Here is a 57,128-nt window from a genome sequence, read left to right as displayed (position 1 = left end):
CAATTAAATGCCAAGGATTAGAATTAGTTTTTAATCTTAGATAAGGTTTTATTCAAAAAGTAATCTTAGACAAGAATTAGAATAGAATTTTCTTCGGGGTTTAGGGATCAGTAGAAATGTTTAGTTTCTATAGTTGGGTAATGCACATAGAGATTTGGCAGCCAAACAAAGCCTAAAAAAGTGGGTGTTTTGCACTCACAGCTTGGCGTAGAGGGTGGCTGATGTCTTGGCCATGCGCCACCATGGCGTCAAACGAAAGGCGGTGTAGGGTTGCCAGCAAGGTCTCAACGAGTCCCTGCCCTTTCTTGTTGGTATTCACCTTCCTGTTAACACAAGCCACATGTAACTATGCCTCGTCCAAAATGCCTAAAACTCTTCCACAACGACGGAAAATACAAGGGTCATCCTTCCATGTAAGTAATCATTCCTTCTTCTCAACAAATAACAATTTAATATGCAAAATAGCTTAGGGATAGATATTCAGTACCCAAAATAGTCAAGATACCCAATTGCTATTTATCTCTAAAGAAGATATCAAATTTTAAACCTAAAATTTAAATTTGAAGGCTTACGTGGCACTTTAACATTTTTTAAAGTTTTGCTCTCCAACAATTATATGCCAAATTTTAAACATAAAATAAAAATTCATATGTATTTTCTTTGCATTGGGAATGAAAGAAACAAAAGGATAATGCTTTAAACTAATAAAAAGTATTTAATAATTAATTAAAAAAATCTGAAGGTGTTGTCAAATTTGGTAGCAAGGGAGAGAGATGTCATTCCATGTCATGCCACATCAGATTTGGCTTCTCGGTTAAAAAAAATTAATGTTGTACGTCTTTTGTTACCGTTATTGTTGATTTGGACATTTTGACATCTTCTTTGGAAATGCTCTAATAGGCATCAGTAGCTTCCATCATGTAATGCAGAAGGTAATAATTGGTCATATGGATGGGTGTGCGTTATTACCCTAGATCCAAATCTTGGGACACTCCCCACTTTTGAGTTGAATATTTGGTGCGTGTATGACACAATAATCTAGTCAAATTAGATTTGCCTTTACATACAAATAACGTATAACTGCAGCCCTTGGTAGGGCACCCTAGCAAAACGAACCCTACTTGTGGATTGGCACAAATGTGTCTTGCCATGAATAAGACACCAAGAGACCAAACAACAATCGTATAACATTTACGTACCTAGTTTTGAATTCATGTACAAAGGCCTTCCTTTGAGAAGTTCCTTCCTTGAAATGAGACCCAATTGTCTCAATTAATGAAGCCGTTTTAGCCCATGCAAGTCGCTCCTTGGCTCTTTCCGGCTCGAAAATACTCGCTGCCGCAACAAAATAAGCCATGAGGAGGCTTCTTCTGCTCAATCCATAGTTTTCAAGTTTACATTCTGCGTACCACCTGCATAAGCAGTAATTTAATACCGTGTACATGTAAAAAATCAAGTTCTAACAAGTAATTATAATTTGCTAGTCATAAATATAATAGATTAGGTTTTGTTGGTTAATACTTTTGAATGTTGTCCCATTCGATCAGGTGCAGTGATTGGCAATTGTTGTAATCCAGTTTTGCCAGCTCGAGATACAAGTTATTGCTCACGTAAGGCATCCTAACCAAACAAGTCGTTAGATTCCAAGTTCAGAATTATTAAAAAATATTTGATGAATTAAATAATATGGCAAATGATTGGAAGAGAAATACTAAGGAGACTTTATATAGAGTACTCTCTGACATCTTATGTTATCAGCACAATGTTTTATAATATGGGTACCGGAATTGACGTTTTGTGAGGTGACATATAATTCATAAAAAGTCATATTTTGAGAGATTTCTCATTATTGGAATTTAAATATGGGAAAAATAACAAATGCAAATAAAAATACCTGTAGAGAGTCTTGCCAATCCAGACGTCATCGCGGCCACCGTACTGTTGGATGTAGAATCTGGTCTCCAGTCGAGGTAAGCTCGCATACCATGGAACATCTAGTGCGTACCCAACCTGTTTTATTTGCCCTTTATCTTTAAAATATTCTTATTTATTCTTGGAGAGTTCAATATAAATACGTACAAATCTTAATAAAAAGACAAATCGCAGTTGTTAATCGCTTTATACTATTGACATACACTCTTTCGCAATCTCTAAAGACAGTTTTGAGTATGACGGTTTGATCGCAACCTGACGTTACTATCTTTGGTATATGAGTAGACAAACTTGAAGTTACTAGAGTATTATGTCAACTTTTCTCTGACCCCTTCTCTTTACAATATTCTTGTTATTTTTGGAAAGATCGATAATGGTACGTATAAAACTTAATGAAAGACAAAACACAACTGTTAATGGCCTTATTGTTCTAATATATGTATATATATATATATATATATAAAATACTCTTTCGCGATTCTTAGAGAAAGTTTCACATCCCGTGAAGTTACAAATTTTATATTATGATATGAATAGACAATATGTTTAATATCTTCTGTTGGTAATGTAACTAAAGTATAACATCCGTAAAAAGTTTAATGTATTATAACAAGTAAGTTTGTAGCATACACCACATGACAATTTGACCATAACGGAAAATTAATTTTGGGAAAATTGACGTTTCAAACCTCCCCGGGCAAGTCCTTCGTGATGATCCATTTGTCCAACAGCTCATTAGAAGCTTGTTTTTCCCTCAGAAATTTTGTTGAAAAGTCCTTAGCTTCCTCAAGGATCGTCTCTCCTGGGAACAGTACCTGACTAGCCCTAAACAAGTTGTACATTCCAGTCACAGCTTGTGTGCTTTGCCCAGCAAAGCATATGAACTTATTGCCCTTCTTGAAATGCTCAAACACATCTGTCCTCGTTACCAAATTAGGTTAGTTAATTAGATTTTTTAAATAAACCAACGAAAGTCAAAACATTCACTTTTACCAATGCATGCAGATTGTTACAGTAAAATTATTACATATGTCGTAACAAAACTTACCAGGAGACACTTGGTGGCCATGCACCCTTTTACCAATGCATGCAGATTGTTACAGTAAAATTACTACATATGTCGTAACAAAACTTACCAGGAGACACTTGGTGGCCATGCAACCTGAGTAGTCTGAATGCCATGGCTGTGTCATCAATATCCTGAACCTCCGAGTTTCTTGCCCAACAAATTCCTTTCTCAGTCCAGTATCTATATTTAACAGAAGATATTTCATTTACGCTACGCGACAATAAGATAGTCAATGTGAGTTGTTGAGCATACCTGCTTACGTAATTAACACATTCCATAAGTTGTGGCTCGAAATATCTCGAGATTCCCAAGCGCTGCAGACGATCCACAACCCATGTATGTTCGAACAAGTCAACTGGGTACACACTAGGTACTGAAAAAATAAGTAGAAGAAGGTAAACTAGGGGTAATATTCGGCTCGAGAGGCGAACTTTGGTCGGAGAAGTTTGGATAAATGGCATGCATGCAGTTAAAATAATTAAACAGATATTTCGATAATACAAAAATATGACTTTAGCTCATGTAATTCAAGTTTTTTTAAATAAAATCCAATATTGTCTTTTTATCTAAATAAAATCCAATGATTAGGCTCCACATAAACAAATTCATTAATTTTGTTTGCCTTTATACATTTTGCATTTTTCAGATGCTTAAAATACCCCTAATTACAGTTTTAATGTAGACATTTAATTCTATGCAGATATGAATGGAGAGATTAATGGAAAAAAATGCATTAATTTAAAATCATTGCATATTAATATATCATAACAAATTGTATGTTAAGGCAAAAAAAAAAAAACTAATAATGTATTGTTTTTCAAATTTGCATAAAATTAGACAATTTTAATTTAATCTTGTCATTTTGTTACCAAATGAAAATCAGAAAGAGCACTATAAAACAATTTACGTATATTTAAAAAAATATAGGTAAATTATTTGGAAATGTGTATTAGTAATAAATTTGCCCTGTGTATGTAATGATACATGTAAAATAATTTACCTATAAAATAAAAAATGTTATTTGATTCAAAATAAATTTATCTATATTTTATATAATAATATAGGTAAATTATTGCACACATATATATTAGTAGTAAAATGTGCCCAATATATATAATAATGCATGAAAATAATTCACCTACAAATAAAGGAAATTTGATTAAAAAATAATATATCTACTGCATTTTGTTTATGAATTTCAATTTCTTTTTTTTCTTACAAACATAATGTACCTACAATATAATTTACTTATTGTTCAATCTTATAAGAAAATAATGTATCTACTATTTTATTTTTATTATTTTTGTCAAACATCTATTGTTTTATTTTAATAGAGATAATTTGTCATGGTTTAATTTTTACGAATTAATTTAGGCACTGTTTAACTTTACCAAAATAATGGAACTACTATTTTAATTTACCTACAAAATAAATGCTATTTGATTCAAAATTAATTTAATTATATTTTACATATAATTATAGATAAATTATTTTTAACACGCATATATAATAACAAACAAAAAATGCTTAATGTATGTAATAATCTAGGAGAAATAATTTACTTACAACATAAAATAATATTAATTGGTTCTTTGTTGTTTTTATCAAACAATATTATTTGATGCAAAATAACTGATTGTACAAAGGAATTTTTTTTTCCATACGAAAAATGTGCCCATAATTGTTTATGAACATGGCTAAATTAATATATATATATATATATGTTCCTAATATTTATTATACAAGAAAGGTAAAATTTCCATATGGGGTTAATTGCTAATCATAATTAGGGTTTTGTGGCATAAATTATAAATATATGATGATAATTGGTTACATATTTGTCTACATGGTATTCTATTTGAAATTTGTGTTTTATTTAAATGTTTAATATTAGGTGGGTTTTTATTTGGAAAATAGGAATTTCAACAGCATTTTTCTAAAGAACCCTATATACTGACGCTTACCTCCGCCCGTGAACTTGTGAACAGCTTTGGATAAATAATTCATGCAGTTTGGATTTTTGGTTTGCATGAGTGCATAGGCGGTGGAGGCTGGAGAGAACAAGAAAGAGCCATCTTGGGACTGCAGTTTTAGAAGCTTTTCCCAGTCCAAGCCTGCCATTCCTTCCACGCTGTGGAGAAGTGTTGTGGGTACTTTGTGCATTATTTCCCTCGGTATCCTATCCACCACACATGCGCACACCCAGTATTTAATAATGGATCACATACCTCTTTATATTTTCTTCACATATGTTAATTACTGCATTTTCTTTTTCCATAAAGGCGGACAACTGGTGACATGTCATAGTTATCCATCTCTTTCTGGTCCATAGATATTATGGGGAATTTCACCCTACCCATAGTCATAATCAAGCAGACTCACCAGCTCAGAGTATCAAACTCGCGACCTCCAATATTTTTTTGTTTATTGGAAAGCCACAGTCCACACCCTTACCACTGGACGACTTGCTGTGGTTTGTTAATTACTACATTTAATTCTATTTAGTAATTGATTCATTTAAATGTGTGTATGGATATCACTGCCCTTAATAATTACGTACATGTAAAAGAGTTCGCACACCCCCAACAGACCAAATTATAATATATCCACCGTGGATAAAGTTGCTTTTTAACTCTCACAGAAAAACAAACATTAAAATTCCAAAAAAAGTATGAGACGTGTATACATATACCTTGTGAGCTTTAGATCTCTCATGGCGTAAATCTCATGCAACACAGGACAATCATCAGGCACGTCCAGGTTTAAACTCCTAGCCAATTCGAGAATCGAGGGAAAAGCAACTTCGAACCCGATTGGCATGTGTTCGGCATTCTCGTTGCCAAGCTTGCTTATGTTCTCCTTGAAATATGTCATTCCTAAGTGTATATCGGCCAAAAACAAAGTACAGTCACAGTTAAATAACTAAACGCTAACTTTCATTTTGGGTAACACTTTGGCAGACATCATTATGACCCAAAAATGACCGGATAAGATTTCAAACGAGTCGTTACCGCTGTATATATATATTGAAATATTGACTGGTTGGCAGTTACCTTTTTCGCACTTGTCGGGATGAAGGCTCCATGATTTGAGTGCGACAACACAAGCTATTGTGTTGAGGATGCGATCATGAGCAGTGAAGATCACACTATCTCCCCAAGAACCATCTGGCAGTTGGTTGTTGGCAATCCACTGGAGGCTGGATGGGAACTGAGGCAAGCCACTGCCTTCCATATCCTCCACTAACGCCACCCAAGCGGTGTCGTACGCCGAAATCGTAATCTCTCCGTCCTCCATCGACTCCAACATCGATTTGACAGTCTCCACGTGTTGCTTGATCTTATTAATTTGTCCAAAATCCTTTCACAAAACAAAAAGGAAAAATCACAAAATAGAAAAAAAGCATGAAGTTGAAAGAAATTTGAGAGTATTAAACTGAGATTAACTCAATATTTTACATTTCTTTCAACTTCATGTTTTTTTTCTATTTTCTGATTTTTCCTTTTTGTTTTGTGAAATGATTTTGGACACTTTAGGTGTGATTCTGGGACGGAAAAAACTTTATGTACTAAATGTTAAAAATCATAAAACTTGAAGGTAATTAACTGAGATTAATCCTAAAATATTATTGAAAGTAGACATGTATTTATTTGTACCTCAGCAGCTTCATCTCCTTCGATGTCATCCTCCACAATCTCAGTCCACTTTATCACTGGCAGACCATTTTGTAACACGTCTGCATATTCTGATCGTATATAGATAATGATGTATAAAAAGGGAAGTGTTATTAGCATTTCAAAAATCTCATTCTACACTCCTCACAATTGTATTTTTCTTTTCTAAAATAGAAAGTTTGGAGTGTAAAATGAGATTTTTGGAGTACTAATAACAATTTCCTATAAAAATGTATGCACATATTTACTAATTAAACAACAAGAGTAAAAAGGTAAAAAAGTAAAAAAAAGGGCAAGAAAAAATAAAGTAAAAGAATACTGTAGCATAATTACCTTGAGTGCGGGGTTTGGAAACCGCACTGCATTTCGAGCGAAAAACTATTTTGTCATTAGCGCCAAATAGCCAAACACCTGTGAGGAAAGGTGGGGGAATGCGTGGTGAAATAAGTTTTACTGGCCTCAAGAGGCAAAAAAATTGTATGTATGAAACGTGAATTGGATAAAGACAAAGATCTAATGCAAAAAGAAACAGTTGCAGACTATGTAGCAGTTGCTTGCATGGTGAAATACACGAAGTTTAACAAATACTAAGGAGAATCCAAGACAGAACCTCACGCCATGGAAGTTCAAGAAAAAGAAAACGCAGAAAAGGAGAGGAAGAAGAAAGCACTGAGCTATCTCAAAAGAGAAATCGTATTCAAGAACAGAGTCCAACATTGAAAATACAACAAAATAAATATATGTGAGAAGTTCATGACTAATATCACCGAAGCTTTTTGTGATAAAACATGACTATCAAAACTCAAAAGATGTCGGAATTGAGAAGATCTTCATCTGCATGCAAACCCTTTTGATGTTCCATAGAACAAAGAATGGTGAACAAGTTTTTTCTTGAATTTTCTAGGGAACTAAACACATGCAAGAAAATGGGAAAAAAAATGAAAAGAAAACGAGGAGAAAACAAGATAATCGGAACAACCAAAGATCGACAATCTTGAAGGAGTTTAAATAAAACCCAGTTGTGAATTTAAAAGAAAACAAGATAAAAGTGATCATTTTTGGCTGTGTAGGCAAAATAGAAAGCGAAGAAGTGTGGGCGGGAGAGAAACATAAAAATAATAAAATAGATTATGTTAAAATGAAAAGGTAAATAAACATTGGGAACTCACCTGGTAAATATTTAGGTTGATTAAAGGCAGAGAAGGATGAGGTCGGTCGAAGAGTTGGAACTTGGAGGAGGTGCAACCGTGCAGAGAGAAAAAGTTGAGTGGAATGAGAAGACATGATGATCGTGGGGAAAATTGTGGTTTGCTGCGTGGAGGAAGTAGAAGTAGTGAAAATATGAGGAGAGAGAGAGAGAGAGAGAGAGAGAGAGAGAGAAGAGGACAGGGAAGGACTTCCCAAGAGATTCCTGCTAGGAGGAAAGGTATCATCCTGAGTGATACATGGAATTGAAGGCAGTCCTGTCCTTTTCCTTTATTTAGGGTTGGTGGTTGTTTCAAATTTAGAAAAACGTTTGGCAAACATAAAACTTCATTAGGGAGACTATACTTAAAACTGAATGTATAACATATGGTACTTATATAGTTTATATTTTTTGTGGAAATAAATACCAGAAAATAATTTCCAATTGGTTCGATGAAATATGATCCAGCATTAACGCATGAATTAGTCATATTTAGAAGAATACACAGGAAAGTTACATAGATTCTAAATGATTTGTTGTGCCTAGCCAATTTTTGCTAATAATTCGAGTTTATACAGTAATATTGTTATGCTAATAATTCGAGTTTATACAGTAATATTGTTACTTAAGAACATTATTATAACAACGAGTCAACGACATATCTGAGAAATTTTCTGAATACAATTAGATTCTTGTAAACTGTACTGAAGATGCCTTATTGTCCGCACCTGTGTTTTAATATTTTTACTCCTCGTGGCGATGCTTTATAGTTTATAGGATCGAAATCAAATAAAATTAGTATTCTAATTGCATGCTATTTTTTAGGTCAAGAATTGCATGCTATTTTTTGGTCAAGAATTGCACGCTATTAATTTATTAAATATTGGGATTCCGTTGAACTAATATCAAAATATGCTTCTTGATTAAAAAAAAAACATAAAAGCCACAAATATGCTTTAAAGGGATTTTAACCTCTTCTTTGATCTCACTTTTGGATTCACATGAGTTTATCACTTGGGATGCTAATAATTGAACGAGTAAGTCGTTGAATGTTACTATTAGGAAGTTGTGCTTCTAAGTTGTTGTCTATACTAGCTATTTGGAAGAAAAGGAATAATTGTAAATTTAGAAATGAACACCTCCACTTCATTATTGTCTTTAAAACCATTGTTAGCTCTATACACTTGCGGCTATGTTCTATGTAGACTCCGCTCTCTATTGCGAATATGCCTATTTTTCAAGAATGGATAATCTCTATGTAGTTGCTCTCCCTTTGGTATTGGTTGTTAGGTTGGATTGTTGTTGTTGTTTACAGCCTTCCTATATTTTTTGTTTTTAGCCTGGCCTTGTTGTTGTTGTGTTGTAGTTTGTTGCTTTTGTTGGTTTTCCTTTTCTTTTGTTTGTCAAAAAAGGGACTAGCTGGTGACTTTGTCAAGACAGTCCACTCTTTCGAGGCCCAAAAAAGCTCAATATAGTAACTTAGCGACAAACAATATATTTATCGCAAAAGTTACAGTCATGGTTTCCTCTTATGGTAACTTCATCAATAAAAAATATAAAAAAAGTAAAACTCTTTTTATACTGAAAAGAAGACAACCAAAAATGAGGATTCCCTTGGATAAATGGCATGTAGATACCATATACGTACGGTTTTTTAATAGGATTAGGTCAAATGGCAGCATGAATTTTTTTTAACTACTCTATATTTTTTATACCTGTATTACAAATTAATTATATTCTATTTACTTGTATCAAATGTTTTTTAATAATCTATTTTAAATCAATTGCTTATCTTCCTATATCATCGATTTTGTAATTAATCTACCTCCATGTTTTTTATTTGTATTTACTTGTATTACAAACTAATTATACTTTATACCCTGTGTAACATGTTTAGTTATTTATCTAACTATACTATAGTATATGTTCTCTTCACATTTGAATTATAAATTTGCATCCATAAATTATTTAATTAAAACTCAATGAATAGGAAAATTGACAAAAGTACTTAGTACAACAATTATTTGAATCTATAATTATTTTATTCTAGGGATAGTTGTCTTCGCTTTTGGGCTACTAACTAGCACTATAGTAATATAGTTGAGTGCATTAAGATGATGTAAAAGAAGTATCTATCTAATCATTTGTAAATAAAATAATATAAAAACAATATTATATAATAGGTGGTGCTGGGAAACCTATTGTGGCTTATTTTAATCTGATAGGGGGAGAAGGGAGGCGCGGGAGAGAGAGATATGTGTTTGTAGGATTGTGTAGAGGATGTATTATTCCTTCCATACTGTGTCTTTTTTGAGTGAATTAAGATGATGTAAAAGAAGTATCTACCAAATCATTTGTAAATAAAAAAAGGGTTTTTATCATAAATGATCTCTGAAATTAACCCTCATTATCAGGATGATTCCTGAAATTAAAAATCAATCAATGTGGTATTTCCGTCACATTTCTGTTAAAAAATCTGTTAAGTACTCCTTAATTGACATCTTTTCAGTCTTCTTAGCTGTAGGATTAGGGCGAATGGCAGCATGAATTTTTATTTATCTACTCTATTCTTTTTCTTTTCTTTTTTTTTTCACTTGTAATACAGATTTTGTATTTTATCTACCTCTGTCCATAAAAAATGAGCGCTGATATACAACTAGATAATAAAGATTCTATTACCTTTGACCAAATAACTTCTTTCAAAAGTGGGATCAAAAGTGCAACCATTATCTGAGGAGAGATTATTGCTGCTATGCTCTTCTTTTGTTTTTTTTTTTTTTTTTTTTTTTTTGAGTTGAGCGATATTGTCGTTAAGTTATAAATTAGATTTGTCACTGACGGAGTTTGAGCCCACATCGTCATGCAAGGGTTTCATTCCTCTCCACCACTATGGTAGAGGACCACCTGCTAAATGCTCTTTTTTATTTGTTATTATTATGGTAGATAGAGAATAATCATCTAAATTCATTATGCAATTAAAGTCATGTCAAACAGATAATATTATTCATTTCAAGTAAATAGAAAAGTTATTTTTCCTGTTTAACGTCACATTATTTAACTATACATTTTTTATCATGTAAAGTTTATTTTTAAGAAAAATAATTTGATTTAAAGACCATTTATCTATCGTGTATAGGTATAAAACAAAGAGACGAATTACTCGTTTGGATGTGCTTTTAAAATAACTAAAAGCATTTTTAGAGAAAATGTTTTTAGGTTCCAAAAGCACTTAAGGTGCTTTCTGGAAGAAGCACCAATTATGTGATTCTTCCGAAACGCATTTTAAGTGATTTTTCAAGATTTACTTGCATCTTTACTAAAGATTGGTTCTAAAAATATTTTCACCAAAAACGCTTTTAGTTATTTTAAAAACAAATCCAAACAAGCTGGAATATGGTAATTAATATCATGCTCATGATGGCCCTTCAATAATTATATTATTCATTTGGATGACTAAACGGTTTTTAAAGCAATGAACTTTTCTAAAGATACCTTCAGATGATGATAAAATGAGTACCGTTCCAATTATAACGTTTATATAGTATAATGATGTCACATCAATAAAAGAAGAGAGAAATTGCAATAGTAATTACCACATATACATTAATTACGGAGAAATACATTAAGCTTTATTTTAATATATGACGTGTGTCAAACGAGAAGTGAAAGATTAGTATCTCTTTTTGGTGTTTGTTTTCTTCTCGTATAGAATCTCATTCGTTTCTAAGGATGAAGATGCTCATTTCCTTTCGTTTATTAGTTTTCTTAAGGAAAAAAAAAACAAACAAACAACAAAATAATTTTGTGAGGATTTTTGATCGTGTCTATTCATCGTATATCGTGCGGTCAGATATTATTTTAAATATTTTTATTTAAATTTAAATATAAAAATACACAACGAAAACTGACCACACGATATGCAATGAATGAACACGATTTGAAGATCCTCGAAATTCTCACAAAAAGAATGAATCGTCTTTCTAACTTAGGGATCAAGTATGAATAAATAAGCGCATGGTCGTATTAAAATATAATTACGTTGTTAAGTGGTGCAGCTTTTAATTTTTGTCGAATCTATAGAAAACAAACATAAATAATTACAACGCGGTTTATCAATTTTTGTAAATTATTGAAGCAATTGGCTTGAACTTTGGGAGGCCCTTTTCATTTTTTATTTGGTTCATTTCCTTTATGCATGGAGCAAGAACCAATGGATAGCAAACATTAAAATTTGAAACCACAAGTGGCCCAATAGTAAGGGCATAGATGTGATTTCCCAATAAATAAAAAAATATGAGAGGTTCCGTGTTTGATGTTCTGAGCTGATAAATTTGTTTGGCTGTAGTTACGGGCAGGGTGAAATTTAGTAGCCCCTAAGGGCCTGAAAATAATAGATAATTGTGACTTGCCACCAGTTGTCCCCCTTAAAAAAAAAATTAAAAATTGAAAAATGTTGTCACAGCAATAATTATTTGTTATGCTTTTAACATATTTCATTATATAATATAGTCCCACGTACCTTTAAAAAAAACCAGTGACATGGCCATTTGACTTCATAGAATAACGAAGGTGTATTCAATGAATTTTGAGAGATTTCAATTTTTTTTTAATTAATTCAGGATATACAATCAGAATTTTAAGTGATTCTCTGAAATTTAAAGTGTACTCAATCAATATTTTAAGATAATTTATTAAAATCCTTAGAAATCTTGGTGTATTCAATTAGAATGTTAAAGAAGTTTACAACATTTAGGTGCATTCTGTTAGAAATTGATTTTAAAGAATTCACAAATGTTGAGTAATTCGAGTTGATTAAAAAGATTTCATAGTGTATTTTAATCATTCCATGAAAATTGAGAAATTCTCCAATTCCCCTCAAATACACTATGACATCTCTCCAATTTCCTCAACTTTTTAAAAATCAATTTCTAATTGAATACATCTATAATGTATAAACTTTTTTTAAATCTTAATTGAATACACCTGAATTTTTAAGGATTTTAATCTTGATTGAATACAGTTTAAATTTCAGAGGTCACTTGAAATCCAGTTTGAAGAACCCTAAATTTATTTAAATAATCAAAATCTCCCAAATCATAATTTGACTACACCCCGAAAAAATAGTTAAAATGCTGTGAGATAATATTGTTAATGTAGTTAGTGTTCTCAAATAACATTAATACTATAGCAATTGTCACATTATACTATTAATAGCAAAATAATTATTAATAGTCTTTGGTATTATATAAATATAATCATGTTATGCTAATAATTCGAGTTTATACAGTAATATTGTTACTTAAGAACATTATTATAACAACGAGTCAACGACATATCTGAGAAATTTTCTGAATACAATTAGATTCTTGTAAACTGTACTGAAGATGCCTTATTGTCCGCACCTGTGTTTTAATATTTTTACTCCTCGTGGCGATGCTTTATAGTTTATAGGATCGAAATCAAATAAAATTAGTATTCTAATTGCATGCTATTTTTTAGGTCAAGAATTGCATGCTATTTTTTGGTCAAGAATTGCACGCTATTAATTTATTAAATATTGTGATTCCGTTGAACTAATATCAAAATATGCTTCTTGATTAAAAAAAAAAACATAAAAGCCACAAATATGCTTTAAAGGGATTTTAACCTCTTCTTTGATCTCACTTTTGGATTCGCATAAGTTTATCACTTGGGATGCTAATAATTGAACGAGTAAGTCGTTGGATGTTACTATTAGGAAGTTGTGCTTCTAAGTTGTTGTCTATACTAGCTATTTGGAAGAAAAGGAATAACTGTAAATTTAGAAATGAACACCTCCACTTCATTATTGTCTTTAAAACCATTGTTGGTTCTATACACTTGCGGCTATGTTCTATGTAGACTCCGCTCTCTATTGCGAATATGCCTATTTTTCAAGAATGGATAATCTCTATGTAGTTGCTCTCCCTTTGGTATTGGTTGTTAGGTTGGATTGTTGTTGTTGTTTACAGCCTTCCTATATTTTTTGTTTTTAGCATGGCCTTGTTGTTGTTGTGTTGTAGTTTGTTGCTTTTGTTGGTTTTCCTTTTCTTTTGTTTGTCAAAAAAGGGACTAGCTGGTAATTTTGTCACGACAGTCCACTCTTTCGAGCCCCAAAAAAGCTCAATATAGTAACTTAGCGACAAACAATATATTTATCGCAAAAGTTACAGTCATGGTTTCCTCTTATGGTAACCTCATCAATAAAAAATATAAAAAAAAGTAAAACTCTTTTTATACTGAAAAGAAGAAGACAATTTAAATCCGAAATGTAGTGAGTTGAAGATAACGCTCTACCTACTATAACAATCTGTCATTTTAAAGTAAAATGCCATACTTAATTTGGTGACAATTTGCGTGTCTTTTTTCGTCTTGTTACAGGTTGCTGTATTGTTGGAGCAAATGAGCATACAATGCTACATATTTATTTTTAACGACTGTATTACAACCACTACTCATAAAGGACAAATCGACCATAAATATATTAGTATTTATTTAAATAATTTTACATAGTAATTAAGAGTATTAAACATGTATTCCGGATCAACAAAGTCTCACTCATGATAGCTACCATTTCTAAACACGTAAGATGTAACAGAATACGCCATTCATAGTAACCATATTCTAAAACTCAATGTAAGAGATAAGTTGTTCCCTAGATCGGCGGCTCCGCCGCCCTATGTGCCAAGTTCTTGTGTCTCCACCGTCTTAGACGTCTAGAACTGGCGGCCTGACCTTGACCTGCGGAAGATGTGATTGTCATTTTGATAGAGTGTTCTCCACAGTCCACAATGATTACCCGACTGGTGGTTCTGTTTTTGGATTAATTTAGTTTTTATTGTCTTCCTTAGCGAGTGTTGTGGTCTTTGCTTGAGAACGATGAATTATGGAGTCTCATCAATTAATAATGACTTTATATGGTCTTACTCTTTTGCAATGACTTTATGTGGGCTCACTATTCATCGATGAGTCTGACTAACATGTGTCGATATATGTTTGTTGCGCCTACTACCGTTTGTGACAAAATCTATATTGGTGCCCATTTTATTGTTGTGATTGTGGTTATAATATAGGGGTTTTACTCAATTGTGTATCTGTGCAAAATCACTTTAGATTAATTTATTGGTTACTAGAGTACTATACCCAATTGGCACTCTTGTATTTATTTGTCTTGATTAACAAAATATCATTCTATCGTTTCTTATAAAAAATAAAAAATAAAGGATAATATTTTGACACTCATAAATTTAAAAGTCGATTTAGGCAAATAATATCCACTAAATTTGTTGTTTTTTGTCTAACTTTCTATACAAGCAACCAAAAACTCATTTTGTTCCTAGCTAGTTTTGTTCAAAATTTACAAAAAAAAACAATTAACAAGCTTTACTTCCAAATTTTGTCAACAAGTATAGAGCCATAGAGGGTTCAAAGCAAAACGTAAACTTTCAATTGGATACAAGTTGCTAGCTAAGAATACAAAGACTTTTTATGATAGAGCCACTAGAGCATTGATATTGGCCAAACTTAACGACTTTAAGTCCAATAAATTTGAAGAGATAATCCCCCATTGATCCATCCAGGCGTAATGGTTTTATCTCGAAATTCATTCACGTCATGGGTAGTGGATTACGTTAAAATGTATTGATCCACTACCCTATATATTGTACTTCCTATAGTTGGTTTTGTTGAAGACTTTTTATGGTGGAGCCACTAGAGCATTGATATTGGCCGAACTTAACGACTTTAAGTCCAATAAATTTGGAAAGATAATCACCCATTGATCCATCCAGGCGTAACGGTTTTATCTCTACATTCATGCACGTTACGGGTAGTGAATCAGGTTAAAATGTATTGATCCACAACCCTATATATTGTATTTCCTAGGGTTGGTTTCGTTGATGGACATAGATGAAGCCCAAATGAACTCAAAACCCAAACCCATAATACTGCACATCTGCCAAGGCCCAAGACACAAATCCGTTAGCCGATTACCATATGTCACGTGCCGGTCACGTGTCAACCTCCTTAAGTACAGAACTCTGCCCACTTCACCGACCTTTCAAATTTCAGAGTAGAAGAAAACAATGGTGTCTTTTCGCTTCCCCTTCTCGTTTTCTCAGCCCCCGAAGCGCACTCCCACCCACTCATTCTCCGCCACATCACGCCCTTTCTATGCCGCCGCCGCCGTCACCGTAGCTTCCGGGGTGGCCGTAGTCGCCGGGGTCGCTGCTTCCTCCCACAGCTCCACACAGCCATTTCTCCAAAACGCACTCAATTCCTTCTTTGCCAATCGCTCTCTGCCGCTTTGGGGATCGCTTTCTCTGACCGACGCACCGAGCTCCGTCGTCGATTCCAAGACCGGTGCTTCGTTTCCTTCCGTTCTTGCGGAGTCTCGGCGGCTTCTGGGAATTGGGTTGCGGAGAAAAAGAGTGATGGGCTTGAAGAACATCGATGTCTATTCATTTGGTATATCATTTCCTTATCTTGCATTTTTTTTATTTCATTATTTCCATTGCCAAATTTTCGAAATTGCAGTGTTTAAAGCTTACATTGTTAGCTCAGTGTAGAAAGAAGTCAATTTTTTGCTAGCTACTTCGTGTTCAGTTGGATGGATTAGTTTTGTAATGGTTTGTAACGGAAGACTTAATGCAGTGGCGTTCTAGGATTTGACAGCCGACCCACTTAGTGCGATAAGGCTTGGTTGTTGTTTTGTTTGGTTGGTTTTCGAAAATGATTCGAAATTTTCGGGTAAAATGCTGTAGAAGTAGTATTATTTGGTGGGTGTTTGCTAGTTACTTTGTATTGGTTTGGTTGGTTTCGGAAACAGAATCGAATTTTTCATATACAATGCTGTGGAAGTAGTGTAATTTGGTCAATGTTGGAAATAGATGATTGATGCGTTCTACCTGTTGGTTATCTGAAATGCTAAGAAGATTGAAGCTTTGTAATTTCCTGGTGATTAAATTGACTAAAATTCAAAAAACATTGCCTAATATTATCAGATGATATTTACTTTGGAACAAAAGCAGCGATGCTGCTAAGTTTACTATAACCCTGCTTGGTTTCATGTTGATTATACGTTTATAAAAAATGGGGATTAAGAATTTGCTAATTATATTTTGGAACGAATAGTTTTTTTCTGGGTTTTTTATGGTTTGCAGAATTAAATGGTACTTGAGGCAATGAGAAGTAATACCGCTAATAGTTAATTACTTTCGGTCAAAATTAACGTGTCATGGCAATATCGATGTTGTGACTTATTGTAGAGACCTGGTGCTTCACACGATTTGATTCCTCATATACATAATAATGTCTGTTTTCTTATTCCTGCTATTCTTGGGGCTCTTAGCACAACGGTAGTCTTAAGTCCATGTTATCCATGTGGACTGCCTTTGCGGTACATCTCATTGCACTAGTTGTGTGCATCTGCAGGTGTTTATGCTGATGATAATGACATAAAGAATTTGCTTGGCGAGAAATATGGGAAATTGTCCATTTCGGAACTCAAGGACATGGAGTATAGTGATGATCTGCTGGAAGCTGATATATGTATGACAGTTAGGCTTCAAATAGTTTACGGCAGATTGAGCATTGGTTCTGTACGTAGTGCTTTTGAGGAGTCTGTGGGTGGCAGACTACAGAAGTTTGGAGGATCCGATAACAAAGAATTGCTCAAAAGGTAAATCATTTTATTTTCAGCTTACATTTGCTATTTTTGTCTTCACTTGATAAATATTCTTGTTTTCTGTTTGTAAGACTTGATTTGCAGACTGTCACAATTAGCATTACAATTTTATCAACCTAATAGCCCGATTAATTGTAGGTTCACGTCCCAATTCAAAGACGAATATAAAATACCTAAGGGATCTATAATAGATCTCTCAAGGGAACGGGGCTATGTACTTCGCACAACAAGTAAGATTTTTCTTTTCACTTATGTTTCAGTTCCTTCAAAATATATCACAACAGATGATATTAATTTTCACCGATTCCTCATAACGGTTTGCAGCAAGTGTTTGCTCTAATTTTAGTTCGTAGATTTAAGATTATATTTAACCTTAACGTATGTGAAACTCTGGCAGTTGACGGAAAGGAGGTGGGAAGCATAGAGAGCAAGCTCCTGTGCCGATCGCTTCTGGATTTGTATATAGGCGAGGAGCCATTTGATAAACAAGCCAAAGAAGATGTGAAGCTCAATGTGGCCTCTCTCCTTCAGAAGTAGATGGGAGACATCCAAATGAGTCAGATTTTGTGTACTTTTTTCCATTTCATGCTTAATCATATTCAATAAAAACATCGTTCGCAAGAACGAAATTCAATCTTCATGAGAAAACAAATTCAAAATTTACATTTTACAGTCTCTATGAACGACGTGTGGTTTGTTTGCTATGTGTAAAGCGCGTACCGATTATCTTTATTTCCAGGCAACCAACCATCAAGAAGTTCATGCTTCCAAGGCTTAACAACTCGATTTTATATATAAAGGCGAGGAGAATCAGATTTAGGTTTGGATTAAGTTGTTTAATCTTTTAATAAGTGCTAGTGAGTTTGGTTTATTCTTAAAATGCAGGTCAATTCAAGCATGCTGGACAAAATTACAAGTAATGATGTGCATAAATAATAATTAAAAAAAGGGATAAAATTTCTGTTCATAATTTTGTACAGAAAAAGAATTTGAGTGCTTTGCTTCATGGTCAAGAAAAAAGCTTTATCATATTTACACATCACCATCAGATGAGATCCCAAACTTACACTTTGTCAGCAACAACTAGGGTTACTGATCTTAAACAAGTTTTCGTTCTTCGAGATAGCGTGCCGCCGGAGCTGCACCACCCTTTTCGGGATCAAAAATTTAATACCGGTGAAACGGAGAATATTGTTGACTGAGAGACTTGTAGAGCAAGTAATTAGCAGAGTCACAGCATATGCTGCGGCAAATGTTATTCTAGTACTTGAGTTCAGAAATGTGGCTGGGACATGTGCTCAAGATTGATGGTAAGTTCCGCCTACAAGCAGAGGAGAAGATTGGGCCATTACCGCTCGGCGAAGAATTCTGGGTTTATGTGACTGTCATGCAGAAATTGATGAAGAGTGGTTGTTAGTGGGTCTCTGTTGCCCTTGTGGTGCTAAGGCTGATTTCGGGTTTCCCGAACGATATCTGAGTCTGACCTTGTGTATCTCTTCCTTGTTGCAGGGGAAAACTCATGACTGTTGAGTTCTTCAACTGAGGAGATTGGTGATGGCTATTGCTTTGTATTAGAGCTTGTGAGGAAACTGGGGGGCTTTTCGGGACTTTGGCGGCAATAGCAGGTTGCTGCTTTTGCAACTGATGTGGGTTCTGCAGCTGAAATTGGAACATGTTCTGCTGTTGAGAATTTGATGACATGAAGTTGAGAGCTCTCGATGAATTGTCGAAAACAAGGGTCTGCTTCTGCCCAATACCTGATGAAGACTTCCCAGAAGCAGCTCTTGACCCATCTTCAGCGTTATTCGAACCACCATCGGTCTTCCCTTGGGATACTTGGTGGTGGTGATTCTTTTGCTGTGCAGCTTGACGTGCTGGTGTGATTTTATACCCGTGCTGGGCCATATCTGGGAGGCTTTGAAATATTGCAGGATTTTGTTCCCTGGATGAAAAATTCAAGCATGTACCCGAGCCGTTGTTTCCAGTGATGGTGGAAAATGATATGCCATATGCCTTAGATGGGATGAGCTCAACTCCACCCTTTAAGCCCTGCTGCTGGGATTGCTCAACACTGTTTCCATTGCCACCACCACCCATTGTCACATAAGGCATCAAGGTAAAGTTGACGGGTTGAAATGGAACCGAAAAAGTCTGCCCATAAACACTGTTCTGAGCATGAGCGGCAGCAGGAGATGCAGCATTCTCTACGTTCGCTTCACCCTCGAGCTTGCATTGTTGAGGCGATGGTGAGACATGCTGCTTTTGTGAGGTAAAAAAACTGTTGCTACTAAATTGTGCTTCCCTCAGTTTATGGGACTCATGTTGCCTGTGAGACGGTGATGAAGCCTTTGTGTTTTGATGAGATGGTTGGACTTGATGCTGAACATAGGAAGGGTGGAACATTTGATTTGAATAGAAAGGTGTGTTAAATACAGGCAATGCTTGAGCAGGGTTTCCTCTTCCAAACACTGGTGTTGTTCCTATCTGAGTTGAAACAGGGAATTGATAGCCATTAAAGTTCACTAAAGAACTCTCCAGAGGTCTAGCAGATGAATGACTAGAGAGTGCTGCATTGTTTGTTGATTGCGCATATTTCAACGGGACGGATTGATTACTGGTTGGTGTAACTGTTGTTTGATCCTCAACCGCGAAAGTATGTCCATGCTACAATTAAGAAAGAACGGTGATAAATTTTCAAAACACTACTTGCTGATTTACATCCGCTCAACCGAAAATTGTAATGCAAATGGTGTAGAATACATACCATTTGACCACCAGCATAGGTTGGCTGAACGGAAAGCTGCATATTAATTGATGTCTCTACGAAATTCGTAGCCTCAGAACTTCTTTCCTTTCCACTATGACTTGAAAACTTCGACGCAGCCTGCTCCTTTTTCTGCGAATGCTGAAGATTTGGACCTGATAAGCTTCCCAGAAATGGGATGTCTGGCTTGGTGCCACAAAGAGGAACAGAATCAGTTGCTGCAGGCCAGAAATCGTTTGTCTTCGCAACCTTCTGATGCAAGTAAATGTTGTGAGCAATGTGACGGTGGGTTGCGCATCTCTTCCGCCGCAGCTGAAACAGAAGGGAATCGGAAGGCTGCATTTTTGCACAGCAGCAAATTTCAGCCTTAAAAATTCAAGAAAACAAAAGAAAAAGGAAAGTTTTGGCGTAGCGAAAAGAATGGAAACCTGCAACGTTGCAGTGGATTTACTGGTACTATCTTGATTTGGATTGTCTTTAAGCTTCTGTTGCGATTTTTCTAGCACAACTTCCTCCGCAAATGTTTCCCCTTTCTCTTCGTTCTTGACCATAACTTCAATCTTCTGCATTAAAACCAGGAAAAAAACAGTTATGAGTAATTAAAAACTAAAAACGAAATAGTTATCAAACGAGCCTTGAAGAATTCAACGGGTGAGTCCTCTTACCATATCTAAATCTTGGGTAGGGGGTGGAGAATCTGTCAAGTCGTCATCCTGCTCCACAGGCGGAGGAGCCTGGTCGAAAATCCGGCCCCAGCGCATCAGTAAAATGCAGATAAACAGGCATTACTCTAAAGGCAACTAAAAGCGAAAACCCGAAAAACCAGAACTCACCATCAGATCAAATTCAAACCTTTCCTCCTCTCCCTTCCTCTTAAGCTCCAACCCAGTTGAAATCCTGACCATTTCCACCCATCAAAACAAAGAACTAATCAGATTTCGCTTTCGGGTTTACGGAATCAATCAAACTAAAAAAGGAAACACCAAAAGCAAAGATTCTTTGATGCTCACGCGTTTGTCCCCGTCGAATCTTCCCACGGAAACTCGGCTTTTGTGGCGATGCTGCTCTTTTCTTCCACGTATGGATTTCCGGCTTTCTCCTCGTGCGAGTCCATCGACCCTGATGCACCTTCAGAGCAAGCTTCAATCTTTTCCGGCCGGTCACTTTCTTCAACTTCAATTGCTTCAGCCACTGAGCTGCTTTGAACCGCCATTGAAGCACTTTCAGCATCCGGTTTCTTCTCCTCGGAGTCTGCAAATGCAAACAGAGAAAGAGAAAAATCATTAGACTCAGACGTGGGCGTAGCCATATTGACTAGAGCGGATGCGCATCCCCATGTAGCTCAGTTCGTATTCCCTCCCTGCAATTTAGATTGTTTTTAAAGTAGAACACCGCTTGTATAAAAAATAAAAAACAGGAAACCGTCACTAATACCATTTCTACATGTTTTCGAATTCTGGGTTTGCTTCATAAGGCCATAGAGAACCTCAGCGATCTCAATCTCAATGGCGTCTTCCTCTTCTACAGGCCCTGAAGATTTCGACAGGTTTGGAATCCGAATCTTGGGTCCATTTGGTTTCTGCAAAATATGAATTCATGAGCTCAAATCTCAAAGCTTTCCAAAAAAATCTTCAAATCATAATTTTGTTTCTCGAAAAACAGAGAACTAGCTGACCATCGTCTTCCTCGATGAAACATTTGAGAAAGAAAGCGAAGCAGCTTTGAATCTCAGCTGCTGAAGACTCCGTTCTTCCTCCCCAACTCCTCCATGACTCCCAGAAGAGAAATTTTCATGCGACCTCTTTCCAGCAGCTGCAAAAAGGATATCAAATTTACATACGAATTCCAAAAACAGAGCAAGAGAGTGCATTTGGACGTTGGTTTACCTGAGCGAGCTTTTCTGGGAACTGAAACTCCGATCATTTCACGGGCAGCATTTAGCGGCGGCGGAGCTTGGTGGTCGGAAAAACCCAAGCTCTCTTCTGTGCTTTCTTGATCTTGATCTCCTCCTCTGTACCTCCTCTGTTTTTGGCTCTGCTCTCTCACGATTCTCTTCTGTTTTTTGCTTGCTGCCATGGTTGGCCTTCTTGTTTCTCTGCTTCTCTCCATGATCATCAAAACTCACAGAATGGAAGACAGAATCTCTCTGTCTCTCTCTCTGTCTCTGTCTCTCTCTCTCTCTCTCTCTCTCTCTAACTATGCGTGCAGATACAGATATGCCCCATGCAGTGAGAATCGCATATATCATTCTATTTGATATCTTGTGGATTCGATGGTCACTCTTTTGCAATAATTAACTCGTTGATTGTATCATAAAAGAAATAAGATGGTAAAATGACGTGTTATAATATTGGGGTTTATGAATTTTATTTCTTGAAAAAAAAAATTGAATTAAAACATTGTGTTATATACATATTGATTTTATTCAATAAATTAGCGTTGTTTGACCTTTGAACTATTATCTCAACTGAAAGTGATCTCCTAAACTATTCTTTTAGTAAATTAATGCCTCGCGTTGTATTAAGTGAAATTTCATCCACTTTGCCTTCAAATACTGACACAATTTTACCTTCAAGAGTAAATCACGTGCTAATATTTGACAATGAATGAAATTTCATCGAATCTGACGATGAGGGGTTAATTGTCTAATTTCAAATAATTCAAGGTTAACTTACCAAAGAAAAGTTTAAGGGTCAATTTTAACTAGGATAATAATTCAAAGAGTACAACGACAGTTTGTCCTAATTTAAAATAGCATATTGATTGTATAAATGAACTTATTGATTAAGAAAGAGTTTACACTTCAAATAGTTAATAGTAAAACCTTGCCCTCGAGGTCCTAAATTTAATTCCTTTTTCTTTTGTTTTGAAGCAAATTCCTCTGTCATATAATTTAAAAACAACAGTAGCACTTTATTAATTATTGTTGTATGCTTGTATTTTTGCTTTTAAAAAGGACAAAGAATGGTGATGAATGGACGCAATATATTATTGAGGAAAAACCAGATGGAGATCAACGCAAAACATTAGTTTAAAGATAAACTAGAAAAAGATACAATAAAGTACTATCGATCGGATGCATTTTTATTCACCGTCCTTAAATATTTGTAATGATTATCATTTTCTTTATCACAGTTAAATGAGTTTAAATTTTAGTATTTGTGTCTATCTATACATAATTTTAAAAGTTAAAATCATCTAACATTAATAATTACGATGGTGAATATCATCATTACTTAAGCGTAGTGATCAAAAGCCCCTATTCAGTATCATAATTCTCTAATGGCTGCACAAGTCTGTTCTTTCTTTATTTTAAACTAATTGATTGGTCTTTCTTTTGTTTAATTAAATTGAAAGAAAGAAAAAAAGTACTTAAACAAAAAGCATGCTTCTTTGGCTTTTCAACACTTGTGTTTGACAGTTTGAGTACGCATTATTCCAGAAAAAAACTAAAGAAAGGAATCCACCCAACTTGCCCAATACTTGAAAAGTCATATTTTATTCCCTTTTCATTGTTTTCTTTTTCAAATAAAATAATGAACAAAACAAACCTTTGTTTATTCCATAACAATACTTTTTAATGTTAATCCTTAATTAATTGCATGCACATCTGACATCTCCCATAAATTTTCTTGTTAAGTAATACGTGAAGTTAGTAAACCTCGAGGAATGAGTATGATTTTTATTTATATGTTTATAAACAACCAAGGAATAAAAAAATTAAGTATATTCACATTGATTTTCGGTATCTAATATTGTTCGTGTTTAATATTTCATAATGTACTTATATATATATAAAATTAGCGCTACAAAATGGTGAAATATTAAATATCTCTAAAAATGCCCTCATTAACACGTGTCAAAATGCTATTGGTGGGAATCATTAGTTGTCAATTCTCAGATGATGTTTTGGGAACTTAGAAAAATTTATCTGAACTATGACCATATAAATAGAAAAGCGCAGTATAAGAAGGCTAAGGAGAGTCTGAAAAATAGGATTCTCTATCACCTCGTTTATTGCACAATGTTTTATAATGTTGGCATGTGAATTGACGTTAAATTGTGAGTTGATAGAGTTCATAAAGAGTTTCAATTAAAGAGAGTTTCCTTAGAATTTCACGCACACTATTTACCATGCACACTATTGACATAATGCTAACTTACTAAACTGGTTTATAATTTGTTTGGAACTACTTTTAAAATGACTGAAAGTGCTTTTAAAGAAAATATTTTTGAGTTCCAAAAGCACTTAAAGTGCTTCCTGGTGCTTCTTGCATGAAGTTTCCATGATTCCCTTGCACTTTTTTTTTTTTTTGAGAATTAGTTTCAAAAAAAAATTTCCAAAACATTTTCAATCATTTTAAAAATACTTCTAAACAAGCCTAATTATACTAAATTTATTGTAATTTGACTTGAGCTATCCTCCACTTATTTTTTTAACATATTAATATGCTTGTACAACTAAAACATTATGATAAATTCTTTATTGGGAAAGAACATTGTATTTAGTGGGTTAAGACAAGATCATCCATCCTAGTGGCACCTTATTAATAAAATAATATAAAATAACAACAAATATTTAATAATTAGATCCAAAGTGCAAGCCGTTTGGATCGACAAAAGTCATATTTTTGTGTGGAAGGAATTATTATTATTTGTTAATGTGGCAAGCATTTTGATGTTCCACATAGTACAAAAGCACTTTTGGAAACGGTAATGAGTTAAAAATAAGCACCGCACAGCTTCCAATTAAAAATTAAATAATTAAATAATTTTACCTAAAATAAATAAAGAGAATTTTAACGAAAAGCTTCTAGTACTATTCACTTTAACGAAAATTCATATTTTTACACTAAAAAAACAATCATAATACTATTCACTTTATCATTTATTTTGTCCTTATCGTTAAAACTCAAAGTTTTCAAACCATTTTAATTAGTTTTCCTACAAATAAAAAAGAGTTTTAACGAAACACTCCCGGTACAGTTCATTTTTAACGAAAAATCACATTTTTATCTTTCTTGGTACTATTCATTTACACATTTATTTATCATTTTTTATCAAAACTAAAAATTTTTGAGAACTTTTTGGTAGTTTTCCTTAAATAAAAATCACACCGCTGGTCGAGAAGGTCGTCGTGGTCAAGGAAAGTTGTACAATTTAATAATTAAAATGTGAACATTTATTTATTTTTTAATTTAGTGGTGAATTCATGGTTGGCTTAGGGTTTGAAACTTTGAAGAGACTGGATATACTATTTGTTTTTGAGTTGAGATCGATAAGATCAAACTTCAAACTCAAATGTTTATTTTGCAAAATTTTATGCATATTTTGCGTTTCAGCTTCCAAAAGAAGCATCAAACATGCAATTGCTACATTTTCAATTTGTTAATGGCATGAAGAAATATATTTAATCAAAGTCACTTTCATCAATTTTTTTTTCCTTCGAGCCATTTCTAAACTGGTTATTTCAATCTAAGCTATTGAGAGGGGATTCAAGCTTAAGTGTAGAAGAAAAGATACATTGCTTTGATAAGACCTGTAAACGGGTCGATTTTATTGGGTTTGGATCAGTTTTAACCTGACATATTAAGTTAACAGATCACTTAAAACTAACCTATTAAATTAATGGGTCACTCGTTTCAAATGTAAAGTGTGCATATGGAGAAAAATAGTGTGTTGAAATTAGCTTTCGTATTGGTTGTGAAAACATATCATGGTGAAAATGATTTTTTATTTAGTGTATGTCGATGAAAGTGGGCCAAACATAGGAGTTCTTTGGATTAAATATCTGGAAAGAGGCTTATGGGTTATGACGAATATGACTTGCGAGTAGTCAAATAATTAAAAGCAAATAAAACTTTATCTTATCTTTCTTTTGCATATATACACTGAAAAGGACTCACTAGAACTGAAAAAAAGTAGCAATCACCAACGCAACCCTTATTGCCAAGGAAAAAGGTGATGGCCCTAAAATGGTGATTTTCCAATGGCATGTTGAATTTATTCAGAAAAGTTATGGATCGGGGAAGTCAAGCATCAACACGTATAAAAAATGAGTGTAGCATAGTTGAGAATATTTTCCTGGATGTGCGGACATACGAGAAAGGACAAGATTAAAAACAGGGTTATTCAAGGTAAAGTAGGAGTGACCGCAATTGAAGATAAGATAAGAGAAAATCGGTTAAGTTGGTTTTGACATGTAAACTGAAGACTTATAGATGCTTCGATCAGAAGATGCGATTGTGAAAAAAAAGACTCAAAGTAAAATAGGTGAAAAAAAACCTAGGAATACTTGGAAAGAGACTCTAAAAAATGACATGAAATACTTTGAGCTAACGAAAGACTTGATGTAAAATAATGTTTCTAGATAGGGTTGTATGGAAGAATATCTACATGACGGGACCAAATCACCAAATGCCTTTTCTTTCTTCTTTATGCATTGGAGGGTAGGGTAAGGTTGGATTGGGTTTGTGGGTTTCTAGGGTAGGGTCACAAGACAACGAATCGAACGATGGGACAAATGCCATGTTACGACTAATGAAGTGGTTCTCCTAGATAAGCCAAGCTTCACGTTGGTGCTATATGCTTTCCTTTTTGAGGGAAACTTCGGAAAGTTGCTTGACTAGGGCAGTTCTTAAATTGACATGAAATCGGATGAGACCAAAATATAGAGGTATCATACATTTGCCAGAGCTATTGTACGGATGATGCAGTCAGTATGCCCTTACACAAGTTTTTCTCTTCCTTTTCATGAAAATCTACATTATTTTACGAGAATAATAACAATGGCAGTGAACTGTGAATATAAAGACTTCTGATTGAAATTTGAAAGCCTTGCAACTGAACATTGCATCTATTTTCCAATGTCTGGTTATCTCAAAAAGGTGCTTTGTAAAGGTGGAGGGTATAAACAGCACTGCAAATTATCCGCACACGGAAGAGACGGAAGAGGAACACCTATAAAGGTTTCGATATAGAAGCTCAACCATTTACATCATCAGCGGATGAACAATCACTAAACCTTCAGCAATTCCTGAAACACAGTTTGTAATTTACGTTAAACTTCGAGATTTGATTCTGTAGTGGGCGAAAAAATCACCGAATGACTTAGGTTAACATTAGAATCAGCATGCACTACAATTATGCTGTAGATAACGCAGATGTTCGCAAATGTAGTAGATAATCAAATGGAGGTACTACCTTCTCTTTTTGTTTGAATATGGCATCAAGTTTCTTCACATACTCATCCGTCAATTTCTGTGTAAAGGAAATAGTTAAACATTGTATCATCCAGCAACAGTTTAAACTCAACTCAAGTTCAATGGTGCTAGAAATGACAAATTTCGAGAATATATCTTTCTACTGTAACCTTTGAAATGAAATTCCAATCTATCATGAAACAAGAAATAGGTGCCGGATATAACTCTAACAGATGTCAAAGAAACCAATCAGTCAGTTGGTTTCTTTGTCACCAGGGAAACCATGATACCTGGGTTTTGTTCGCATAAAAATAGCGAAGTATACAAAAGCTATAGATTACCTGCAAGTCACTTGATAAGTCCTTGACATTATCTTCAGAGAGCTTTTTTCCCTTTAGGAAAAAAAAAAGTTGTTGGCAATCGGTAAAAGTACAATGGTTGGGGGTGGGGTAAGCAGATGCCAGGAAGTGAGACAGAAAGAGAAGTTGTGGGGGTGGGCTTTAAGATTCAAACCTTCTCAAGTTTTTCAAGAGTTTTTAAAGCATCCCTTCTTATGTTCCTCAATGCCACCTACAAAAGTGGAAGTAATAGGTATTTCAGAAGAACAAGATCAATTGCTTTAAAGTATAAATGAATGAAATCCTAACGGTAGCAAAGACAGCATTTCTAAGATGCAGTAAATGCTATGTACTTTTGCTTCAATATGGTGCCATGATGAGACCTCACCATGAACAACAGAAAGGAAAGGGAGCTGGGGTGGGGATCAGTTATCAGTTTGTGTGATCTGGTTAAGCATATGTCCAATAGCCAAAACCTCGAAAATCTCAAAACATTAAACCATCAATCAGCCAAAGATGCTACAGTAAGTCTGTACCTTTCCTTCTTCCGTCTGTTTTGCCACAATTTTTGACAACTCCTGCAATGAAAAATGAAAAAGAAAAAGGAAGCACTTGTTAAAGAACATGACTGATTATTAGCGTCATCAGAAACAGAATACTTACATATCCTTGATATATTTCATAACTTCCGTATCCTTGATTTATGATCACCAAGGTATAAACAATTTTCCCATCCAATAAAATCATCATACAAATGATTACATCTCAGTACATGTACGTTGGCCAATAAAATAGGAAGAGCTGAAAAGCCCTGAGGTTAGTTATATAATGAAATCGAAGATTAAAATGAGAACACACCTTCCTTCTGTCTGACGTAAGTTGAGGTAGAGTCAATCGAATTACTTCTCCATCATTATTTGGAGTCAAACCAAGATTAGAGCTAACGATGGCCTTCTCTATAGCCTTTAAGCTGATAAAAAAGGATGCACCATTTAGAAAAAATGATTACTAATCGACATGATCAGTTGATATCAAATGCATTCTTCCAATAGAAGACACAGGCTCTTTACAGCTAAACAGCATCCATATTTCTTTTAGGTTATCAAAAGAGAAGGCAGTAAATTTCCCTGGAACAATCACCAGCATATATAATTTTACCATGCACTCCATCTACTTATTCTACATACATACAGAGAAAATCTTGAATAGCTCCTATCGGAGAAGCGCTTGCCCACTAGCTAGCATTTTCAGCTGGGTCTTAAGTAAGTTTATAATATGCCTTTCCTCCTCTCATTTTGGATAGATTTAGCAGTGGCTAGTCCAAAGCAGACATGTCTACCGCAACGCTGCGAAATGCAGCATGGCGCACTGATCTTATATGACCATTACTAGTTTCATACACTTAATGAAATACCTGGATTTGTCGTATGGCTGAACCAAGAAGGAACTTGCATCAGGAGAACTAATATTAGCAATGGTCTTCAAGCCAACTGGGCTTCCATAGTATTCAACCTAAAAAAGTATTGTGTTATAACTGATCTAAGAGGAAAAATAACACTACAGCGTTCTCAATCTACACAAAAATGAATTGTAAAAGTAGCTAGACAACCCCCTAAGTTAATTCATACCTCAATCTTATCCAGCATGGCCGGGCTTGCCCTCCCTGTCCTAATAGAATTGAAATTGGATCGTACGGTTTCAAGAGTCTTTTCCATCCTTCCTTCCTGAAATACAACTAACATTCTCAATAGAAGTTTGTTCTTCCTAACCCCACCGAAAAATCCAAAGAGCCTCAAATTCCTCCAATCTAATTTCATACTGCATGTTTTAATGAAACGATATCATAATCAAACTTACAGTATCTTTCTTTATCAAAGACTTCTCCCCTTCTATTTCTTCAATAGTAGCAGCCCTTACAATTCCAGCTCTGGACATGAAAAAGATATTAGAAGGTAAATCAGCCCACTACACAACCAATAACTCATCACAATTCACTTAACCATCATGTCTGCGCTACGCAACCCAAATTCCTATTGCATTCTCAAATTGCGAGGATACATCAACCAATATAAAGTCTCAAGCAACAACTGAGTCGTGTCGTTTAAAGTATATTGTTGTTACATGTTAAGCCAACAATGCAATTCTAACCCAATTTTCAGTTCCATACAAAATTACAAACAACAACAACAACGAGAAGCCAGAGTATTAATTCTGTGGCATAAATAAAACTTGCCTCTTTTGGAACAATTGCTTCTTCACAACAATGGGATTGCCTGAAAACTTCGCAGCGCTGTCCTCTGACCTCACATAGCTAGCAGATGAGCTCCATGAGCACACCTTAACAGTTCTAGGCTGGCATTTCTTACAAGCCGATCCTCCGCCAAAAGAATCTGCAAAATTTTCAACTTTTACAGCATTTAGCATGCTAAAACAAAACAAAACCGAACTACAAACTCAGCCCACTAATTTATGGAGGATTACAGTATTGAAATCCAAAAGGATCCATTGGAAATTCGAAAGCAAGTAATAAAGTTCATCAATTTACAGGTAATAAGAATGCAATGACCATATATATAATATTAACTAATGGGTTATGCACCTCGAATGGAAAGCAGGGTTTTGGGAGGGTTTTGCTTGGGCTGGAGGACGAAGCGTACAGGGGTTGCTGGGGAGCAGTGGGTCGCCATGAAAGCCGAGGACTTTTGTTCGGATTGAAGCTTTTGGGGGCTGAGATATTTATCTCAGAAAACATATAACAGTGAAGCAGTGACTGTGATACAAGTACAAAATGGTCGGAGCCTGTGAAAGATGACAAGGAAGAACACTGAGGAGGAGAGGAGGGAACGTTCTGGGGGTGTGGATAAGAATTTTGGCCTTCGCTATTTTAATTTTGGGATTTGTTTGTATCCTCGGATTAGATAATCCAAAACCGGGATGGAGATATCCTGCACTTGTGCGGGAATGTATGAGTTACCAAAACCGCGGGGCTTCCATTACTTTTTCTTTTCGTATCATGCACCCGTATTCTAACTTTCACGCATCTATTTTAAATTCTCCCGCATTGCTATTAATTAAATAAATCAAATGAAAACAACGGTCAAATTATATAAGAGAAAATAAAAGAAGTGTGCTTTATCATTTTCTTAAGCACATTTATCCCTAATTTAAAGCATACACACAACACAAAAGTCTTATTGTAGTAGAAAACATCTCTAGCATTTAAGACATGGTCCTACTATCATTATCCATCCAGTAGTGTCTTTCGTTACAAAAGAGTCTTTCGCATACGGTTGGAGGCTGGAGGGATACCAAAACACATGGGTCGGACCAATCACATGTTGAGGCAACATAACTTACAATTTTCCACCAATGGTAGAGAAGCATCTCTAGTAGGTTGGATAGCATCCTTTATATTTTGGTGTGACTCAGCCTCTGAAATTCAGGTTTGGTTTGGTTTCAAAGCGTTGTAAAATTATGAATCCAAGTCAACTAGATGACCTAATTTGTGGTAGATTGAGGCCCAAAACCATTGGAGCGGTTAACCCAGATTTATTCAAATGGGAAGGATTGATTGCAACCTACCAAACACAAGAGTGAACAGATTGTTTGCATTACCATAAACTCTAGCCACATTTATTGCCTTGTAATACGATTCTTGTTTTTTTAATTTTGATAAGATATGATTTTGTAGTTAAGATTCAAGATATGATCTTTCTATACCAGAAGAATTACTGGATCTGACGCGTCAGATCAACAATCAAAGATTGCTTTCGTAATTGCCATAATTTAAATACCAGTTTTTGGTTAAGAATAATATTTGGATTTCATTTCCTGAATTTGCACCATTGAATTTTACTATATATAAATGCTCTTATAGGTGCTCTTCATCACAGTTGAGTCCGAAATTCAGAGATATAATCTTTATATTTTACTGAATTTCTGTGGTCACAGATATCCGTGTGTTCTTAATATTTGATTAGCCATGGCTTTTGTGAAGGATTACTCACTGGTTTCTTCCGTGGTAATGGTGGTGGCTTTGTTTGGGGTGTGCTTTGGTGGTACTGTGTACAAGGTGGGTGACTCCCATGGGTGGACAGTCAAAGATGGTTTTAATTACAAGGAATGGGCAGCTAGCAAGACCTTTTATGTTGGAGACACCATCGGTAATAAGCAATTTTCTCCCCTTATTTTTCACCCTATTGTTTGATATGGATTTAACTAGGGTTTCTGATAAAGATTAATTAGGGTTTTGTTCTTTCCTGTGCGCAATTATATATGCTTGTGGTTTAATCTTATTGTATAAATGGGGCTATGATTGTTTGATGTAGTCTTTACTTTGTCAAAAGATGTTCGAGTTTGAACCTTGTGGGAGTAACCGTTAAATTAAATTTCATGATGTGAAACCCTATATCACTTGTTTGTAAAAATAAATTAAAAAACTTTAAAATTTGAAATTTGGTATTATGAGACTATTTTCTAATATGTGAGGATAGGTAGGTTTTTTTTTTTCTAAATAAAAAAGGGGAATAGCTGGTAATTTTGTTACGGCAGCCCACCCTTCCCTGAAATAAATATCAACCTAACCAAGAACTAGTTGTTGTATTCTCAATTTAGTATAATCCTCACTCATGAGTTTTTCGATACCATATTTTTTTTTCCTAAATAAAGCTCCTAAAGGTCCATTTTATTGTCAAAATTGCTTAAAACATTGTTTTGAAGAGAAAAAAAAAATCATAAACTCAACTTTATCTATTCACACTATTGTAGGCTTATAGCACCCGAAATTACGTTGATAGTGGATAGGTTTTTTTCTCTGAATATTTTTTATTTTCAAATGTTTCTCTCCAACGCCACGTTTTTATAGTGGTAGCGCAAATCAACTATCTTTACAGTGTGGTATTATTGCATGTGCAGTTTTTGAGTACAATGCCAAGGAGCACAATGTGGCCCAAGTGACCCACGGAAATTTCAACGCCTGCAACACAACGGATGCAATCACCACCACCGCCTCCGGCAACGACAGTATAAAGTTGACGAAACCTGAACACTTGTTCTACATTTGCGGTGCCCCCGGTCACTGCCAGGCCGGCCAGAAGGTTGACATCAGAGTTGTTGCTTCATCATCAAGCCCTAATGCATCAAGTCCGAGTCACACCCCACCACCCAGTTCTTCAAACCCTAATGCATCAAGTCCGAGTCACACCCCAGCTCCCAGTTCTTCAAACCCTAATGCATCAATTTCACCTGCTCCTGTCTCACCCAAGAAGAGCAGTGCTCCATTTGTCCAGTCTTCTAATGGGCTACTTATACTTGTGATGATTATGGGGGTTCTTGCTTCTTTTTATGAATAGTGTAATTGGTTTTTGTTATTCATTTGTTTTATATAACGGAGCTTGGAGGTGAGGGTTAGACTAAGTTTCACAATGAATTATCAATAATTTGGTATATAAATGTCGTTTTTTGATAATTGAACTTAAGATATTCCACTTTCAAGTGAAAAATTAGTTGTTTTAATGTAATCAGAACATGAATTAATTTCTTTAATTATCCGTTACAGATGTCGATAAAACTAAATTTAACCGTATTGTTGAGTAAGCCCTAATACTTAATTGTTCTGATGATGCCATGAAAGTAAGTCACTTGATATATAATAAGATGATTGCAGAAATTAGTACGTACGTATCCGTACACATTTCAGTACATGTTCAGGTTGGCCAATGCAAGAGGAAGAGACAAAAAGCAAAACACCGTTTGGTGGTCATTTTTAGCTAATTTTTATTTACAAGAAATGATAGAGTGAATATGCTCAAACAAACAACTTGATTGAATCTCTAAATGGCTACCACATGTACAAAAAACTACAACTGCTCCCAACATAAATTTGTTACAAAGACGATAAACGTAATAGATTGTACAAACGACTACAACCGGCCAACGCCGAATGTGAGGCCACACAAAATCATCGCAACGGATTCTTTGACACGCTTTGCAAAACTGCTTTTGCAGTTTTTAAGTACGAAGCCAATAAGCAAGGTGTTCAACAACTGGAAGTAAAACATTTCAAAAAGTGCAAGACAAAACATCCAATGGTTACCCTTTCACTCTAGCAGAGATCATGATGTGCGCATACATTTAAAGTCTTAGTCCATCACGTTTAAGTCCGCGCCCAATCCCTTAGAACCCAAGCCCAACTCACTCAGGTCCAAGCCCAGCCCCTCAGCCACGATCCAAGCCCTACTGAAAGCCATGGCCCAAGCCCAAGCCACGGGACCAAGGCCAAGCCATACTGCAGCCCATCCTAGAGCGCATCCAAAGGGTACCTATCATGCGAGTTTTGATGGCTGTGGCGGTCCTGGCTTAAATTGCTTAAGATGAGTTTATGAAAAATACTTTCTTTCATTTAATTTTATTGAAATATTATTAATTTTGGTTTTAGTGTTAATATCTCCAACCCCATCATTATTTTGGTGTTTATTAATATTTTGTATGCTGTTTCATATATCAATAATAAAGTATCTATGTTGACGAGGCGATATTATACTATATATTTTACTCTTATCTTAATAATAATTTATTCGTTATTTTAGTAGAATTTTGATACTTTGATTTATATTTTTAATGTAGGACATTCGACTTCCTTTAGAGGAAAAAGTAGTGAAACAGATGAATTTTGAAGTGATTCCAATTGAAGGATGTTCATGAGTCTGTTAACTTGTTTGGCTCAAAGTTTTGGATTTTTCTACCTAGCGATTTATTTATAGCGATGAAATAAAGGAGCAGCATAGAGTGCTGCCAAACTGACGTTTTGGGCTTCTTTGGGCTTTTTGACGTCCAAAATGATTTCTTTTGGATTCGAGGCATTCTGCAATTATGTTTAAGACATCTCAAGCTTTAATTCAAATCTTTTTGGGCATGTTTTGGAGCCATGTAAGTCAAAAAACGTGGCTGATTTGTGGCTGGGCAGATTTCCCATATTTGATTAGGATTATGTTTCCTATTTTATTTGGGTTCCTAGTGTTATTCTAAGACTTTTTCTAGGTAGGGTTTTATTTTCTAGTAGTATAAATAAGGCTATTAAGCCATGAGAGAAAAGAGGGAAGGAGAGAACGCAATACTTTGGCTTTGGAGAGAGATTTTGACGATTCAAGTTTATTTTCAAGGTGTTTTCTATCCATGTTTTAATAATATTTTGTTTTATGATTGTTAGTAACTAGTTTCGTTTGCTAGGGCGAGGCTGCGAGCCTTAGCATTAATATGTAGTTTCTTTTCAATTTACTTATGAATTTATGCATGCGAGTTTTGAATTATTAATCATCGGTTTAAATTATCTAATTGTTTTAATGATTGGCCACCATTAGGATATTTAGAAAAGTAATTTGATGCAATTTTGACGGAGGGTTGTCCCTAAAATTGACTAAGGCTTCTTGTGGTTAATATGTGTAACTTCTTAGGATGGATGACACATATTAAAGGTTGTATGGTTTTTCAAAAGGTTTTCACAAAACTTAATGAGTCTTGCATGTTCACATTCGATATGGATGCTACGGACATGTTGCATGTTAGATATACGTTCTATGTTGGAGGTTCCAAGTCGGATATATATTAGGAAAACCTAACCTTCAAAATATGCATGTGTAATTCATAAGTAATTGGAAGAACTACGTAGGATTGTTAAGGTGATGGCGGAACCCTAATGCTTAAATAGATTTTCAAACTATTTTCTTTTGTCTTATTTACTGTGCCAATTTATTTAATTATTTTTAATTAAATTCGTTTTTAATATTTTGGGTCATAAAATCAACCTCTTCCAAATTTTGTTTTGAAATAATTAATTAAGATTTGGTATTTACATAAATTATTCATTTAATCCCTGTGGAGAACGACATTGCTTGAGCCGCTATACTACAATAACCTTGTACTCTTACTGGTATTTTTAAGTGTTTTTATCCCTACTTTTGCATGTGGTAAAATCTCGATCATCTGTACTTAATCTTAATTACTTTAATTAGATTAAGTTTGCTTATCCCTTTGATTTGATCTTCTCTTTTTCTTATTTGTTGGGTTTGAGTATTGGACTATTTACTTTAGCAATTAGTCACATTATACCGATGTCGTTTCAATATGTGACAATAATGTAGATAGTGTCTCATTATATCGATATCTAATAGTTTGCGATTTAATATTGATGTGGCATAAACCAAGTATCAAATATTGCATTGATACTGTCGATTTGATACAGTAATGTTTATTTAGAACGATTTTACAATATTAGAGGATCCAATCCCAACTCGAACCTTAAAAAATGAAAAAATAAAATTAGAAGAAACTTCCTAAACAAATTAACATACCACCAAACATGTTGGCAAAAAAGAAACTTACCAAATACGCGTTTCAAACATGCTCACATAATGATGAGGCCTAAAAGCCCCTAAGACTTGACTGAGAAGTAAATATTACAATTTTCACGCCTATGATAGTGATATTGTTGGGTACAAAAAGTGATTAGTTGTTGAAGGATGGTCCATGTAACCCATTGTTTGGTGGAACACATTGTAAACTATTGAAGAAAGATGGAGTTTTGGAAATATAAAGAAATATCAAGGATGTGAAAGTTGAAGGCGACTCCAAGATGATTATAGCTGGGATTCCTGACCGTTGCAAGTTTTTTGGACGTTCAAAACTATTGTTGACGACATCAAATGGCTAACGACCTCTTTTGATTCTAATAAGTGACAACATGTTTTTAGAAAAGCAAACTTTCTCGCAGGTGCTAGTACTTCTGTTGGTCAAAATGTTGAAAACATTTGTGTAACACTAACATGTAACACTGAATTAATATATGAATCAAAATGACTGAGTTTGATTCAAGTTTACATTGGTGTTTTGAGTTTAATAGACTTACTCAAAACCTGAACTCATTCCTATACTATATGCCTCCAATATTTTGGTTCCATTATAAAATTAATTAGTAATATGGAGAGTATCCCAAGTATTTAGGACATGCAAGGTCCCTCATTTGCCTGATATGGGATTGATACTCTCAACACTCCCCCTCACGTGTAACAAATTTTCAAGCCTATTACGTGGACAACACAAATCGAGTGACGTGGAGTAGGTGTAGCCGTTGGGCTTCACACTCGTGACAATCTGCTTTGATACCATGAAGAAAGTTGAGATTTCACCATAAAATTAATTAGCAATATAGAGAGTAACCCAACTACTTATAATTAAAAACACATACAAGGTCCCTCATTTTTCCGATATGAGATTGATACTCTCATCATGGTGAATTGAAATAATTGCTTGGAAATTTCCCAAAAATAAATCAGAGGATATATTTTTTTGTGTATGATGATGGAGGGAAATCACTTTTCTTTGCTCTAGGAAATTTCTCAAAACGAAATCAGAGGATATATTTTTTTGTGTATGATGATGGAGGGAAATCACTTTTTTTTGCTGGTTCGATTTTCGACATGAATGTCGTACCAAATGTATCTTTCATATATCATTTATATATGAATGCAGAAGTTGTAACAGAGATGGGACTTTAATACTAAGATATGGTGTGTGTTTGTCTGTGTGGTTGTGCATCCTGCCATGGATACCCTGTGATGAGAGACGGACTGTTTGGCAGGTTTACAGATATTCACAGCAGAGATTGTAAAGTAGTACATCGGGGTAAAAATTAACTCAGCTAAAAGCGAGTCTCTTTTCTTTTTAACGCCCATGGGGACGTAAAAAGGCGATTTTATCAAGTTGTTCCGACTTAGGGTAATAAACTCATGAGCTTAGTCTTACTTCACCGTCAAAAAACGAAGAAGACTTCCATGTTCAAATTTAACTTAAACGTAGCTCGCATGATTTGTTTAATGCATCACTTAATTATGCTAATCAAGATTTTGCAGCAGTATCACATGAGATTTTAGATAATGCATCAATTAATTATGCTAATCAAGATTTTTTAGCGGTATCACATGAGATTTTAGAACTTTCTGTCGGATCATCATATCATCAGTTAAGATTCAACGAACTAATAAACCTGCAATTATAGCAATATATGGCACATTAGATCAAGTGGAGCAGTATCCAATGTTGCTAGCATTAGCTTCAAAGGTTATATGTTAATTGACTTTTCCGCGAGAGATTCTAAGCTATTTTGGGTTGTATGAGTCAATTGACAAGAGAGATAAATACAAATTACGGAAGAGATAAAGGAGTGAATAAATATATAACCGCTTATAAGTCAGATTCTTTGTCGAAAATTGAGGTAGACTGATACATTTGCAAGGGAAAAAATGCATACCTTCGTCATAGATTTGAGGGTGCAAGTCTGTTTGCTGGGCAATTAATACACATCTATCTTGGCATTGGATCATTGATATATGTCATTTGCTACACGTAGTATGCATGTAAAGTTGCAAACCGTTTATTACTTTCCTTGTGAGTCTTTCCAGCTCCCAAAATGGAGGGATAACCGTGACTTGTCACCAATTGTTCGCCTTTAAAAAAAAAAAAAAAAAAAAAAATCTAAACTAATAAGCTACCACCAGATTTGAGGCACAACTAGATTTGCACTTCGTACTATACTTGTCCATCGAACACTTTTGTGACTCGAGCAATAGTCTAACCTAATCTAAATAATAGGGATATAGATTCGGATTGAGGTGCATGAAGAACACATTATCCTAGCTAATTTGGCCATGCATCTTGCTTACAATTTACATGCATATCTATTTTAGGCTGTTAATCTCGTATTCTTCTATTCTCATCATGTAATTAGTCATGTAATATGAGAGAAAAAAAACAAATAACGCTATACAACAAGAAATAAGTTAGCAGTTGTCAATTCGTAGCAACGAGAAATTATATGATATATTCTAAAAAGAAATAAAGAAAAACATGAAAATGCAAGCTTGAATTGTTTACTGTTTAGATCATTTAATTAAGGGGATTAAGATAAATCTTGGACAACTGTCTGGCAAGACTACTGGGATTAGTTTAGTTCCATGGTGTTCCACCATTATTTCCAGTCTCCTTCCTCACTTGGCAGCATCTGATTTATAAGACAATCTAACCAGAACAGAAAATAAAAAACACATAAAAAAATTAAGAAAAAAAAAATGTAAATGTAAATAAATATGTGAGAGGAGAGAAGACAGTTGACAAGCGGCAGCTGAGCCGGTTAACAAGCCGAGTTTCGCGCTTGCCCGTAACCCGAAATTTACACGCAAATTTGCACGTGCAAGGAAATCACACACGATTTTTGTAAAAAGGCCAAATTAAATAAGAGAGTTTTAACAAAATATTATCAGTACTGTTCATTATTAACGAAAAATCGTATTTTTACTTTTTCTTGATACCATTCACTACATCTTTATTTATTATGTTTTATTAAAACTAATTTTTTTTTTTTGAATTTTTCATTAGTTTTCTTATTAAATAATAATACTAATAAATAAAAACAAATGAGGAAATTGCACAAATAGTAATTATTGGTCCAATTAAAATTCTTGTTTGGTAAATTGCCATGATGATTAGTGCCTTCATCTTATAATTATTGTATTCTGAATTCAAACACTTCTCTTGTATTTAATACAATGTATCGCGTATACTATCAACATTCATTATTTTTCATTAAAAATTTAGTCAAAACTTATCATTTGTATAAGCATGAAAATCAAGAGTGGCTCAACTTCAAGATGAATAATCCTAACATCCAACTGACTAAAGCTTGTGAATGCATTTGAAGCGGTGAAAGTACACAAGAAAATGTGCTCATGTGTGCAAGGCATGATGAGTTTTGAATAAAATTTCTAATGAAAATTGGCAGAGGCGCGTTGAGATTGAGAGTGGAGTCTGTGTTTTAGGGTGACAAGATTTTTTGTTTGAGACATTTTTACTCACACTCTCACACCTATAAGAATTGGGCATTTATGTATGACACTACTACTACATTAGGGTTTATAAGTATTATACTAATTTTAATATATTGGTGCACTTTGCATATAGTTCAATATACTAATAGATAAGGTGTTGGGTTCTACTTATGCGTTTTAGGTTCAAAATTTTCCCTCTCTTAAATAGTAGTTTTGAACCCGCCTCCCTCTTCTAAATTATTGTAATAATTCTGAAACCATCTCCTGTAAGCTCTTAAATTATTATAATAATTTAAACTTTTCGCTTATATTACTAATAAATTTAAAAATATATATATGTTGGTCCACTTGCTTTTGGTTCGCGTATATAAACCAAGGTCCTTCCCAAACACGGCGTCCCACTCTCACACTCCCCAGTTCGCCCACTCCCACTGTTTTTGGTAGCTCTTAACTCTCCAACTACCCAAAAACCCACTTCGTTTCCATTTTCTAGTGAGAGAAGGAAATAGGGAGAAAAACCAGAAGAGGGAGAGAGAGAGACGAGCAGTTCTCCGCCATCAATGCTTCTCGGCAACAAAGCGTGAGCACACACTTTTAGCGCTCTCAATTGTCGCAAAGCATTCAATTAATCACAAAATGGAGCTGAGCAAGGTAACCTTTGAGATCTTCACGAAGCTGGAGCAGAAGTGGCTCTCCCACTGCGAAACCGCCAAGAAGACTCGGATCCTCAGCATCGACGGCGGCGGAACCACCGGCATTGTCGCCGGAACCGCCTTGATCCACCTCGAGGATCAGATCCGACTCAAAACCGGCGACGCCCACGCTCAAATCGCCGATTTCTTCGACCTCGTCACTGGTACTGGCATCGGAGCCGTCCTGGCCGCCATGCTTGTCGCCGATGACGGCTCTGGCCGCCCTCTCTACACCGCTAGAGATGCTGTGAACTCGGTTTCCGAGAAGAATGCCGACATGTTCAAATTGATGTTTGGTGGAGTGTTTCGCCGGCGCCGGAGGTACTCCGGCGGGAGCATGGAGAAGGCGTTGGCGGAGCTTCTTACGAGGGAGGACGGGAAGGTCCTGACGCTCAAGGACACGTGTAAGCCTCTCCTGGTTCCCTGCTACGACATGAAAAGTTCCGCCCCGTTCGTGTTCTCCCGAGCCGACGCTTCCGAGTCGGCGAGTTTCGACTTCGAAATGTGGAAAGTCTGCCGGGCCACGTCAGCGACTCCAGGCGTGTTCAAGCCGTTCAGCCTGATCTCCGTGGACGGGAAGACATCGTGCTCGGCGGTGGACGGTGGTCTGGTGATGAACAACCCGACGGCGGCTGCTGTGACTCACGTACTCAACAACAAGCGCGACTTCCCCTCAGTCAATGGCGTCGAGGACCTGCTGGTTTTGTCGTTAGGTAACGGCCCGTTGAGCGGAGGGAAGGCGGGGCGGAGTAACGGAAAGTGCTCGCCGTCGTCGGTGGTTGACATTGTGCTGGACGGAGTTTCCGAGACCATTGACCAGATGGTAGGAAACGCCTTCTGTTATAACCGCGCTGATTATGTCAGAATTCAGGTATATAATTATGGAGATTAGATTAACTTAATCTGGATTAATTAAAGGTTTTTGTTACGGAATGATTGATGGCGTTTGTTGCAGGCTTTCGGATTGGGGACCGAAGTGGTTGCGGGCCAGCGATCGAAGGAGGAAGCGGAGGTGTTGAAGGAGAGAGGGGTGGAGTCGTTACCGTTTGGCGGGAAGCGGTTATTGACGGAGACAAACGGAGAGAGAATCGAGGATTTCGTGCAACGACTCGTGGCTTGTGGAAGGAGCAGTCTGCCACCTAGTCCCCGCAAGGACTCCGGCGTTAGCCCCCTCGCTAACGGCCGTTAGTTAGAATTTGGTTTTTATTTCTTTCTTTTTTCTCAGTAATTTTTCCTCTTTTGGTAGGTTTTCTGGAAGCTGTAATTTGTAACCGATCTCAGGTTCACCGTACTACGAGTAGCAGCTAATAATAACCCCTTGTGCATCTTTAATTATTCAACTAAATGACACAATTATGTTTTCTCTTACGATGTAGAAAAGCTAACTTACACCAAGTAGACATTGTGACGATATCTTTAATCAACGTTAAAATATTATGAGTTTTAACATTGCTTATGATATGATAATGAGTAACTAGTGTTACAATGGCGGCGTTGTTGTAGGTAGGTCTATCAAAGGAACACAAAAACACCAATAATGCTGACATTTCAGATTAACTCCAAATTACACTGTTCCTTATCCATGTGCAAGATTAGGAATTGGATGCGATCAATTTTCTATCTTAGTAGTATAAATTGATTTTGTGCTACTTTTATGAAACTTGATGTAAATTTGAGGCCACTATCGTCTAAACTAAAACCTCTATTAGATTTTATCATACAATTAGAGTTACTTTAGTCACACGATAAGAAATAAAATCGAGATCTTATCTGGATCTTCAAGTCTGGAGCCGACTGACTCAAAAATGTGGGCTGCTCAAATGAAAAAGAGAGATCTAGATCCTTATTATGTGTGAGGCGTGTTACTGTGATGGACAAATAAGAACTGTAAAATTTTAAATGAATGATTAAATCTCTGAGTCCGTCGACTCTGTACATAAAAATCTGGATAGAATCTCAAATCACAATACCATATTTTGGTTCCAGTTATACCCACGAGTCTCACTTATTTTACCTTTGTGTACATGGGAGCTTGGTTTTCATTTCCCAATTATTCGAGTGTCAGCCTGCACTTCGACCTGGTGGTCTGTCAATATATCCTTTTCGAAACTAAATACAAATAGAAATGATCACAAGGATCTGCCAATAGTACAAATTAGCGTCATATGCATATAATTTAAAAATCTATTGGCAAATGGCAAATGGCAAATGGCAAATTTTCAGGTGTTAGTTTTTCAGCCACAGCCACAGGCCTATAAAAAGGAAAAAAATCATATCCTTCTTGTGATTGATATGTAGTTTTGGATTTGTTCATCGGCAAGGACGAAGTTAGAAATTTAACTAAGACGGGGCACTTTAAAAAATTTAAGCTCCTTTTTTGGACAAATAAAGCTGGTTCTTCTACAAATGTTGAAAAAATTACTTACAAAATGCATATTTTATTACTCTATTGTTTAATTTTGTCTTTAATTGTTGTATTGACAATCCAATGCTCATTTGTACTAACTAACTAAATACATGCAACTCAATAGGTTTAGACATTAGTGCATGAGAAAAATATACAAGAAGAAAGGAGGGGCATTTAAAAAACTAAAAGAGGATTTTTATTATTTTAATATGATTAATTGAATAATTTGTAAAGTAAAAAAAAGGGGAATGATTAATTGAATAATTTGTAATGCAAACAAAATAGGATGAGAGGGGGCATGTGCCCCCACTGGGCCTTACCTCCCTCCGTCCACGATCATCGGATCCTTTTGTCAAAAAATGATCCTGAATTTAGGGGAATCCCTTATAATTAAGAGTTGTTTATGAGGTGTACTTACTCCGGTTACATCACTGTAAAGGTATTTCAGACAAACATTGAAAATTAAAATACACATGATAGTGTATAATTATTTTGAAATATACTACTACGATAAGTAACTCCTCACATCAATGACGGTGTAAGAGACTCACATAAAAGAGTTCAATTGTTTTAACTTTCATCCTAATTAACATTTAGTCCCTAAACTATACCTAAGTTGGTAGCATTCACTCTTGCTCCCGAGGTCTTGTGTTTGAATCCATTTTCACTTCATTTAATATAGATTATCTTATTGTTTGTTGAACAAACTAACAACTGTACACCATTGCCCCCGCCATTAATTTTGTCCAAAGTTATGTTAGTATGATGATGTGGCACACGTGCGAGTTCACATATCTAATTCTAAATATGCGTTCCGTGACAAGGATAAAAATTGGCTTTTTATATTAGTACCTCATAAAATGTTAAATGCACCCCACATTAAATTTTCATACTAAATGATTTATGTATCCTACTATGTAATGACAATTTTGACCTTATTAGGCTTTAAAAAATAAAAAATTTCTAAATACACCGCAAATCACTTTTATTATTTATCTTCACCAACTATCAAAACTTCTCCCACCCTCCATTTTTTTACGCTACTATCCTCTTTTATTTTTTGCTTTCCTTCTTCGTGGCGAATTAAGGGGACTAACCGACATCAAAAGCCTTTTCGTGACGCTAGCAGTGATGTTTGTTCTATTATCCAACATTGCATGAGTTTATGTTAGATTTTTACCAAATATCTGACATAAATTATGTTTTCTTGTCAGTTTTTGGACCGCCAGTTATAGGTAATTTTGTAGTAGTGGAATACTACAAATTGGATGAACACACATATATGATAGCTATAAAATTTGTTAGCAAACCATAATTTTTCATATGAAAAATGCCTACAAATTGGTAAGAGCTTTTGATTTCATTACACGGGCCAAATATTGCTTCGTAAGATACTACATCAAAGCACAACTTAAAAGTTTACATGTATCAAAATCATCTTCGAAAATTAATAGGCTACACAGGCAAGCCCTTGCTTGAACAACAGAGTAGAACGGAAAACAAAATCATAAGACGTCTAATTTCTAAGATGTTAGAGCGTGATTCGGATGGTGAAGTAGTAAACTTGAGTCACAGTTCAATGAGCCAACTACGCCGTTTAAAAATGAACGAAAAACAACAGAGTAGAACGAAAAACAAAATCATAAGATGTTTAAAAATGAGCGTTATAAGATTTAAAAAATGTGGGGTGTATGAAGAAAATGCGAGATGTATGTTGAGAATGTGGGGTATGAGGGTATTATGGGGAAGTATGTAAGGTGTATTAAGATAATTTTTAATTAAAAAAATAAATATACGGTGCATTAAGTATGTGAGGTTTATTCAACAATACTTGAGGTGTTAATATAATAAGCCTAAAAGTTTAGTGACCAAATCTAAACTATTGTAAAGTTAATGGACCAATTTTGGATATTATTGTGAGTCCCCTGTACCCTGCCATATGTAGTCAAATTGATAAAAAATCTCACATACGAAGAAACAATGATGCACGTTTAAATTTTAATTTAAGAATCATATCTAAACTACGCTGAAAGTTGAAAGACGAGATCTAAGTTTCAAATGTAGTCAAACTTGGATTTGAAAGGATTTTAAAAAACTTTAAAATCCTAGTGTAGTCAATTAAAAGATTTTAAAGGATTTTAGAATCCATTCAAATTTAGGTGTAGTCAATTAAAGGATTTTAGAATCCTTTAAAATCTAGGTGTAGTCAATTAAAAGATTTTAAAGGATTTTAAAATCCATCCAAATATAAGCGTATTCAAAAAATTAAGATTTTGGATGATTTCAATAAGTTGTGAATTTTGTGAGATTTGAGAGCCAAAAATATATATATAACCAATACTAAAAAAAATCTAACCTCACCCCCTAGGATTTCAAATCCTTCCACCACAATCCATTCAAATTCTTTAAAAATCCATATGAATTTTGTTGGAGTCTTTAATCCACTTAATTCCTATCAAATCTATTATTTTTAGAATCCTTTAAAATCTTAGTTTGACTACACTACATCCCCTAAATAATTGTGTAGGGAAAGGACTGTATTAATTATCCCAGAAACTATTTAAGAACAAAATAATTATCGCAAATGCGGTAATTTTATTCATGACTAATTGAACAAAAAAGTACCATGTTGTACTTTGAGAACATCAAACGAGTGGGCCCTGCAAACCCTTTTGCATATTATTTTCAGCTACAACTGAAATATGTAGTAATTAATGTAGGCAAAGAAAAGGAACCGAATCCCGTTATTAGGTGAGCAAGATTTCACATACCGTGAGCCTCTAACAAACAACCTTTTCAACATTCATCTTCTTAACCTGCTGTACACACACACACACACACACACATCTTTCATTAAATTTCACCTTTCGGTTCTCAATTATACCATATGCTAGGTCAAATTGGCAGATTTAGGATTCGAATCTCAAGGAGTCTAGTATTAAGGGTTCAAGGTTTGTTAATAGAAACAGAACGTGAAGCGCGCAAAACAAATTTTCAATTTATTCACTAAGGCATTTCGTCGAATACTTAGTGAGTTTGATGTTGTCAGCTGAACAAAATAACGCACGTGTCAACACATGTTACCATATGTCGAAATAGTCTGATGCGTACTATTGAGAGAATTTGAGAAGTGTTGTTGATGCAATATGCGACATGCATTTCGTCAAAACACTTGGTGGACACAAAAAGAACCCATACCAGACATTTAAAGAATCTTGAAAGACCTTTACATGTATATTTTTCAAACATCAGATGAATCTGGGACATCTAGGTCTCATTAAGCATTCGTCATTGGCTTGGTCTAAAACTTGCATGCTGTCATTATATTTATATTGGGGCGCTTAATATGATATATATATATATATATATATATATTGAATGTAACAGATACATATAAGTTTTTCTCTTAATGTGAATCGCTTCGTGCACTTATTCTCGGCACTATAAAGGGGCCTAGGCCACTAGTTTGCATATGTTCCTAAACTTTCTGTTTTCCTTTTGGATTTTTCTTACATAGTAGATGCATAGTTGTCTTTGGTCAAATTATTAGTTGGTTTGCAAGTGGTCCTTTACCACAGTGGTGGAAATGAGTTGAGTCATTGCATAACTGTATGGGTTCAAACCCCGTCGGTGGCTAATCTAACATCTAATCTAACAAAATCTATCGTTTGACAAAAAAAAAAAAAATTTATTAGTTGGTTTAATTAAATATATACATATACTTTCCATCTTCTACCGGATGTTGGAATGACAATAGTGGCAATAAATAAGACAAGATTTGCGGCTTATTAAACCATGCGTGAGAAATGGCAGAAACGTTTATGAGTGTGATGGTTGTTACAGGTTTTTTATTAACACACATGTTATAACATGACTTAGTTATGTGGTTGATATCACATGAATCCGACTTAAGGTATAGTATTAACAAACAGATTATTTGCGTGTTTTTTCCATAATGGTGTATCACATACATACAACACCACAATAATAGTATAATCGTGTCATAAAAGTTTTTCGGTATTGTAACCAGAATGATCTTTAAGATTGTCATAACTCTGCACTATGGTCTATAAGATTTAAAATTGATAGAAGTGGTCCATGAGATTGTCCACCATCAATCATTTTGGTCACTCTGTGAAAATTTTCCGTTAAATTGAAGAAACCATCAGTTCAAGTGGAGATGTTGATTTGACAAAAATACCCTCAATTCAAAGGAGATTTCTCCTCGAATGACCAAAATGATTAACGGTGAAGAATCTCAGGGATCAATACTTATATCGATTTTAAATCTCAATAACCAAAATAAAGAGTTATGACAATCTCATATACCATTGCGACTTAAAAACTAAGTTCCTCTCTCTCTCGTGTGACTGTACTGTGGAGTAGAGCCAGCCAACCTGTTTGATGTGGACTCCGTGGGGATCACATTCACAAAGAGAAGAGAAAACAGAATCCTAGGGATTTCAGTGTGCATGGTTTTTTCAATTCCGTCGGCTTTCATGGTAAAAGGAGTAGAGGAATGTGAGGTTAGGTTGGCCGTTTGGGGGGGACCTAATCTAATTTTGGCACTGGATTTAATATTTTACATGGCTAAGTACTAATTTTTTGGTTTTTTGGTGCAGTATATCTCAGTCGTCCATCCATTTCTTTCACCGAATTATTCATCTCTATAAGATTTTGCAGCAGGTCCTTTCCATTGTCTCTTTCTCTCAGTTTACCATACGTACGTACTATTTTGTACCATTTTTTGTAACTTCTTTGAAATGAAATGTCATGATCAATATCTCCATCCATAACTTTGCATTTTGCAACAATTCATTGGTTACAATTCTAGATGTTAACAGGTCAATTACACCTTACAAATGATACATACAAATTTAACGTTATGATGACCCATTACCCAACACAAAAGGACACAATCCACTAGCGAATCATATTCTTATCGGCTCATCTGTTAGGAACTATTTAAGATAACGAGTTTGACATAAATGTCTTGTTAAGATAACAAGTACGACACGAACACAATAAACAAAACCCGTTTGCCAGGTCTACGGGATGATCTTTCTATGCTAATTACACATATAATATATAATACACGAACAATGGAAATTGTATAGTCACAGACAGCCCCGCCCCAGTGCTGCCAGGGCAATCGTCCGGGGCACCAAAATTATTAGGGTAGTATATTTATATATGTTTTCTAAGAGTATAATTTTATAAAATTTGGTTCAATGACAAAGAAATTTGACTAGAACTGTTGGTTTTGTTGTTTGAAATTAATGAGGAGGCCTTGGGTTCAAAACACCATGTGTGTTTATTTATCTTTGATTTTTTACGAATTTTTGTTTGGTTGTTAATTTATTTTTAATTAGTAGCTAGTAGCTATGTGAGTTGTTATTTTTAAACATTTGTTCCAATTCAAGTCTAATCTTCAATAAAGAGTAATGCGTTGACCAAATTTTTAGACCAAATTGCAAATCATATGACGTGTCATCAAAAAGTTTAATTTAGTACCCATTTATTACTTATACATATCAATTAAAGACTCAAAAACATCATTATTTTTTAATCCCATATTGACAAGGTTAGTAAATAAGAAAAAACACATCACGATTTATACAAAAACACTTTAAAAATTCAGATTGAAAACAAAACCGATATCTATCTACTTATAAACCAGAGTTTTTTTGTCTTCTTCTCACGATACAAAATAAATTAGTTTTTCTGTGTTTCTAAATTATTAAGTTTAAAGTGATTTTCTAAGTATAATTTTATCGATGTCTTACGTGTGAAAGTAAATAATTTTTTTATATAAAATAAGAGCACATTTTTTTATATCTCCCGAGCCTCAAAAATCTCTAGACCGGCACTGGTCACAGACTCACAAGGCACCTGTATTGGCGAATTAATAAAGAGTGGTGTTAGAAATTGAGAGAACACAAATATTCGAAAAATAAAAGAGAAAATAAAAAAAGATATAAGGTTGGCTGCATGGCGGCTTGAAATTGGCGGAGGAGGGTGGCTTCTGCTTTTCGTATAAGTTGTGTTTCAGAAACGACCTGAGGCCGACAAGGTTTTTTTTTTTTTTTTTTTTTTGGGGGTAAACAAGTTTCGGATGTGAGTCATATCTTAGGGCGATCCTCATCCCTGGCCGTTCTGGCCACCACAATTAATTAAAAATTCCTTTCGTTTTAACTCACTGCTTAACCTTTTTTGTTTCATGTTTTGTTTTGTGTGTACCAAACTAGTTGAAGAATCCAAATTACGTGGCTCAATGCTTTTTTCCTTTTGTAGGTAGGATAAGTACGTACCATAGAAAAATTACATTGAGCAATATTTATTTTGTACTTCCATCGTCATGGTTGCTAACCTCTTTTTGCATATCAGGTGTTATTGTGATGCGATGATAATGATAGACACGTATTTGTATAAAAGCATATTCTTCTATAAATCTCTAGTATAATATGTGCTCCTAGTGAAATGGAAGATTCTCATTGTCATTTACATGACAAGAAAGATAGACAAGGCTGATCGTGAGGTATGCAGAGTAGACGGCAACCTAAGGCCTCCGAAGGTGGCCCCCAAATTTTTTTATTATATATTTATAAAGATTAATTTCACAAATTTTGTGTCAATTCAAATAAGAAGTTTATACACTTTGAGTTTTTGCCTAAATACAATAGCCTATTGAGCGGAGTGGTTGAGCCCAACATTTGTAAGATTTAGTTGTTTTATATAATTAATTGAATAAAAAACAACAAACTTGTTTTGTACGTGAAAGGTAAAACGTCAAACAACTCAAATCTATTCTTATTGACTTGAAACCACAAGGCGTGTAATATTTAGGTAATATTTATTTATATTTTTTCTATTAATTTTTAATGATATTTAATGTAAAAATAGACATTTTTATTTATACATATTAATGTACAAAGATTAGGGGATCGAAAACTTTAAAGCTCACTTCAAAAACTTCGCCTAGAATCCCCAAATTTTCAAAACCAGCCCTGAAGATAGACATCATATAGGAAAACCTTCACCCTCTTTGCCATTGGATGCCATACATCTCGATTCATCTCACTAGAAAAACTTGTAGGGTTGCATCATATTTTGTGCTCCGACTTTCCATGATAACTTCAAATCTGTTATAAACTGACAGGGAAAAAACTCATCACATATATCGATCCTTGAAAACAAGGTCATTATTCTCCACCAGCAAAACTGTGCAAGTAACATGGAAGAGCACCTCTGCCATATATTATATTATTATTCTACCCTATCACACATCAACTCCACATTTCTTTCACTTTTAATCGTGCATGGTTAAAAAATCACACAATTTTTTGGTAGGATCTCCTTGTTATTCATTTACGTTATTGGTTTCATATCAATGCTTATTATTTAACAGTGTTTGTTTCCTCTTTTAGTAAAGCAGATTCTTGGCTTTATAACCCATATGTTAAAATGGTCACTTTATGTTCTTAACAATTATGAAAATTAATGAAAATAACTTGAAAATTTTGAGTTTTAACGATAAAGACAAGATAAAGGTTAAAGTGAATAATATCAGAATTGACTTTTTAGTGTAAAAATATGATTTTTTTTTTTTTGTTAAAATGAACAGTATCGAAAGCTTTTCATTAAAGTTCCCTTTAATAATCATATTGCTAATTAAATTATTAATTTTGGTTTTTTTTTTCTTTCTAAAAAAGCGAATCAGCTGGTGGTTTTGCCACGACAATCCACCATTCTGAGGGACGAGATGACTCACAAATGCATTTCAACCTCCCTCTGGCTACCATCGTATGATTCGCCACCACTATGAATTGTACCCAAGACGTGTTGTGTGAAATACAAATCTGAAATTCGTTCCCAACTACTGGACCATCCATAATGGTTATTAACTTTGGTCGTTGGCTTGTCATAATTGACTACCTCTATTTATGTATTTTCAACGAGGTCTCCACTTAATATATGTTTCTTCTTTCATATAAGAGATTAGATAGAGACTTTCGATAAATATTGTGTCTATCTTCAAGCGATTGGTTTGCATTAAATCTATTTGATTAATATCATCCTTGCTCAAAAGGAAGAGAGATTGAACTTAAAGTGGTTTGGCGGGCAATCTTGTTCAATACATGCAATGATCAATTGATCTTTGAGGCCATTTGATTAAGACCTAGGATACCAAGAAAGAGTAAATTTTCAACTTTTTAGTGATGAAACCGTTTGATTAAGACGCAAGTTATGCTCCTATTAAGAATCATATCCATTTCCATCAGACCAAGCATTGAGAGCCACCTTTAATATTTTCATCTCCAAACTATTTAATTAATTAAAATAATTGACTAATTATTCTTTAAGTTTATGATTAAGCTTGGAAAGAACAAGCTGTAGTTCAACCCATGCTTTCTGGATTCGAAACTCCTCCTTTCCTTTAATTATAGTAAGAATTTCGACATATTTCATTCATGGGCACTGCCATTTACACACTCATTTTTACTTTTCATCACCTCTCTCAATTTAAAACTGTCAGATTAAATGAATTGAAGAACGTCAATGGCACAAAATTAACAATGGTACGTAAGAGGTAAAAATGAGTGTGTAAATAGCATTATACTTTGTTCATACAATAAAGCAGTAAACCCTGTTATACATATGTCACAAAACTTGGGTTTCAAGGATTAGGATTCTAAAGTACAATTAATTACAATACTTGTGGAACAAAGAATCCTTAAAAAGTTTTTATTCTATCAACTTCATGTATACATATTATCTTCTTTTTTTTTTTGATAGGAGGAGGAGGTTAAGGGTGTGTTTGATTGCCCTCCTTAGCTCTCACTGGACTGGACAAGATTACCTTTTAGTCTAATCCCGTGTCTGTTTACGGAAGGGCCTGACTTTAATGAGACTCACCCTGACTAAATTGGACTAAACACTTAGCTAAAAGGGCTTAGTGAGACACCTCGAAATCGGGCGGACTGCTAAGACCTTAGCTTCCCCCTCCCGCTTCGCACATCCATCTACTTCGTCCTCGTTTCCTAGAACCATCTTCAAGATCAGATCAAATCTCAGAAACAAAATTGAAGAAAAATCTGCAAACATTCTATTTTCAAAACCACATCCAACACCCAAAATCTCAGAAAACCTAAAAAAAAAAAAAAAACAATCTAAAAGTGAGATGAGCTTGAAATTTTCAATCACACAACACCAAGAAAACCAAAAACCCAAAAAATCTGTAGTGAGGTGAGCTTGAATTTTTCAATCACAGCACCCAGAAAACGCAAACCAGATCCAACCCCCATCTTCTACCTTTGGGCCAGTCGCACATGCAACCCGCTCCTAACTCCTAAATTTTCAATATCTTTCTTGCTTTATGGTTTGATTGTGAAGATTTGCAGTCGATTATGAAGTTGGGAGATGAACAGCTTCTGAGTTTAATTTTGATGTTAATTTCTTTCATCAAAAAATGGAGATGAACAGAAAACAAAAGGTAGAAAATAGGGAGATGAACAGAGAACAAAAGAAAAAGATGGAGATGAAGAGGGAGAAGGACGAAGAAAAATTAGGAAGAAAACAGAGGGAGAGGGGCGGAGAAAATTAAGGAAGAAAGAGGGGATGAACGGAACACAATTGGGAATGGAAGAAAGTTTCTAGAATGAGAAAATAGACTGAAGTAATAATAAAATATTACTAAATATTTATTAAATAATGTAAAATATTAATAAATATGAATTAAATAATATAATATTGGAATTTGTTATTAGTCTGTTCCTTAGTCATGACATTGCGCCAAACGTTTCATTGAGCTAATCCAGCTTAGCCTAGTCTAAGCCAGCCCAACTTAGTCTCTGCAGCTAATCCAGTCTGAGATAATCTGGTACAACAAACGCATTCTAAATATATATAGAACCTCGAGGATATAAACAAATGCTCTAAATAATAACTTGAAGTACAAGCTTTTGCTACGTTTATTTCAATTTAGTTATAAAGAGGCATAAAAATATAGGACTATATTTAATTAGAAAAATTAATGAAAAGAGCTTGAAAACTTTGAGTTTTAACGATAATGACAAAATAAAAGGTAAAGTGAATAGTAGCAGAATTGATTTTTTAGTGTACAAATATGATTTTTCGTTAAAGTAAACAGTACCGAAAATTTTTCGTTAAAATTCTCTATTTAATTGTGCTTCACCATCTCCATGTCCTTATGCATCAGAACAATTTAAGGTCAGGTTAAAGACTCCACCCCATAAAGCCCTTCAGTCGGTATGACAATTTAAGATCTTTCCGTGAGTCTCTGTGAATAGGACCTGAACAATTTAAATGGCCTAAGGAGCAAGGACACCTAATAAATATGATTTTTACCTTTTTTCTTCTGACATTTACATTACATTTTTCTTTAATTCTTGAGCTACCAATTAATGATTTCAACTAGATTGTAATTGTTCGTTTTATTTGAACAACTAACTCCGCTTGTGTAATATTTTTTTTACACTGTCGGTTCCAAAACTCAAATAAAGGAAGAGGAAGAGAGTATCAAGTAGTTGACAATCCGCATTTTGTTTTTTCTCATTGAATTCCTAATAGAGAACAACTCTAAGATATTTCCCTTACTAAATAAGGCAGGAAGAAATGTAATACTAGTACTATCGACCTTGATTGCTTTAAATCTAAGGAAAATTATAAAAAAAATGTTTGAAAATTTTAAGTTTTAATAATAAGGATAAAATAAAAGGTAAAGTGAATAGTACTAAAATTAATTTTTTAGTATAAAAATATAATTTTTCGTTAAAATAAACAGTACCTGAATCTTTTCGTTAAAATTACCTTAAATCTAATGTCAATTTCATAGTTATATATGTCGAGTGGGTGTGCATGGCACCCATGCATAATGTCAATTGTCCTTTTCTTCCTTCATTTTTCTTTGGATCAAGATCCTCTCCTGAACCTTGTATGAGGATCTGTTGGATAAAAATCTAACGGTTACAAAGAGAGAGGTCCCTTTAAAGTTATAATAATTATAGCCGTTGGATTTTCATCTAACAGTCCACACTTCTTGATCATGATGATCCTCATCCTTAGATCAGGAGAGGATCCTCATCCATTTTTCTTTTGGTGTGAAAATAATTGATTAGACACAAATACATAAAGTTTGCCTTAAAAGGAGAGACAACCTAAATAATACAGAATACTAAGATGACTGTATACATTTTGTAATGACAATCTTTCTCAAAAACACATGGTATCAATGAAGATATGAGATCAATTAAGTGAATGAAGACATAATATTTAAGGAAAATTAATGAAAAAGACATGAATTTTTTTTTAATTTTAACGATAAAGATAAAATAAAGGGTAAAATGAATAGTACCAGGTTTGACTTTTTAGTGTAAAAATATGATTTTTCATTAAAGTGAGTAGTACCACGACATTTTCGTTAAAACTCCCTAATATATATTCATGCAAAACCTAGAAACCCTAGCGTCAATACATAAAATTGATTTGAGGTTGAATACTTGATGATATATAACATCCATGTAATAGGACCCTGTGTAAGATTAACCATTATATTGGGCAGTTTCAAACCCTAGATCACCTAGTTTACTTCTAGCCCATAACCTTACCTTCATCACTGCTGAACTAACAGGAGCCAGTGCCTTTAGAGTCAATATATTTTCATCGTTGCCAATATTTGCAAAATTGATAACAAAACAAAACCAGGGAAAATGATCGTCACCATGATAGGATCAGCTGATCTCTCTTATTATACCAAACCAAATCACACAACGCCGCCCATTCCTCCATCCTTCCAGATCCCATGCACAAGTACGTGTACATCTCTCTTTTTCGAACCCTATAGAAGGTGTTAATACTATATATAGATTGCGATAGGGTTAAATACACATAAACCCCTAAGAATTTTTGGGTTTTCACAAAACTACTACAAGTTTCGAAAGTAGAACAAACTTTCCATGACGTTTCAGAATCATTTCATAATTAGTAGGATTAACTGAAATTAGTCACCCTTTCACGCATCCATCGTACGAAACCACACAACATCCATGTGAAGTTCTCTTTGTGATTTACAGAAGAGGGGAGAAGACGGCAGGAGAGAAGGGACCGGTGAGGAGAATGGCAGAGAGACACAGAGTGATATGGTGCGAAGGCGTCCTCAATTTAAATTTGACATGAACGGATTAAATTACTTTAGATTAATCAAATGATCAAGAATTGTCTAAATACACGTAAATCCACAGATGACAAATATAGAAACTTAGCATCCTTTCCAAATAATTATCTCATCGTAGTAAGTTTGTAACTGCATGCATACGAATTCAGATTTATATTTAACCACTTGACATAGTCGAGACAAATTAGCTAGGATTATCATCCAAAACAATTTCCAAAAGAAGTGGTCGATCGGTACGTGACGCAGTAGAGAACCCAAGAGTCTCTGGAGACGAGGATGATAACTTGGGAATCACTCAACCAAAGGTAATTAATGGAATCACTCACGTCACTAATCGTGAATTTACTCGACACAACCAAGCCTCATACTTGATTTAAGGAGGAGAAAACTCACTCTCTTCTTAGATTGATTATAATTCACTAAATTGGCATCCTTTTTGTGTTTTTCGACGTCCTAAATCTATTTATGACATTCGTTTTCTGAAATTCAATCGTTTTAGTATAGTTTTATTAATTGGTCCCTTTATATGCTTAGGTGCATTTGTTAGTGGCGTTTTCGTTCTTCCTAGTTCGCACGGCTCTTCGAATACGGAGTAGCTGTGAGTGGACCCCTTCTAAAATACATATTTTACTATTAGAAATGCATACATGAAAAACATGATTTAATGGCTACGTTTTATGAAAGGTTTATGTGTAAATTGGATTTACACTTTATGATATATTATGCTTTATCGACTTTACGTTATTTGTGGTATGTGTGATTGATGACTATATATCTACTTATGAATGTGGTTTTACAATATGATGTTTAAGTTATTTAGCACCGATGAGATATATTTTGGAAAGATTATATTCAATGATTTTTGTGCTTATCTAGTGGTCACTATATGCCTACGGGTGAATGATATCTATATATGGCTTCGGCCGGGTGTTGTAGGGGCCTACGGGCGAATGATATCTATATATTGCTTCGGTCGGGGTGCTGTAGGGGTCTACAGGCGATTGATATTTATATATGACTTCGGTCGGGTACTGTAGGGGCCTACGGGCGAATGTAGGCCTTTGGGCAAATGAAGAGTTCTATATGCCTTCGGGCAATACTGATACCACTACTAAACACACTATATATAATATATGTTTTATGAAGTTTTATGGCACGCTAGGGTTTTCGGAAAATCTATTACATATTATACTATTGAGTTTTCATAAATTTTGGGGGTTAGTACTTTGATGAATAACTGTTTCAGTATTACTTATATATCAACTTGGTCCACTCATATTTTATTCTGCACCCCCTAGGAATGGGGCATACGATCCGAGCTACGAGGCATTCTCATACCAGTGACTTTGTGTCCTTCTCTCTGCTTAGACATTCTTGTAATAGCACTTTCTGTTACACCTTCTGCTTGTATTCTGAATTAGTAGTATGCTCTGAACATGTCATGCATTATCACTATTATTTTGTTAGCAATTGAACTTATTATATTATTTTGTTTATGTCGTATTTGAATATTACATTGCATAGTTATGTGCGAAATTTATATGTATGTTTCACATGTTTTCGGCATATGCATTCATAAAATAACTTGTGTGACCTCAGGTGTCAGCTAGCATGTGGCGTGTCAACACAAATTCTTTTCCGACAATATTTGACTCACATTAATTACCGATACCTGATTCTCATCCATGGGAGCAAGTCCTATTTTCTTCGGAAGAAATGGCGTTTGCAGATTTTCGCGCACAACCACACCCTTCAGTATTTTGCTAATAAGTGTCTGTAGAAAGCTTGGATTGACACATCGTTTGTTGCGTTGGAAACTAGACTTCCACGCTTCTAGTGATGTATGACTCTCTGGATAGAAGTCACTGTAACTAAGTCAACTTTGAGGACGAAATCAGATGATATGCGCAGTGCTTCCATCAGGATTTTGGATAAAAAAAATCCAAAAATCCACTCTGATACCACTTGACGCAGTAGAGAACCCAAGAGTATATGTAGACGAGGGATGATAATTAACTTGGGAATCACTCAACCAGAGGTAATAGAATCACTCACGTTGCTAATCGTGGATTCACTCGACACAACCAAGTCT

The 57,128-nt window shown here is 34.8% G+C and overlaps 6 protein-coding genes across 8 annotated transcripts in view; 3 read left to right on the top strand and 3 right to left on the bottom strand.

Moving 5' to 3' along the window:
- LOC137714164 (ent-copalyl diphosphate synthase 1-like) overlaps positions 1–7,984 on the bottom strand; it is a 9,457-nt gene extending 1,473 nt beyond the window's left edge. Inside the window, exons 1-13 of one of the 2 annotated variants that reach the window (XM_088690560.1) lie at positions 7,845–7,984; positions 7,009–7,086; positions 6,658–6,737; positions 6,055–6,361; positions 5,694–5,877; positions 4,966–5,180; positions 3,254–3,374; positions 3,069–3,181; positions 2,622–2,848; positions 1,895–2,010; positions 1,522–1,620; positions 1,200–1,412; positions 200–323 (exon numbers count right to left, since the gene is read on the bottom strand). In XM_088690560.1, the coding sequence (XP_088546686.1) occupies positions 200–323; positions 1,200–1,412; positions 1,522–1,620; positions 1,895–2,010; positions 2,622–2,848; positions 3,069–3,181; positions 3,254–3,374; positions 4,966–5,180; positions 5,694–5,877; positions 6,055–6,361; positions 6,658–6,737; positions 7,009–7,086; positions 7,845–7,959 (1,992 nt within the window). In that variant the 5' untranslated portion in view covers positions 7,960–7,984. Of the gene's footprint in view, positions 1–199; positions 324–1,199; positions 1,413–1,521; positions 1,621–1,894; positions 2,011–2,621; positions 2,849–3,068; positions 3,182–3,253; positions 3,375–4,965; positions 5,181–5,693; positions 5,878–6,054; positions 6,362–6,657; positions 6,747–7,008; positions 7,087–7,844 lie in introns of both variants that reach the window. The other variant, XM_068453442.2, reaches the window with a different exon arrangement.
- Positions 7,985–15,924: 7,940 nt separating this feature from the next.
- FAP1 (Chalcone-flavanone isomerase family protein) lies at positions 15,925–18,268 on the top strand. Its single transcript, XM_068455293.2, has 4 exons — positions 15,925–16,345; positions 17,312–17,558; positions 17,703–17,794; positions 17,962–18,268. The coding sequence occupies exons 1-4, from the start codon at positions 15,964–15,966 to the stop codon at positions 18,099–18,101; spliced, it is 861 nt and encodes a 286-aa protein (XP_068311394.2). The 5' UTR covers positions 15,925–15,963; the 3' UTR covers positions 18,102–18,268.
- Positions 18,269–18,500: 232 nt separating this feature from the next.
- On the bottom strand, positions 18,501–22,616 carry LOC137715927 (protein TIME FOR COFFEE). 2 transcript variants are annotated; one of them, XM_068455290.2, is made up of 9 exons: positions 22,215–22,616; positions 22,004–22,140; positions 21,763–21,907; positions 21,339–21,579; positions 21,162–21,225; positions 20,994–21,062; positions 20,757–20,891; positions 20,329–20,664; positions 18,501–20,228 (listed from the first exon to the last, which is right to left on the bottom strand). In XM_068455290.2, exons 1-9 carry the CDS (start codon positions 22,441–22,443, stop codon positions 18,978–18,980), a joined length of 2,607 nt encoding a protein of 868 aa, XP_068311391.2. In that variant the 5' UTR covers positions 22,444–22,616; the 3' UTR covers positions 18,501–18,977. The 2 variants fall into 2 exon arrangements, with proteins under 2 accessions (XP_068311391.2, XP_068311392.2); XM_068455291.2 differs by having other exon boundaries at positions 20,757–20,888; positions 22,215–22,553.
- Positions 22,617–26,986: 4,370 nt separating this feature from the next.
- LOC137716091 (ribosome-recycling factor, chloroplastic) lies at positions 26,987–30,779 on the bottom strand. The gene is made up of 11 exons (XM_068455488.2): positions 30,468–30,779; positions 30,102–30,258; positions 29,726–29,795; positions 29,497–29,592; positions 29,283–29,380; positions 28,727–28,838; positions 28,405–28,446; positions 28,044–28,100; positions 27,872–27,922; positions 27,532–27,588; positions 26,987–27,364 (listed from the first exon to the last, which is right to left on the bottom strand). The coding sequence occupies exons 1-11, from the start codon at positions 30,553–30,555 to the stop codon at positions 27,347–27,349; spliced, it is 846 nt and encodes a 281-aa protein (XP_068311589.1). The 5' UTR covers positions 30,556–30,779; the 3' UTR covers positions 26,987–27,346.
- Positions 30,780–31,793: 1,014 nt separating this feature from the next.
- LOC137714642 (mavicyanin-like) lies at positions 31,794–33,245 on the top strand. Its single transcript, XM_068453804.2, has 2 exons — positions 31,794–32,031; positions 32,783–33,245. The coding sequence occupies exons 1-2, from the start codon at positions 31,851–31,853 to the stop codon at positions 33,217–33,219; spliced, it is 618 nt and encodes a 205-aa protein (XP_068309905.1). The 5' UTR covers positions 31,794–31,850; the 3' UTR covers positions 33,220–33,245.
- Positions 33,246–40,139: 6,894 nt separating this feature from the next.
- Positions 40,140–41,804, top strand: LOC137716529 (putative inactive patatin-like protein 9). The gene is made up of 2 exons (XM_068455984.2): positions 40,140–41,307; positions 41,392–41,804. The coding sequence occupies exons 1-2, from the start codon at positions 40,381–40,383 to the stop codon at positions 41,623–41,625; spliced, it is 1,161 nt and encodes a 386-aa protein (XP_068312085.2). The 5' UTR covers positions 40,140–40,380; the 3' UTR covers positions 41,626–41,804.
- Positions 41,805–57,128: the final 15,324 nt, after the last annotated feature.

Source organism: Pyrus communis, chromosome 3 (genome assembly GCF_041283825.1).
Source record: "Pyrus communis isolate YQ-2024b chromosome 3, ASM4128382v1, whole genome shotgun sequence".
NCBI classification, from domain to species: domain Eukaryota; kingdom Viridiplantae; phylum Streptophyta; class Magnoliopsida; order Rosales; family Rosaceae; genus Pyrus; species Pyrus communis.
Note: the sequence above shows the minus strand (reverse complement) of the source record. Positions and strands in the feature narration are given on the sequence as shown.

Bases quoted from the DNA above. Each gene is read 5' to 3' on its own strand.
- FAP1 (XM_068455293.2), top strand. From the start codon at position 15,964: ATGGTGTCTTTTCGCTTCCCCTTCTCGTTTTCTCAGCCCCCGAAGCGC. The intron at 17,559-17,702 runs GTAAATCATTTT...GATTAATTGTAG, and splicing joins AACAAAGAATTGCTCAAAAG to GTTCACGTCCCAATTCAAAG. The intron at 17,795-17,961 runs GTAAGATTTTTC...AAACTCTGGCAG, and splicing joins CTATGTACTTCGCACAACAA to TTGACGGAAAGGAGGTGGGA.
- LOC137716529 (XM_068455984.2), top strand. From the start codon at position 40,381: ATGGAGCTGAGCAAGGTAACCTTTGAGATCTTCACGAAGCTGGAGCAG. The intron at 41,308-41,391 runs GTATATAATTAT...CGTTTGTTGCAG, and splicing joins CTGATTATGTCAGAATTCAG to GCTTTCGGATTGGGGACCGA.
- LOC137716091 (XM_068455488.2), bottom strand. From the start codon at position 30,555: ATGGCGACCCACTGCTCCCCAGCAACCCCTGTACGCTTCGTCCTCCAG. The intron at 30,259-30,467 runs GTGCATAACCCA...AAAATTTTGCAG, and splicing joins AACCCTGCTTTCCATTCGAG to ATTCTTTTGGCGGAGGATCG. The intron at 28,839-29,282 runs GTATTTCATTAA...CTTTTTTATCAG, and splicing joins CAGCCATACGACAAATCCAG to CTTAAAGGCTATAGAGAAGG.
- LOC137714642 (XM_068453804.2), top strand. From the start codon at position 31,851: ATGGCTTTTGTGAAGGATTACTCACTGGTTTCTTCCGTGGTAATGGTG. The intron at 32,032-32,782 runs GTAATAAGCAAT...TTGCATGTGCAG, and splicing joins TTATGTTGGAGACACCATCG to TTTTTGAGTACAATGCCAAG.
- LOC137715927 (XM_068455290.2), bottom strand. From the start codon at position 22,443: ATGATCATGGAGAGAAGCAGAGAAACAAGAAGGCCAACCATGGCAGCA. The intron at 21,063-21,161 runs GTGAGTTCTGGT...ATTTTCGACCAG, and splicing joins GGTTTGAATTTGATCTGATG to GCTCCTCCGCCTGTGGAGCA. The intron at 20,892-20,993 runs GTAAGAGGACTC...GTTTTAATGCAG, and splicing joins CTACCCAAGATTTAGATATG to AAGATTGAAGTTATGGTCAA.